At 38.1% G+C, this 72,089-nt stretch overlaps 2 protein-coding genes across 6 annotated transcripts; one reads left to right on the top strand and one right to left on the bottom strand.

Annotated features, from left to right (window-relative positions):
• Nucleotides 1-14,829: 14,829 nt before the first annotated feature.
• LOC149384859 (Pentatricopeptide repeat (PPR-like) superfamily protein) lies at nt 14,830-21,837 on the bottom strand. 5 transcript variants are annotated; one of them, XM_089627333.1, is made up of 3 exons: nt 19,358-21,837; nt 18,664-18,880; nt 14,830-15,194 (listed from the first exon to the last, which is right to left on the bottom strand). In XM_089627333.1, exon 1 carries the CDS (start codon nt 21,632-21,634, stop codon nt 19,514-19,516), a length of 2,121 nt encoding a protein of 706 aa, XP_089483459.1. In that variant the 5' UTR covers nt 21,635-21,837; the 3' UTR covers nt 14,830-15,194; nt 18,664-18,880; nt 19,358-19,513. The 5 variants fall into 5 exon arrangements, with proteins under 5 accessions (XP_089483459.1, XP_089483458.1, XP_089483460.1 ...); XM_089627332.1 differs by lacking the exon at nt 14,830-15,194 and adding an exon at nt 15,238-15,962; XM_089627334.1 differs by lacking the exon at nt 14,830-15,194 and having other exon boundaries at nt 18,396-18,741; nt 18,853-18,880.
• Nucleotides 21,838-65,625: 43,788 nt separating this feature from the next.
• Nucleotides 65,626-66,561, top strand: LOC149384860 (protein LIGHT-DEPENDENT SHORT HYPOCOTYLS 5-like). The gene has a single exon (XM_089625906.1). It carries the CDS (start codon nt 65,708-65,710, stop codon nt 66,296-66,298), a length of 591 nt encoding a protein of 196 aa, XP_089482032.1. The 5' UTR covers nt 65,626-65,707; the 3' UTR covers nt 66,299-66,561.
• Nucleotides 66,562-72,089: the final 5,528 nt, after the last annotated feature.

Genomic DNA, 72,089 nt, shown 5'->3' on the forward strand with positions numbered 1-72,089 from the left:
ATGAACAATGTGTTGCAACAACAACATCGTGACATCGAGACTGCCGCCGACATGCTCACCAATCTCCATGAGATGTTTGGAGGGCAAAGGCGTCAAGAAAGGCAAAAAGCAGTCCGACAATTTATGAACTGTCGCATGAAGGCTAGGACTCCTGTTGGAGACTTTATGATATTGATCATTAGTCATCTTAGTAAAATGGAAATCCTAGGTTCTGAGATTGATGGGAAGAATGTCATAGATGTGATCTTAAGAAACTCTCCCCGCATCTATTGATACCTCCAAGATGAACTACTCCATTAACAAGCTAGAGTACACTGTTACCAAGCTTATGGAGGAACTTCACACTGCTGTAGGTCTCACTAAGAGAAAGAGGAATCAAGGAGAGGCACATGCTACTGAGCAAAAAGCCTCCGCCTCTGGAACTGAGAAGGGACCTTACAAGGCCGATAAAAAGAACTGTCCCGCCTATCTCAAAGCAAAGGAACATAGTATTGTACTAGTTACCGAAGCATGCTTAGTAGCTGATAATGTATCATCGTGGATTATTGACTCCGCTGCTACTAACCATATTTGTTGTTCCTTGAATGGTTTCAAGAAAACCAAAAGCTTAGAGGAAGGCGAGTTCTGTTTCAAATGGGGTGATGGGAGCCTGGTGTCTGCAAAGGCTGTGGGATCCGTGACGCTGTCTTTTGAAGACCGCACTTTAAACTTGAATAATGTTTATTTTGTTCCTACCTTTGGGAAGAACTTAATATCCGTTGCTCGTCTTCGTGAGCAAGATTATTGTTTAAAGTTCATTAAGAATGGAATTCGTATTTCGTTTCCTGATAATTCTTTTGTCACTGATGCATGTATGAAGAATGCTCTTTTCTACATCTATCTCACTCAACCTTCTCTTTTAGACACCGAAATAGATAATGATCTAATTAGGGAGCCAAAGAGGATCAAACTTTCTGAATCCTCCGATCTAACAAAATCAACACACCTATGGCACTTAAGACTTGGTCATATCAGTCTAGAAAGGATTAAGAGACTTGTGAGGGATGGTCCACTCCAAGCCTCTGCAATAGGTTCACTACCTACTTGTGAATCCTGCATAGAAGGAAAAATGACTAAGCGACCTTTCTCTGATAAAGGTCGAAGAGCCACTGAGTTGCTGGAACTAATACATTCTGATGTATGTGGTCCGCTCAGCCAACAGGCACGTGGAGGATACGAATACTTCGTTACCTTCACTGATGATTACTCACGATATGGGTTTGTCTATTTGCTCAAACACAAATCCGAGACCTTTAACGTATTTAAGGTCTTTAGGGCTTTAGTGGAAAAGCAAACTGGCAAAGTGATCAAAACCCTTCGATCTGATCGAGGTGGTGAGTATATGTCTGGAGAGTTCGATGACTTTCTTAAAGAAGAAGGTATCGCTTCTCAGCTTACCGCACCTGGCACACCTCAACAAAACGGAGTGTCAGAGAGAAGAAACCGAACTCTTATGGAGATGGTTAGATCGATGATGAGTTACTCATCACTCCCGCTTTCCTTTTGGGGATATGCCCTCGAAACAGCCGCTTACATTCTGAACCAAATTCCGTCTAAAACGGTTCCTGGTACTCCTTATGAAAGATGGACTGGCCGTAAAGTAAGTTTGGGCCACATCCGAATTTGGGGTTGCCCTGCACATGTGCTAAGGCAAAAGACTAGCAAGTTGGCTAGTAGGTCAGAATTGTGCCTGTTTGTGGGATATCCAAAGGAAACCAAAGGTTTCATTTTCTATAGTCCCGAGGACGATAAGACTTTCGTTAGCACGAATGCTCGTTTCCTTGAGGAGGACTTCATGAAGGATGCGAAACCTAGAAGCAAAATTGTGCTTGAAGAAAAGTTGGGTGAGGAAGCTTCTACCTCATCTGTAAGAACCGTTCTTACCCCAACTGAAACACAACCTAACTCATCAGAATTTCGTCAAGTAGTACTTCGACGTAGTGGGAGGGCTACTCAAAAGCCTGACAGGTACATGTCTTATGGAGACTCTCTTGTAGCCGTCTCCGACATGGATGACCCTGTTTCCTATAGCCAAGCGATGGCTTGTTCTGAATCAAACCTTTGGCTTGACGCCATGAAAGTTGAAATGCACTCGATGTATGTCAACAAAGTCTGGAAACTTGTAGACCTTCCTGAAGGGATTAAACCCGTAGGGTGTAAGTGGATATACAAGAAGAAAAGGGGTCCTGATGGGAACGTCGAGACGTTCAAAGCACGACTTGTGGCGAAGGGTTATACCCAACAAGAAGGGATTGACTATGAAGAAACCTTCTCGCCAGTCGCGATGCTTAAATCCATCCGCATAATCCTATCCATAGCTGCAGCTCTCGACTATGAGATCTGGCAAATGGATGTCAAGACAGCCTTTCTGAATGGAAATCTTGACGAGCACATTTACATGGCTCAACCAGACGGTTTCGTGGAAGAAGGTCAAGAGACCAAGGTTTGTGAGTTTCTTAAGTCCATTTATGGATTAAAGCAAGCATCTAGGTCATGGAATATCAGATTCGATGAAACTGTGAAAAGCTTCGGCTTTGAACAGTCAATAGATGAGCTTTGTGTTTACAAGTTAATACACGAAGGCAAAGTTGTGTTTCTGGTGCTATATGTCGATGATATACTACTCATTGGTAATGACGTGGGTAAGTTATCTGAGGTTAAGGTCTGGCTGGCAAAGCAATTCGATATGAAGGATCTAGGAGAAGCCGCGTACATTCTGGGGATCCAAATCTTTCGAGATAGGAAAAACCGGACCCTGTCGCTCTCTCAAGCATCTTATATTGATAAGGTGATGGATCGCTTCTCGATGCAAGACTCCAAGAAGGGCTAAACACCCTTTAGGCATGGAGTCTCACTCTCTAAGGACCAGTCTCCCAAGGCTGCACAAGAGATTGAAGACATGAGGAAAATTCCTTACGCCTCTGCCGTAGGAAGTCTCATGTATGTTATGCTTTGCACTAGACCTGACATCTGTTTTGTCGTTGGCGTAGTTAGTCGTTTCCAATCCAACCCTGGACCCGAGCACTGGATTGCTGTTAAGCATGTTCTTAAGTATCTTCGAAGAACTATGAACTTGATGCTTACATACTCAGGTACTGACCTGACTATGACGGGATATACCGACTCCGATTTTCAAGCGGATAAGGATTCCAGGAAATCCACTTCGGGATCTGTGTTCATCCTTAATGGTGGAGCTGTTGTGTGGAGAAGTATTAAGCAATCTTGTATTGCTGACTCCACCATGGAAGCAGAATATGTGGCTGCTTGTGAAGCATCCAAAGAGGCTGTATGGCTTAGAAAATTCCTTAAGTATTTGGAAGTTGTTCCGAACGTCGACGAGCCCATGACCCTTTATTGTGATAATAGTGGGGCTGTCGCTAACTCAAAGGAACCTCGAAGCCATAAGCGCTCTACACATATTGAGAGGAAATACCATTTGATTCGAGAGATCGCGCAACGCGGAGACGTGGAGGTGAAGTAGATCTCTGGCAGATCAATTCACCAAGGCCCTAGCGAACATGGTCTTCGACCAACTTCGAGAGGGATTAGGCATGTAGGACTACTCACATCTTCTTTGAGTCAAGTGGGAGTTTGTTGTCAATGGTGCCCACAAGAAGAGTAGTAGTGTCTATTTATGTACATTTGATGTCATATAGTCTTACGAAGACTCTTGCTTGTAATTGCTTATTCATTTAATAATAAAGTTGAAACGTTCATTCATTCTTTCTTTGTTTGAAGCTTTATGATAAAACCTTAGTCTTTTAGTCCATAAACAAACTTAACAACTTACGAAGAGACAAATGTAGATTTGCATGAACAAACTCTTCGTAGTTTGCTTAAAACGATATATTCGCAATCTAAGGGTCAAAGGACTATTGACCTCAGTATGATTGTTAGAAGAATCTATGATGTCTAGTTATGAGGCATTGAGAGTTGGAGACTCTATAGTTCTTCTAGGTATCTTCCGAAGGTACTGAATTGACCAGTGCACTTCTAGAGACAAGATAAGAACAAACCATTTAACCTCTTATGTCTCGAAGTCACTATGTATGAATTGCATCATGCTTACCTTAATCCTGAAATGAGACATGCCATTTCACACCTTAGTATTCTCATTTGAGAAAGTCAGAGTTCGGACTCACTATGTGATTCCGAACAGGGCCTATTGGTGAAGTACTAAGTTGTGAGAATGTCATGAGTAACTTTGTGAAGTTCTCATAGATATGGAATTCATGTACAAGATTGCTGAAATGCAATGTATGTCACCTCATGCTTTGTTCCTAGGAGTGTGAATAAATGAACTGGCCAGTGTCCAAATTGAGTCCTGACTCTTTTGGATGAAACAATGTGACTTGTTAGCTCCTCGTCAATACATTGTTTCTAACTTATTCACAAGCGACAAAGGAGATGAGGAAATAACAGTTAGAAGGGTAAAATGGTAATTTAGTAAATCCCGACTAGCTAATGACATTCATGAAGGGTAAACATAGATAATATTCAGTAGATCCGCTCATCATAATTAGGTCGAATTCTTGAGTAGAAAATAAATTCATTTGAACCGAGAGATTTTCAGTGTCAACTTTTTAGTGGAGTCAGTTGGCATTAAGCTACACTTGGAAAAGGTTTGTGAACTTTTGAGTCCAAGTGTTTAGCTCAAGCTTTGTTCATTTGGGTCCATGAGTCACTGTCACGAATCACATCGAGTAGGAATATTTAAACTGGAAGCTAAGTCAAAACAAGAACGAAAATTGTCAAAAGGGTATTTTCGTCTTTTGCGACATAAGATGAAATGAATGTCAATAAATTTTTTGACAAGGTCATTTGATGACATGTATCACTCGGCCAATACTAGTCTTATTGGGCCTTGTGGATTAATTTCATTTCATAAGAATTTTATTGAAAATTCTTAATGGGCCTTTTTCATGTTGTCATGAAGAAGTGGAAAAGCTTCTAGAAGGCCTTTCTAGTATTAGAATAGGCGCCCACCACCCAAGAGGAAAGAGAGAATATTTTGTGCATAAATGTATCAAGATACTTGCCAAAAGAAAAAGAGGAAACAAATTTGCATGTGTATGCATTAGGGTAATCGGCCAAGTGAGAAAAAGGCAAGCCAAGGAACAAAAAAGGAAACAAATCCAAGCCTCTAGGAGGCTGCCTTGGGCGCCCAAAATGGAATGGGAAATAAGGGATTTTTGCTCATGAATATGTGATATTCTATAGAAGAGGAAACTACCTTATTGAAGGTAAAACCTCTCCTATAAATAGGAGCCCCATTCCTCACTTTTCATTCCACACAAGTTAGAGATTGAGAGACTCTCTCTCTCTCTAGACATTGTGGCCGAACTCCTCTCTCTCTCTCTCTCTAGTTTATTTTCGATTTTGTTTTGGCACCTAGATCCTCATTTGACCTAGGGTTTAGCTCTGCGACTTCAAGACTCGTTCTTATGTCGTAGTGTTTAAAAGTGCCCACTCACTAATTCATTTTCTCTCGAGTGATTTAGTGATAGAAACTTTCGTGGTTGCTCGAGGTGCCGAGGAAAGAAAGAGGGACGTGCTGCAAGGGGAGACGAGCGTTGCAACTTTCTAAGAGCTTCTCAAAGATCAAGCTTCAAGAAAGGTTAGTAAACTTCTTAGCTCATAATAGTTTTTAATTACGTGTACTTGCTCTTTTGTCTAGGTTAGTAAAAACTAGTTTTACTTGTAAAAGAAAATTTTAAAATTCCGCCGCTTACCCAAGCGTTAATTATTTTCTTAAACCCTAGATCGATTCCAACAAATGGTATCAGAGCTATGGTCAAAGATTAGCATGTACATGTATTTAAAAATATGAGCTTGAAAATCGTTTTCAAAAGTTTACTAATTTTTTGACAAGTTAGAATTGTTATCTTAGATTTTTTTAATTTATTGCTCTTGCCTTTAAATTAAAAACCATGTTGATTTTCTATGAGTTTGGGATGTTTTTAAAACATATTAGAATCAGTTCTAAAAGTTTTTAATTTTTTATATTGAAAAACGTGTTTTAAAGGTTTGAGAAATTTCGAGTAAATTTTTGTGACTAGTTTTGTTATCTTGCTAGTTTCTTATTTTTACTTGAATCGTTTTATGCTTGTTGTTATTTCTTTTATGCCTTGTTATTACCTTGCTAATAAAACACAAATAAAAGCTTTAACAACCTTCATAAAACGTTCCGTTACACTCGATTCTTTTTCGCACCTAAAAAGGACCAAGCTTTAATTATTTCTTTTTCTTTGACCAGTAGTAAACCCGCATTAAAAGTGGCATAACTCTCTGCTCCGAAATCTAAATTTGATGATTCTTGAATCAAATTAAAGCTCTGTCTGTCCTCTGTCCAATGCCACCGGTTTCGGCTCAAAAGGACATCGGAGCCGCTAGATATGGCGATTTTACTCCGAGGTGCGCGGCTGTGCTGAAACTCCAGTTTTTTAGAAATACGGATTTTCAAACCCCACTACCATGAGTTATAGAACTCTAATGAAAAAATTTTCTTGAGCAAAAATGCTTTTCATGTGATTATAAACATGATGTGTAAGATTAAAATGTTTTGATTTTTGAAAGTTTAATTGAAATTGAGTTTTTTACAAAACTAGTTTGAATTTTGAAAAACCGTTTTCACTTTCAAACTTGAAAATATTTTGTCATCGAAATCAAATAAGTTTTCAAAATGTTTTCAAAACTATATCTATATCACATATGTCCAAAATCTATATGCTCTTGAAAATTTGAATGGGAGGTCTCCTTGTAGACAAGCCGAAAAATAAAAAGATGTGTAATTTCAAACTTTCAAGTGTTCGAGTGAGTTGAAGTTCACACTTCCCTCACGCACTTTCCCGAAATAGAAAATAGGAAAAGATCGAGTATGGGTAGCTCAACTCTTCAAGCAAGGTAGGAATTTTTTTTGGCTGAATTGAAGAACTCGAAAAATTAGGGTTCATATTCCAATTTTGGGGGTTTCGAGTTCTATGGTGATTTCTGAGGAATTGAGTGTTGTTGTTTGAGCTTGATAATTAATATTGATAACTTGAACTCGAATTTCTTGTCTTGGTTTGAATTTGGCCGAAATGGGTTAAAGGTATGAACTTGTTTTGGGGTTCTGATTTTGAGCGTGAATTGCTGTGTGTTTAGTTGTTTGGGAATGATTGATGAACGTTTGTTTGAGGCTATGATGATTTTGAGGTTTTGGAATTGTTTGGTTTGACTTTTGTTGTGGCCGTGTGTGACTTTGCCGTGGGTTTGGTTTGGGTTGGTTGTGTGTTTTTGCCGTGGGTTTGGTTCTGAGAATCGAGTATTAATTTTTTTAAAAAAAGATAAAGAGCATCAGATGCGACTTTTCGCACCTGATAATCAAGACTTTCATGTGCGACTTGTCGCACCTGATAATCAAGACACTTTCAGGTGCGACTTTTCGCACCTGATAATCAAGAGGATTATCAGGTGCGGACTTTCCGGTGCGACTTTGTCGCATCTAAAGTAACACCTGAAAGTACTTTCAGGTGCGACTTTTGCACTTTCAGGTGCGAAAAAAGTCGCACCTGGTGCTATATTTTGTACTAGTGAATATGAATGAAAAGCCATAAGCAAGCAACCCACGATACAACATCCAGGCATAGCAAGCATTCATGGCAAAGCAATTAAATAAACAAGCATAACAAGCAAGCACGGTTTGTTTCGGTTTTGATCGTTTCCTATTTGATTCTATAAAGAAATTGAGATGAGCCCGATCATATTGGCTCATGGATTCTTATTTGGGCCCATAAGCAATGTCCCATGAAAAATAAATCAATCATCCAAATTTTTTATTTACAAGTTAAAATAAATTTCATTAGGGTCCATAACTATGTCCCTTAGAAAAATAAATCAATATCCAAATTATTTATTTTTCATGTTTAAAATAAAATCATTAAGGCCCACACCATATGAATTAATTAAATTAAACAGAATTTTAATTTTAATTTTTTTTTAATTTTCAGTGGGCCCGTGGGCCCACTGGGCTGACTGGTCCGAGGTCCAGTCGAATCCAGCAGCCCTAGCCCGCCACGGCTAGGGCTGCCCTCAAGGCAATAAGGCTAGCCGCGGGACACAGGTGCACGCGGAGCAGGAGGCCACGGCCTCGGCTGATTGGGTGCGGCTTGGTTGGGCTGACGGCGGCGCTGGGTCGGCTGGAGCGGGGCCGCGGGTGCAGCTCCCCCACTGTTCTGCTCGGCCGTGTGGGAGATACGATGCACGGAATTGCAGCGGCTTCTTCGGTTGTTCGTGGTCGCGGTGTCTCGTCGATCGTCGTGATCACGTCGGGATTTACAACAATATTTATTTTACAGAAAAATAAAATTACATAAAGCCTATACCCACCATAATCGGGTGTACAAATTTTCTAATAAAGCGAGAATCAAATATTCTACGATCAAATCCGAAAACAATTCGCATAAACAATTATCGAATCGAATGAAAACCATAATCATATATAATTTCATTCAAACCATTAAATATTAAAAGCACGAACGGATCAAACAAACAAGTAAAACGACTAGCTCTGATACTACTTGTTGGGAATTAAACCCCTATATAATCATATGAAAAAATTAATTATGCTATCTTAAGCTAATTGATATTTATTATATTTAAAACAAGATCTAGTTTTACGAGTTTGTACAATAAAGTTGGAGAAGCAATCAAGCAACCGATAAGAATAAAGGTTCGAGGAGACTAACAGGTTGGGCTCACGAACTGTATCTTCAAGCCTTGACAAATCCGTCTTCAGTCTAATAAAAGATTACTCCTTCGGTATGTCTCTGAATCTCTTGGATCTTCTTCGTATAGTCTTGATGATACCATAGTCTTCCAAAATGTAATCTCCGAGACAAATAGGACATATGAGTGGGCAGCTTTCTCTATCTCACAGATCGCACTGTGTTTATGGGAATGGAATCACGGAATTATGAGGGGAAGGGATGAGGCAAAAATTTCGACCATCCCTAGGGTAGGTTGGACAAATTTTTCCTCTATTTTTGGATGATTTTTGTTCAACCCTAGACCCCCTATTTATAGTGGTAGAGTGGAAAGGTTTTAGGAAACTCTAGTCTCCAATCAAAGATCAACCGTTATATCTTTATTTAAATTCATACTTTCTCTCTTAACCGTCAGATCATAATCTAGGATATATTATAATATCTTCCTTTAAATACGAAATCTATTTAAAAAGGCAATATCTTATTCCCTTTAAATATTGAGATAATATCAAATCTAATATTATCTCCTAAATATTAAGAATTTAAATAGAGAGAGAATAAAGGCAAATATCTTATTTCCTTTTCAATATTATTCTCTCTTTATTTAAATCATCAAAGAGAAAAATTAGGCGCTTTCCCAATATACCCACTATGGGTATTTCGAATTTTATGTACCCATGAGCAAATGATTTCGTTTTTGGGCGTTTTCCCAATATACCCATTGCGGGTATGGACAAATTAATTGCTTCTCCATGGGCCAAGGAATTTCGAATTTCAAATTTCGCAATGTCCATAAGGCCCAACTAAAAATTCAATTAATTATTTACTTGATTCAACAATAAATAATTAATTCCACTATAAATACTTAATTCGACAAATAAACAAATTTCCGAATATATGCTCCTAATCATATTACAACATGTGAGATTATAATAATAAAACATTATTATTATAAAGTTCCTATTCGTCTTTATCGAAGCCGAGTCGGGGACTATGGCCTTCATTGGCCTTTAACGTGATGAATCAAAGAACCCGCCAACATGACCTAGAAGTCCATGATCACTTCAGGATTTAGATCAAGTCTCACTGTGACCATCATAGAGATCTCTGCTAGTGTGTCGTAACGGTGCTTAAACGACACATCTCAAGCAAGGTCTGTCCAGGTCATACACTTACCAAAAGCGTAGAATGCTCCTACTAAGTAATCAGCCTTCACTTAGTGTTCCACATATATGATATTAGATACAGCTTCCCAGGCGTGTATCAATCATCGACCATGTTTTAGCATACTGCTCAAACTTAGATGCCCAGCATGTAATTCAGTTTAATACGGAGGCTATGGGGATAGTTGTTATTGATTCTATATATTAATATCATAATTCAACCTACTAATCATAAATGCTACAGTGTTCTTCTTATCGAATTCAATAATCATTTATCTTCAGCGGGCAATATTCCTAACCGCCATAACCACTCCTTGGACATCAAGCATGTTCATTATCTGATCATGACTCCTCTCTGTAGTAAAGTGTTCTCCTTTAGCTGTGGAGAATGTGATTTTCCAGTCTTCAGTATTGACGTCTCAATACTACCATAATGGCATCCAACTCGAACACCACCACCATATTAAAATCAGTCCCAATGAGTTTGACCAACTCTTCAGGAATTTTTTCTCCCCCTCGAACATAGCTATGGTCGAAAAACAACATTGTCAAGCTTGCATACTAAGCACTCTGTTTCAGCATGTACTCATCATTCATCACAGAGACTTGTTTCTCATTCAAGTCCTGAACTGATTCATCAATAGATGAGCCAAGATATTTATCTTGAAGATATGCAGAGGAGTCTAATGAAGCAACTTCTTGAACATATGGTAAGGCTTTAGGAACTTCATCATCCAGAGTCTTGACCTCGGCTTCTTCTTTCACGATCACTCTGACTGACTCAATTACATAGTTAGATACATGTCGTCCTCTCATGTGATGGGAGTAGTTTCGCAACCTCCTAAGCGATAGCAGTTGTTGAGAATTCTCCTCCCAATCATAAAACATGAGTGTAGCTTGTCAAAGACTTGACACCCTTCGCTGGTAAACACCACACTATGATACTTGTCACATAATTGACTGATACTCAACAAGTTAGTTGAGAGACCATCAACATGGAGAACATTTTCGATCGGGGGTACCCCTTTCAGATTAAGGATTCCCTTACCAACATCATCACATTTTCACCATTACCAAATCTCATAGATAGAATCTTGGCTTTCTTCACATGCATAAGAGAAGCTTCATCACCAGTCATGTTACCAGAGCACCCACTGTCGAAGTACGAGCTTCCTTCTTCATTATTGTAAATAGGATTACATGCCATAAAACAAACATTCTGCTCATTGATTCTCCATTCCTGACGAATAGGGACACGAGGCTTTGAAGATGGAAACCTCTGAGCTCTGTTGTTTAATGTGACCTTCTCTATTGCAGTAATGACATATCCACTTCTTCTTACGTCTGGAGTTGGTACGAGCATTCGAAGCATGAGCTTGATTGAACATCTTTTTCGACCCATGATCAGGCTGCCTTCCACTGGCTTTAACAAACTTGTTAGCAGACTGTGAAGTCTCTCCATGAAACCTTATACCTATGTTGTTCCCATTCCTTCTTTGCGACGCCAGAATGGAATTCAGATTACCTGTTCTAGAGTTCAGCATCTTAACATTCTTCTTTAGCTTGTTCAACTCTGAATGTGCCTTCTTCTTGTCCTTCACATGTTCCTTCAAAACTTCAACTGTGCTGATGAGCTTGGCATTCTCTATCGTGAGCTCACTAATCTTCTTCTACCAATCAACATTCTCGAGCTTTACCCCAGTGATATTCTGATTTGGCATCTTATTGTGATCTATCACAGCCAACCACTTATCATTCAGAAGATAGTACTTCTTCATAATCTCTTCTCTTGAGACTTCAGCATCATCATCATTGCTCTAATCTTTTAGAATCATCATCAGCATACTCCATGTTAGATCTGTGATCCGTCTTCTCATTCGTCACACTATTGAAGGCCAAGAGATTCACTTCTTCTTCTGCTATACTAGATTTTGAATCACTGTCGCTCCAGCAGGCCATCAGGGACTTGTTATTCTTCTTCAAGGTGTTTGCACATTCAACAGCAATATGACCAAACCCTTCACATGTGTAGCACTGAACTCTCTTGGGCTTATCTCCATTGTCGTTGGTTCAGTCTTCACCTGAGCGTTCTTCTTCTGAGAGCCTCATTCCCTTCTATTCTGGAAGCTTGGAAAATATTGTTGCCCTTTATTACATTTTCTTTGATTTACTTTTCTCATAAACCTTCCAAAGTTCTTTGCAAAAAAGGAAAATTGCTTTTTGTAGTCCAGCTCCTCTCCGGAAACAGTTTCAGCCTTTAGCACAATTCATTTCCCTTTCTTGTCAGACTGCTGTTCTTTCTCCTTGATATTGATCTTATAAGTTTTGAGAGATCCTAACATCTCATCAAGCTTCATCGTTGTCAGATCATGAGTTTCTTCTATGGCAAGAACCTTCATAGAGAACCATTCTGGAAGGGTTCAGAGCACTTTGCTTACCAACATGGCATTGTCAATTGTATCTCCAAGAGAATAAGATTCATTGGAGATATCATAAATTCTAACACTGTATTCTGCTACAGTCTACTCATCTTTCATAGTGATATTCTCAAGCAGAGTAGTAAGTTGGCGAATGCGCTCTTCTCTAACATTTTGGGTACCTTGGTGAGTAACAGTGAGGATGTCCCATTCCTCCTTAGCAATCTCGCAGTTTGAGATCAGTTTGAAGACGTTTTCGTCGACTGCATAGAAAATAGCATTAATCGCCTTAGAGTTCCCATTGGCGTCTTTGTGATGCTCATCTGTCCACTTGTCAAGAGGCAGGTCAATAGTTTCCTTTTCGATCACGATGGTAGCGGCTTTCATCCCTGTTCTACAGAAAAGCCTTCATCCTAGCTTTCCGATAGGCATGGTTGGTTCCATCCAACATAAGAGACGTCCTACATTGTGTCCTTCTTTTGTGTTCATCTTAACAAGCAACACACGTTAGAAATAATCTAGGAAAACACTCAATATGCTAGAGTGACATGTTCTGATACCAATTGAAATTACGTAACGTTGTTAAGATGGTTGTTCAAGTTTTAGAATAAACAACTTGTAGAAAAACTTATTATTTTATCATATTAGATATGATGCTATGAAGACAACAGTCAAACAGAAAGCTGTAAAGAACACAGACAAATTGGTAACCAAGTTCGGTATAACGACCTACTCATGGGGACTACGACGTCCAGGTAAAAGCAATCCACTATCTCAATCAACCACGATTATAGGAATATTAAGTTAGACAAAACTTCTCTTTGCTAACGCCTCTCTTCAATGGTTATCTCCAGCAGGTATTGATTCTAGCCCGCCTTGAACCAGACACTCCTTTCCCTGTATTACCCCGATATTTCACCGAAGATCAATAACACACCTATGCGACACACGAACTCGAGCTTAGTATGTCAATACAAAAGCTCTGAGTTAATCAATGCCTGTTGTCGATGAAGTTCTCTGGAAAGAGATGACAGGCAAAGAAAATACGGCTTCGTGAATAGCCAAACTGTCGATGAACCTCGTCAACCAAAGATACAAACCCTCGGTACATATGGTTAGGTTATGAAATCCTACGCGAAAACTAAATCAATCGAATACCTAAAGATCCGAGATTACATCTCCAAGCAAATCGGGTAACTAACCAACGTGGTAATTATTCGATTTCCGCATGAGGAAAAGGCGCAACTGCCCTGACTGCAATTTGCTTAAGTTGCTTAAACAACTCGTTAACGTTCCGGCTTGAACAACTCTATTACAATTTGTTTTTCCAAATAAACTATGTCATACAAATAACTATATAATTAAAAAAAACTGAAGCCAAATCAGCTTGTAAAGTGTAAAGGACTAGAAATACAATAAGGAGGGTAATTGCAGCGAAGTCGTTTTATCACTTCTTGTTACAGAGCTTTACATTTTTTTCCTGAAACAGAGTATTCCAATGAAATAAACTGAAGCCACTTCTTCTAGCGCTTGGCGGAAGAATTCGATCGAATCACATTTACATAGAATTTGGAATTACTTGTCTTTCTTTTTCGCTCGTTAAGTAGGTATACTAGCAATTCATTTTTCAATCTTGCATATTCCATATCTCATGTGTTTGACAATAGTAGAAATTTAATTGGTATTGTGTGAACTCGAAACTCCAGGAAGAAATATGGCGAGTTTCGCTTACTGATTTTGTCTTCTATAAACGCGCTCTATCTGTTTAATGAAATGTCTCTATGAAAGCATTTGCACTTGTTTGAATTTCTCCATTTACCCAACTTAGAGAAATAGTCGAACACTTGGTGGAGAGCCTCCCAATTGAATCGCTTCAGCTTTACGCCGATGTTGGTGTGATCTTCTCGTGTATCCGAGTCATCGACAACGCTATCCTCCGAAACGACCGGATTTTATACGGCGCCAAGATTGTTACTTTCATCGTCAAATTATGTTGAAAACATCGTCCATCTCGTCGCCATTGTTCAAAACGGAAGAGATTGGGAGTAGAGTTTTGGACTTCGAATTTTATTTGTTTTATATATCATTGAAATTCAACTTCAATACATTAAAATTCTATTTTATTTATTTTCTGAATTTTATTTTAATTTTTTTGTTAAATATATCATTAAAATTCAACTTCAATACAGATCACAATATGTGGACTTTCGTTAAATATAACGGTCAAAGTAGTGATGGTGGAACCAAACATAAACATTAGGTATTTTACACGCCGAAAAAAAAATAGTAGTCAATTGTATCCAGTGTAAAAAATTTAGGTATTTTTGTCGCTATTTCCTCTATTTTGCTATATATTCATTAACAAAAATAAACTATAATATTTAGACATATTTACGTTCGTTAATGACTAAGCAAAACAAACAAACAAAAATGTATTGACTTAATTTTTTTGGAAATTACAAAAAAAATCCAATTTTCGTCACGGATATAGAGCAATAGTCAAAAAAAGATAAATGACATCATTTAAATTTTCTTTCACATTTCTTCGTGGGCATGAATCCTTGCAAATAGATGATTGGGCAAAGTGAGTCCTTGTGGAAGAGGGTCCTTACCCTCTCGCCAAGGAGGCAGAGATGATCCACATTGTTTGCGAGGGCACGTGGGATAGATAATCGTTGTCGGTGTGGCGGGTGCTTGGGCGAGGACAGATCCTCGAGCGAGAAGTACCCAAGCAAATAAAGATGCTTGGGCAAGGTGAGTCCTCGCCAAAGAAGGTCCTCTTCCTCAACGAGGGGGGGGAGGTAGGTCATTGCCCTTGATGTGATGGCATCCTTGTCGTCAGGGATACGGATACGGGCGAGGCACAATGTGTCCTAGCCCTCAACGAGGAAAGGCCAGATGGGTCATCGCCCTTAGCGAGGATGGCAATGTGTGTCCTCGTCAAAGCAGATCCTCACCATGACGAGGATAGCTTCTCAGGCAAGGATAAGTCCTTGCTGAAGAAGGTTCTCGCCCTCGGCGAGCTATAGGCAAAATGAGTCTTCATCGTAGCCAGTCCTCACCCTAGGCAAGGATAGTTTCCACTCTCGGCAACGCAAAATCTTCGATTCAAATGAGGATGGGTCATCGGCCTTCACGAGAGACGTCTTCAGCCCTCGTGAGGATTGGGAGATGAGACCTTGGCCCTTGGCGAGCTGGCAAGACGAGTTCATGCCCTTGGTGGGATGGATATGACGAAACGGCCTGGCAAGAAAATTGGCTAGGCCTTTTTCATTTGTGTCGTTTTTTTGCTTATGAATTGTGTTTTTCACGTAGGAAACAATGAAACTATAGCAATGGTCAAAAGTGAATATGCTATAGCGCCCAGATGAAAAGTAAGGTTGTATATAATTCAATGCATAAAATGATAATTATCAGCGGTTCACTATAGCAGATGGATCCCACTTGTATTTCAACCATCCGGCGCTAATGAGTCTCTCTTTTGTGGGACTTTACGGTCAAGATAGTATTCCTCAATTATGGTATTGTATCTCGCTTCATCTCTTTTGTCGAAGCTTCTCTAAAAGTTGGTTAAGCCACGAGTTGACGAACGAAATGGTCTGCCATGACCAAATAGAAGAAAATTTATAAGAGTTTTGGTTGTGTTTGTAAATAATTTGTATGATAAATTATTATTCAATAATATTATGTATATAAACTACGGTAATATTTAGGGTATTCTTGACTTTTCAAAAAAAAATGTCAGCAAAACTAGCCAAGAAAGAGTTGAACTTTTAAACAAGTCTTAAACATAAAATAGATTAAAGAATAAACTATAAACACTTTATATGATTATGATGTGTAGAATTGATGTATAAAAACATTATTTTCTTGAATACAATAAGATTTACAGACTAAAATTGATAATTAAAAAAAAAACGCAAACTTTTGAAAATCATCCTGCGTTGTTTGGGTTTGGAAACATTTACTAATATTTCTTGTTTGAAAAAAAAAAAATAGGGCAAACTTTTAGCCATTTTTAAACTTAAAATTGCATTTTAGCCACCGTTTAGGTAATTTATGTTTATTAGCCAGGCGAATTTATTACCACTGGAAAAAGACTTTCTTACCCCTAAATAACTTCCACCATATATAAGTGATATAATTAAGAAATAAAAAAAGGAAAAAAATAAGTGAAATTTGTTGTAACTAACCAAGTTTGTCATTCTTATTGGGGGAATAGCCCAAGTTTCATTTTATTAAACAAATAGCTCATACTATCGGCTCAGACCATAACGCCCTTGGTTAATTCGCGAATAGGTTAATTTAATTAACCTACTGGAGTGAGTTAGGTTAATTAATTAACTTATTGGTTGAATATTAGTTTATGTTCTGATTTTTTTTGTGAGTAAAGTTAATTTACTAAATGATTGAATTAGGAATTAGGTTAATTAATTGAATGCTTTGAATATCAATTGACGTAACTTATGATTTTTGTAAATTTTTTGTGAATTTCAAATCTTTCACGAATCAGTTAATTAATTAACCTAACTCACTCCAGTAGGTTAATTAAATTAACCGATTCGCGAATTTACAAAGTGCCTCTCCTCAATTCCCTCCATCGGCGCCGATTTCCTCTCCACCGTCGATTTTCGAGTCAATCTGAGCCGTCGATTCTCCGAGCATCGCCGCCGCCGGAGCTCGACGGAATCGACGGCGTCTATGGCGAATCTTGACGGCGTCTATGGCGGATCTTGAAGGCGTCTATGGCGGATCTCGTCGGCGACGTTAGGGATCAGCAACGAGGATGGAAGACGACGCGGCGGCGTGAAATGGATCGACGGCGATCGGCGGCGTGAAATGGACGAAGATGAGAATGAGTTTAGGTTTAGGTTTTGGGAAAAATTGAGTTTTGCTCTTATATATGAGGGTAATATAGGTAATGAAATATTAATTGGGCTATTCACTTAATTTATTCAAATTTGGGCTATTCTCCTAATATTGGTGGGTTGACTGAGCTAGTATGCTCATTCTCCCTAAAAATAATCTTGTAACTAATTCCTTAATTTAAGCAACTATAAATTAATTTTTTGATCTACTCTCGGAAAGAAACAATAAAAAAAAAATAAAAAATAAAAAATAACAAAATAAAAACCTGAGAACACACAAAATTTTTAACGATTATTACTTAAATAGAAAAACACCAGAAACGATTATTATCGAATATTACTTAAAAGAAAAATAGCAGAAACGATTATTAACGATTAGTTCCGATTATTTACTGTATATTTTTTAATAAAAATCAGAAACGAAAAAAGCAAAAAACATTTATTGATAATTATTATTGATTATTAACTGAAAATTTATCAGCCACTCATACGTAAATTGAAAAAAATTATCAAATCAAGGTAAATGAATGTGTCATAAAGAGATTGCTATATATTTGGAAATAAAAGAAGCCATTCAAAATAAATTTAAATACGCTCACTAAAATGGTAACTAAATACTTATAAAAAAAAAAAGGGGGTAACTAAATACCTATTAAAAAAAGGAAAAGTAGTCACCTAACAAATTGTTTGAAGAAAAAAAAAACACGAAATTATAAACTCAAAAAAAAAAAAAAAAAAAAAAAAGGAAAAGCAATCATGTAACAAATTATTTGAATGAAAAAAAAATTAAAAAAAAAGGAAAATAAGCACGTAACAGAAAGTTGGAAAAAAAATCTCGAACGCATTTTCAAATTAAAATCGTTAAAAAGAGGAAGGATAAAATTGAGATTAAATTGAGATTTCAATCTACCAAAATCAATGACACGTATGCGTAATGGCTATTTTTCAAAAATATCTCAAACGTGCGACAAGTTGAAATTGATAAGTTTTAACTGGCTTGGCTTAGTACGTTAGAAATCTAAAAAAAAATAAGGATCCATTAAGTAAATAGCCACATTTATAGTTAGACATTGCTAAATAGTTAACATTTCGTAAATCTTAGATAAATAACCACTTTCATATATTTACACACGTAAATCTTAGATAAATAACTATTTCTATTTATTAGGACACATCATCTTTATGGCTATTTATTTAAGATTTACGAAACATTGGTTATATAACAATTTTAAACATTTTAATTGACTATTTACCTAATTTTTTGAATAAATAAATAAAATGTTGTAAAACATGGCCAGGTGAACTCAATACCGAGATGCAACCGAGAATATGTATTGCAAGAACCGATGAAACTATTGTTTTGTAACCTTTTTTTTTTTTTTGACGCACCAAAAAATCCTTAAAAGAAGGATTTTTAACGTTAAGAACTCACCTGCATAGAAACCTCCCTTAATTCCAAAGAATGCACGGCTTCATTCCATATTCTTCTTCCCACGTTTTAGCTGTTTCTCTTGTAAAACAGACGACTTGTCAGACTACCCATCACAAATGCTATTTTTTAAATTTCAAATCTGATATATCGTCTTTGAAGACATGATGAAATTGGAATGAATAGTATGACCCTTGGACAAGGATGACACGCATATATCCTGAAATGGTCCAATTGAAAAAAGATATTCAAATCTGATGTCACTTAAATATAAAAGCAGTATGCTTTTATAAATAAATCAATGAGAATTGACATTCGAAGTGAACCAGAACTTTCCCTTAGAACCGAAAGGAAAAGCAAACCATCACGCCCGCCCTGACTAAGGACAAAAATTCGGGCAAGAAAATTCGAAGTCGCTCTTAGAGCTTTTTTTTTTTTTACATAACGAAAGGCATTCCTTTTTTTTTTCCTTATGACAAATTTTAAGTTCATCACCATTTTTTGCAATCCATTGGAGACCCTCCTAAACCCTAAACTAACCATAAAATCCTAATCCATATAATAGCACTGTCAATAAGTTATATACGATGATTTCAGCAAATACGAGCAAGTAAATCGCTAAGGCCAAATAGACGAGTAAATTAATTACATAATTCTAATACTAGGACCAAAGCTCAAGAGCATATAGAATACATACCTTTCTAAGATATTCATGCCGAGGCCAGAGAAGTAACAGCGGTCCAGGAAGAAAATCTTTGCTCGAGAGACCACTTTGTTTGAACCGAACAAAAGTCAAGATAACCAACATACATTCCAATGGTGGAATGAAAGCAGTGACCTAGATTTAGAGGAGCTATTCCTTTTGACTGACCCTCTCGGACAAGCTTGAAACGAGGGCATACTTGTCGGTCTCGTGACACGCGGCCTTGAAAGCCGCCAAAGTCACACGGTCAACGCTCTGCTCCTTATCCACCAGCCTGTGGAAGAACAAAGCTGCCATTCCGACTTTCTTGTCGTTGCACAGTTTCCTGATCAGCGTATTAGCGGTCCGAATCCAAAGCTTTTTGTCTAGCAACTCCAAGATAGCCATGGCCGCGGCAAAGTTCCCTTTGTTACAATACTCGTAAGCCAACGTAGCCCTGGTGACTTCGCACGGCGACATTCCCTTGTCAATCATGATGTCGTACAGCCTCCGAGCTCCGTCCAATTTCGCTTCTTTGCAAAGCCCGCTGATGAGAGTGCCGTAGGTGATGCTATCTGGTGAGATGTTCTGCTGAGTCATCTTTAGCAAGAGTTTCATTGCCAGGCCGATATTCCCGTCGCGGCAGTGCCCGGAGATCATAGACGTGTAAGTCTCTTTCGTTGGAACTAGTCCAAGCCTTATGGCATCCTCGAAAAACACATTGCTCTCTCTCATTCTCTTTTGCTTGCTGAAAAGGGCTATCAAAGTCGTGTACAATTGAATATCGGGGCGTAATCCGACTTTGACCATCTTATTGAAAAGAATTAAAGCCCCTGTGGCCTCGCCTTTCTTGCAGTGCTCGGATATTAGAATCGTATACGTAACTGTATCGGAATGCATTCCTTCACGAGCCGCAATTTTCATTAACCTATACGCCTCTGCGACCCGGCCCTTCTTCAATAGGAAATCAATTACGGAGTTGTACGTATAAATATTGGGAGAAAAACCCTCGGTTCTCATGGAATCCATCAGCTCAAATGCCCTCTCAAAGTTTCCGGCTTTGCAATAGCCATGAACGAGAGTGGTGTAGGTGTTGACGTTGGGAACCAATCCCTGCTCTCTCATCTTACCGAGCAACATCTCCGCTCGACCCATCTTCTCCTCTCTGCAATACCCGCTAATCATGGTGGTGTAAGTGTACACATTGGGCTTGTAACTCTCACTCCGCACAAGCTTGATGAACAACCTAAATGCCTTTTCGGTCCACCCTTTCTTACACAGTCCGTCGATGAGTGCCGTGTGGGTATGCACGTTCGGCTTCCAACCTTTCCGAACCATTTCTTCCAACATCTCAAACGCCTTTTTCATGCTCCCCTTTTTGCAGAGCCCGTGAATGAGAGACGTGTAGTTTATCAGATTAGGGGTAAAACCCATCTGCGTCATCTTGTTGAAGATCCAAAACGCTCGACTCCCAAAACCCTTTTCACTAAAAGAACTAACTATGAGAGTCATAGTGGCATTATCTACAACAAAGCCTTTTTCAATCATTCCAGACAACCACCTCTCAGCCTCCGAAATTCTACCCACCCTGCAATACGCCACCACCATTGATCTATAAGTGCTCGAATTAAAAGAGACCCTTCTCTGACACATTTCATCGAACAACTCCTCTGCGTACTCGACCGAATTCGTCTCAGAGGCAATCCAGAGAGCGCGATTCAAGACTTGGGTGGTCAGGCTAAGCCCTTGGTATTGCAGATCGAAAACCATGTTCACCGCTTCCTTCAACCTCCCGATCTCGCCGAAACTCCCTAGCATGCTCTGCATCACCTCGCGGGCTCTCTCCGAATTCCCGTTGCCAATCAGCGACATTGCGCAGATTATATACAGCCTCATGAAGTAACGGAACTTCGAGAACCCCAGAGCCCAGTAGAAAAAGCTGAGGGCAACCATAGAACCTCCCTCTTCGGCTAGGGAAGCCACAACGGTTATCGCTTGCTCGTGGCTCAGAGAACTCGGATCAACGCTGAGGTGTAGCCTGGGAGGGGAATCTCTCGCAACGCCGTGCTTGTGATACGATTCGAAAACCAAAGATCGGATTTTTCTGACGACAGACAGTGATGGTGAAGAGTCTGTTCCGACCAAATCGTTGTCATCACGGGCGTGAGAACAATATAGCTTGTGGAAGATCGACGAATGAAGAGCGGAGTAGAGAGTGAAATCGAGAGACGGAATGGTGGGTGGTTTCTTCTGAAATTTGACTCCATGGGACTTGAGAAATGAAGGAAGCATGGTGAGACTGAAAGGGTATTAAAATAAAATTACAAAAGTTATAAACATATTTGGCGACTCCGAAGCTCTCTCGGATGGGAAAGTTTGTGACTTGGGTCGTCGGTGCACGAGATACGTTAACGGGGTTGATTGCAAATGGTGGATCGCCGGAGCAATAAGCTTGCGTTTGGTTATTGCAGCGGGAAAATAGAACTTCCTTCAGTTTATTCAGGTACGAACTAAAAAGTAAATAAATAAATAATTCAGTATTGAAAATAAGGAGAAATTTTATTAATTGGGCTTAATAATCTATTAAATATCAAGATTAGACCCTAATGTTTAAAAATATTTAAAAATGGATTTTTGATCCAAAATCGGACAAAAATACCCCTCTGAACCCTATACATCTCTCACTCTTCATTTGAGATCATTTTTATCATTTCAATCACACTCAAATCCACTCAAATCCTCTCTACTTAAGCGGGTTTCAAAAGAATCATGGGTAAGATTACTAACTTAATCATTTTTACAAAGTTTATGATTGTATATGATAGAATGTAGCAATAAAAATCGATCAGATCTGAAAACATAGTCTAAAATCTTAGTTTTAACTTGTTTGTACGATGGTATACGATATGGTAGGATGAGATTTAACTTTTTTGTACGATGAAATTTAGAAAAAAAAAAAAAAAAAAAAAAAAAAAAAAAAAAAAAAAACTTACGCTCTGTACGATGTTGTACGATGATGTACAATACTGTACGATGCTGTACGATACAACTCTGTACGATGATGTACGATATAGAAGCTAATTTTGCATAGTTTGACTGTTTTTTGCAGTTTTTGTCATGGTTAACGGCACTTGGGAGAAGGAAGGACACCAATGGGTTTTCACCAATGCAGAAATGCGTGCATTCGTAGTTCCGAAAAAGGTAAGGTACACGGAGTTAGTAGATTTGTTATACGAGAAGTTCGAGTTAGACAAATTCGCGTCCGACTTAAAACTCAAAGTCCCATACACAGTCGGTACAATTCCGCTGGGTCCTGCCGTATTGAAGGACAATGGTGATGTTTCGCATTTTATGAAGCACAAATATCGTAATAGATTTCCATTTTGTGTAAGTTTAGTACCGAAACAGATCATTGCACCTATTGCGTATCGAGGAGTATGTAAAGGGAAAGATGTGGAAGTTGGAAGGGTGTCTCGCAATGAACCGAAGAAGAGACGGAATACTCTTGTTATCGAGGATCGACAAAATGATCCTATAATTGAAAACAAAGACGGTGGATGTGACGATGACTTGTTTAACGAGTACAAGGGTGCCGAAAATGATGACGAAGTATACAGGCGTGATAGAGATTGTAATCACAACAGTGACGAATATGATGGACACAATAGTGACGAAGGTGATGAATACGAAGGTGGCGAAGGTGATGAAAACGAAGGTGGCGATGGTGATGAAGAGAATAGTGACGGATATAACGGAGATAACAATGGTAGAGGTGAAGAATTTGAAGAATTCGCCGATCCCATAAATCATGAAGAATTTGTGGAAACGTTTACAGTACCAACGGGTCATTGTGAACCATCAGGTCAATGTCAGCGTGAGCCTCCGATGATCAGATCACCTATCGTTCCTTATTCATGGAAAGCACCCGAGTTCACCGCCGATGATATTGTGAAGGAAAACCCGAATCATTATCCAAGTCATTCTTCTATAGGTAATTTAAGTGGATTCAAATGAGATTCAAGTATAATCTGAAACCACCTATTATTTAACTAACCTTTGAAACTAACAGGTAGCTCAGAAGAAATATATATTGGGCAGCAATTTGAAAACAAGCATGAACTGAAGAAACATATCCACTTGTACGCGTTGAAACATAATTTCGAATTTAGAGTGAAATCTTCTTCGAAAAAGAGATGGTATGGCAATGAAATGTGGGAGATTACGTCGTACGAGGGTAAACACTCATGTGCGCGTGTTGTTCGAACAGAGGGCCATCGAGGAGCGGCACCATGGGTCATCGGTCACGTATTTAAAGACAAGTACTCAATTAACTATATGGCCGAGTATTCGACGCATAACGTCAGGGAAGGAGTGAAGACAAGATGGGGTGTGAACATATCGTATTTGAAAGCTTGGAGATCCAGGGAGAAAGCTATTAGGTACGTGCGGGGTACGCCGGAACAATCGTACCAGAAGTTACCGTCTTGGTTGTACATGTTGAAGCAAAAGAATCATGGGACGTTAACAGACTTCGTGCAAGATGGTGAAAAATTCAAGTATGCTTTCTTTTCCATTGGGGCGTGTCGTAGAGGCTTCAAAGCATGTCGACCGGTCATAGCATTGGACGGTGCATTTCTGAAGACAAAATACGGCGGACAGTTGCTTTGCGCAATTGCAATGGATGCGAATTCACAATTATATCCACTTGCATTTGGAGTTGTAGATAGCGAGTGTCATGCTTCTTAGATTTGGTTTTTGAGAAGATTGCGAGAAGCTATCGGTGAAGACGGTACCTAATTTGGCGTTGTCGATGTTGTGTTTCCTGGTATCCCTCACGGAGCATGTTACCATCAAAGTTCAAGACAGACCATTGTCGCTTTGAACTTTACGATGCTGCTTACGCCTTCAGTAAAACAGCATTCGAAGCTAATTTTAGACAGTTGAGACGTAAGGATATCGAGATGGCAAAGTATCTCGAAGAAGTTGGTGTCGATCGATGGGCCCGAGCTTTCTTTCCTGGTAAACGGTAAAAGTCTAGAACTTCTTTTGTACTGAATTTTTAATGTCGTTGATTATATAAACGTCGTTGGTTTTATATAGGTACGACCTAATGATGAGCAACAACGCAGAAAGCTTCAACAACAAAACAAGGAATGCTAGGACGTTTCCCATTACGACGTTGCTCGAGTTTATTCGATTCGCACTCCAAACTTGGTTTTTCGAACGAGAAGAGATAGCGCACAAGTTGAACACAAAATTGACACCAACGTGGCAAAATGATCTCGCACAGCTAAATAATAAGGCACAGTTCGTCAATGCGTACGGGCTTGGTCTATATGAATGTCATGTCAAAGATGCAAGAGGTGATTTCGATGTAGACATTATGGCGAAGACATGCACCTGCGGACTACCACAACAATTGAATATCTCGTGCGAGCATTCTATCGCAGCAGCCCAACATCGAAGCGTGGTCGTGTACTCGTTATGCAGTGACTTTTATTTGAAGGAGACGTGGATTGAGATGTACAAGGAAGCCATATATCCGGTTGGCAATGAAGATCAATGGGATGTCCCGAATGAGATAAAAAAACATGAAAGTTTTGGAACCCGTTGAAAAGAAGCAAGCCGGTCGACCGAAGAAAAGTAAACAAGGAAGAAGAATGATTAATCGATACCCATCTCAAGGCGAAAAGATTGTTATCCAGCGAAAATGCGGGAAATGTGGTGGTAGGGGACATAACAGAAAAACATGCAATTGGAGGGATTAAAACTTTAGACCTGGTGTTATTTTTATTTTTAAGTTTAAAACTTTAACGTTTATTTGAGTGACCTTTTTATTTTGTTTAATGGAGTGTCATCCGTCTCATGGACCTTTTTTCGATTCAACTCTGGAAAGCATTAAGTTTCAAGGTTTCGGTTAATTATCTATTTCTCTTCTCATCACATCATGAATTATTGTATTGCAAGGGAAGTAGTAGCGGTGGCTCTAACGTTTAAGTTTTACGACTTGAGTTGTCAAATGGATCGTGCGATTATTCCTACTATTTATAAAGTAAACACATTCAATCAATAGTCAACAAACCATCTCGATAATATGTTTATAAGGTACTATTACATACAAAACCAAAAATATTAAACAAAAAACATCCGAAAATACAAAATCACGGGATAAGGTGGTTGTAGAATAAGTCCACGGACCATTTCTTCCTGAACGTTCTCATATTGACACTTTGAAGAGTGTCAAATGATTCGTGCAGTACTATGTGCTCGACATACTTCACTGCGAACATCCCGCAATCACCGCTACAACACAAAAATAAGTAAAAGAATTTGTCAAACTTGTCAAAAAAAACGTGTCTAAAAAATTGTAAAATAAAAACAAACTTGTCAAAAAAAAAAAATTTAAAAGAACTTGTAAAAAATCTTGTCAAAAAAATAAACAAACTTGTAAAATGACTTTTCAAAAAAAGTTTAATATCATAACTTGTAAAAAAAAATAAACAAACTTCCAAAATAACTTGTCAAAAAACGTGTCTAAAAAAAGTTGTAAAATATAAACAAACTTGTCAAAAACAAACTTTTTTAAAAGAACTTGTAAAAAATCTTGTAAAAAAAATAAACAAACTTGTAAAATAACTTTTCAAAAAAAAGTTGGATAACATAACTTGTAAAAAAAATAAACAAACTTCTAAAATAACTTGTCAAAAAACGTTTCTAAAAAAAGTTGTAAAATATAAACAAACTTGTCAAAAACAAACTTGTTTAAAACTTGTCAAAAAAACTAACTTTGTTTAAAACTTGTCAAAAAAACAAACATACTTGTAAAGTAACTTTAAAAAAAATCAATTACCTAGTAAAAAAAACTAACTTGTAACAAAAAATGTAAGCATGTTTACCCATATGCACATTGTGGGACATTTTGATCGACGAGCCACGTCGGGTTAGTGAACTTAATTTCACCGTGCTCACTCTCCCGGTAAGAGTGGGGATGGTTCTTGAAGAAACCACCTATGGCCAGAATCCTAGCAAATGCTCGAGTCCAAGTCTGAATAATAAACATTTTAACAATGTTAAGTAACCCTTATAATTTAATTAACCACAAATAAAGGTAATAATTGTGAATAACATAACATTTTACGTACATCCATCATCTCCGTGAAGTCCTTTTGATTAATCGACGACTGCATGAGATCCTTTTGGCAATCGAGGAAGGTAATGGTCCAGGCCTCGATGTCGATCTAAAATGTGAACCAATGAAGGTTCTTGAAGTTCACGACGAACAGGATCTCGCGAGCACGATCCCAAGGCAAAATATCGGTGTCCCTATACCCAGTCATCGGGGTACTAGTTGCCATCATGTCCCAGTCCACGGGTTCGGGCTCTGCCCCCAGCTCGATGACCTTCTTGATGTTCGCTTCTTCCTTTGTGAATCGGTCGTACACATGATGGACCCACCGACAATCCATGATTCAGACATCTTGCTGATATCCGTCGAGAGCTCGTTGGCGAGCCCGAATATTGTGAATTATAGCATCAATATGCTGAGACATAACAAACATATAGCGTTATGTTAAATTGATAGGGAATGCAAAATATAATAAATAACGTACCGAATCATGTAGCCATCTGGTTTCTGTCAATATCGTGTCGAAGAAATTCGTGTCTCCGTCGCACGTCTTTAGGCGAGTAGACTCCATGAACTTGCCGTCCCACTTTTTTTTCCACAACCACTTAACGAAATTATTAAACTCATTTAGCCTCGCGTCCTTCAACGGGTTGAACTTGGGGATCGGCTTTTTTGAATACTTGTGCCTCGTCGGATCAATGAAATCGGCCCAACGCGACGACTTCTGTCGCACTTGCCGATCTGGACGTGGAGGAGTAAGCTGTGCCTTGTGGCTTTTCCTTTTAAGCGGAGTTGTGAGCCGGCGTTGCTTATCCGGAATGTCTTCTCTACGAGGACTCGAAGAAGACGTCAACAACCTCGGCGAAGTCACCGGCCTGATCTCTGATCGCTTCGACGACTTGCGATGTGTAGAAGACGGCTTCTTCGACTTCTTCAATGACTCGCGATGTGAAGAAGACGGCTCGTGCGATGAAGATGCCGGCTTTTGACCAGCCGTCGGAGGAGGATGAGAAGGAGGAGGGGTCCGGCGTTTACGACGACCATCAGCTTGGGTCGTGGGAATCTCACCCCCAGGCAAGCTCGTTTCGTCCTCGAACAAAATGTTAAGCCTCTTCCACATATCAAGCTGCAAGTCAAAGTAACAAAATATGTCACGAAATTTAAACTTGTCACAAAAACTAAAAATAAAATAAAATTTAAACTTAACTCTAAAACGTTAAATAAAATTTAAGCTTAACTCTAAAACGTTAAATTAAAGTTAAACTAAAATGATATTTAAACTTAACTCTAAAACGTTAAATTAAAGTTAAACTAAAATGAAATTTAAACTTAACTTTAAAACGTTAAATTATATTTAAACTTAACTCTAAAATGAAATTTAAACTTAAACATAACTTGATTTAAATCTAACCTGGCTTTGCCTGATGCGTGATAGGTGCGTTAATCACGCGTAAAACTCCTATTTCCCGAACCAAAAACCGACGAGTCCTCAAGTATTTTAATGGTTTTTAGTAGGTTTTTGAGTAGTTTCAGGTTCAGAGGAGTAATAGAGCGTCTACAATCAATTTCGTGGAAAGAGGACGGGATTTGGAGACAAAACGGTCGAAATAGAGTCAAAAAGCGATAAGCAGAAAGTTGGCGACTACGCGCGCCGCGCACCCTCCCTAGCGCGCCGCGCGATGACAGGATTCGAGACCGCGCGCCGCGCTCGACGATAGCGCACCGCGCATACTGGGAGCGCAAATTGTGAAAATGCACAGAGTCTTATGCGCGCTCCGCGCATAACCTGGAGTTCGGACCGCGCGCCGCGCATGGACGATCGCGCGCCGCGCCCTCCTTCGGGTTTTGACGGACTTACTTTCCGTTTTTGATGTTTTTGGGCGAATTAAACCATTCCAAAGTCCCAATATGCTCCGAAAATCACCCCTTGACCTATTTATGTGACTCTAAGCTCTGAAAACCAAATCTTCTCTTTTGTTTAAGTTTCCTTTTTATTGTTTGGTTGTTCTAGAGAGTTTTTGAAAGAGGAAAAAAGCGTTCTTCAACGGAATTGACAACCCGACGAGTTCTACTTCTCCGAATTCATTCGTTCTTCTTTCTTCCCTTCTTTTATTTATTTTATTTCTCTAAATTATTGTTGAACATCAATTTTATTTAATATGAATTCTATTTTGGTTTCAATCTTTATTTTATTGCTTTCAATTATTCTGTTATGTTTAGCGTTGATTATGAACACCATTAGCGGCTAGGTTTATTATGGGGTTGCGATGTAGCCGTGATTGATAATGGTTGGGGGCTTGTTAGGGTTAGATAATTATTGTTTGCTTCATTATTATGGATTGCTTGATGTGAATTGTTCATTATGCTTTCTAGTGCTTGATCACCATTAGAATTGTTATCTAGGATTGTTTAGCCACTCGAGAGAGAGTAAATAATCGTGCTTTTGTTCATGTCATCATAGTTGATCCTAGGTTAGAAAATCTAGGCAATTTATGTAATCGTTTGAACTCTTGTTTAATTGCGTGTGATTGTTTTAATAGGATTAGATGCCGAGAGGATAATAATCTGTCTATTACATAGGTTTGCTAGAACACTCGAGAGAGGCTAGTGAATAATTTTGATAGAGTGAGATTAGCATCCATAGGAGTAGATTTTGTTGTTCGCGCCCGAAAACCCCCCCAACCTAGTTAGTTCCGGTGAAATCGCGACCCATACCTTCTCTTCCTGCAAAACTCGTATTTAAATCTCTGCTTTAGTTTACTATTACTCTTGCTACAAACATCCTCTTAATTTTATTTGGAGTTAATTAGCATCAAGTTTTAGGAAATCGCTGTTTCACTAGTCTCTGTGGGTACGATACTCGAATTTGCATTCTATATTACTTGAGCGACACACGTACGCTTGCGTGCGCGAGTTATTTTCGCAACAATGCGCTCGATTCTACGCCCGCTCGTGCTAAGAGCGTGTAAGACCATCCCTTGTGACTGCAACAGTTGTTCTAGGGATGCTCGCAGTTGTTCTTAGGAAGCTCACATTTCTTCCCACATTTCCCGTGTTATGACAAAGGGCTCGGAAATGTCGGCGCGAGAGGTCGGTGTGGGCCTCGATCCCATTGTGGGAGTGGTCGGACTACCAAGACGAACACCGGGAGTGTCTGACACGTGTTCGTCGTCGGAGTCTCCGACGATGACATCTTCTGCAACAGTCGCGACTCGATCTATTTCTTCTTCAATATCTCGCGGCTCTGTCGTGTCTTCTCCCTCGAAGTCTATGGGATACAGACATTTGCTCGTCTGTGTCTCGAGGAGAGTGAAAAATTCTTTCTCTGTTGCCCTTGGTCTCAGCATTTGAAGAACACCCACCTACAAAACCAAAAACAATTATTAATATTCCAAAATAATGTAAAATACATTAATAAACGTTAAATAATAAAAGGTTACCGTTTTTTTATTCAGGACGGCCTCGATGTCTTTGCCCATGATGACCACATTACTAGACCACGAGTGCATCCTGGGCACACGAATCCCCTGGTTCGACCCGAACCTCATCCCGATCTCTGGGATAGCCTCGTACGCCCAGTAATGAAGGGTATGAAGATTACCCGTCAATGTGTACTTGGCCTCTTTCTGTGCCACGTCCGGCTTGTCCTTCAACTTCTTCTGCAACGTCTCGTCATAATGCCTTAGGTTCACCGAGAGGCTGGAATACGTCTCCGCCCAACTCAAATTTCCCCAAGGCATCTAGAAGAAGAAGGGGAGGTCTTCAACGATGTATATAAATTTCTGCCACCTTTCCTAGATGGCTTTGTTGGCCGGCTGCCCCAGAAGATACCCATAGACAAATACGAGCAGCCCGAGCTTGAACGCATCGTCATGGCTCTGACATATGTTGAACGCGTTGATTAACGCGCTCAACTTCCATCCGACGACGCCGTTCAAGTGGTCCGTGATCAATCGGTCACTCTTTCGCTCGTCTTGTTCGGCTTTGGTCGGACCGTCTTCATAGCTCATCCCCGAGACGAGTGCGTACTCGAGGCTTCCAAATCTTACTCGTTTGCCTCCGATACCAAAATGTATCTCCCCCCGTACCGTCGCCTCGATCTTCTTTTGAAGGAGAGTATGTACGAGTACCGGTGAGAAACCAAGCTTGCTCTCCGAAAAAAATTGCTCGAACGGAGTCTCGAGGATTCAATCTTTTATTCCGAGCTCATCGAACCTCCTCCGTACCAGCTTCAAGATCCCCGTCCCACCGTAGGTGATACATCCCGGGAATGGGACGTTGTATATGTAGTTCAAATTTTCCTAAAAAAAAAATTAGGTCAGAATCATAATTCATCGTATGACATCGTACAGACTCGTATAGCATCGTAAAACAAAAAAAATTACATTTTTTTAAAAAAACTATCGTACAGCATCGTACGACATCGTATGGTATCGTACGACATCGTATGGCATCATACGATATCGTACGACAATTTTTTTTAAAAAAAACTTAAACCCATCGTACCACATTGTATCGCATCGTACAGCTCTATGAATTTCATCGTACGATATCGTACAACATCGTACGACATCGTACGATGCATGATTCTCATCGTATTTATTAATAAGTGTATGGTTGATTTGTAACTAATTTTTGAGTGGGGTCTATTCATCGGAATATGTTAATTTTTGCGTATTCTTATTCCTCATTGCGACGAGTATAAGATTGATTATTTATTTGCCAAAAATCATTAATATAATGAATGAGAATTTGATGCTCAAAATATACTTAAAGAGCATATTTGTTATGCGTAGATGAAGTGAATTTCAAGAGTCACACATGGGTTGGGTAAGTGTGTTGTGTAGTGTATTTATATTATCATCTTTCTTTAGCGGATAAAAAAGTGCAAGAGAGGAGAGTGTGGGTGGGTTAACTCTTAACCCGTCGCGCACACACACGCGCGCCGTCGGGCCGGACCGCCCCGGATCGGGCTCGGTTTTCGGGTTTCGGGAATGTCTCGGGCTTAGGCCTTGGGCTAATCATTTATAACATTTTATTGCAAAATTCACTTACGAAATGTTTTAAGAGTTAACTCTTAAAATATTTTATTACAAGAGATGAGAGTGTGGGTGGGTTAACTCTTAACCCCTCGCGCGCACACACGCGCGCCGCCGGGCTGGGCCGCCCCGGATCGGGCTCGGTTTTCGGGTTTCGAGAATGTCTCAGGCTTAGTCCTTGGGCTAATCATTAACATTTTATTGCGAAATTCACTTACGAAATGTTTTAATTCCTTAAATAACTTTTGTGTTATGTTGGGAATTAATTCATAGTGTAACCGTGCATATAGTACCTCGGTTTAACATGTGTAACCGAAGTTTAATGATGGCTGACCTTAAATGGTTGTAACCATTGTATTAAATGCCTTAAACGCCCACTAAATACTTGGTCTGAAGGCTGTAACCGTGGCTTGCTTTGCATATAAAAGAAAGGCTCGAGCTCTCATTCGAAGACACCTTGAGCATTCCTCTCTCCCTCTCTTCGAAATTATTTTCTTTGTTTGCAGTCCGGTGGTAGTTCTGACACTTGTGTTCTAGTTCGCTGAAGTCAAGCCGAGTTGTGCTAACCTTGTCTTGTAGTCGTTGTATCATGGGAGGCTTTCGCTCATGTTTTCCCGCACCTATGGAGGACGATAAAAAGCTTCAAGGAAACCATCCAATGGGCCTCGACGAACTTTCTTTGCCAACCTCTTCCCTCCCCTTTTTTCATATTCGTTTTATGTTTTATTTTGTTTCCTTGCTTTTTTCTTTAATTTCTACCAATATTATTTGTAATATTGCTAACAATCTTGAAGCTTTTTATTCGTGTTAAGACAGTTTGCAAGGAAGAGAAGAATATTGAACTTTGTTTCTTTTTTGGATTTGGTTTTACTAAAGGTTACTAATTTTGTTGACTTCTTTTGTAGAAAATGAATAACGTGAAGGACACGATAATTATGAATGCTGATGGGAGCCTCATCGAGAATCCCCTATGGTGAACACCTCGACTCCATGTTGGTTTGGTCAAATTCATGTGACCTTGGGTCAAGACTCGATAACGGCTACGGCCGAGAACAGACATGTGGGTCTTATCCAGCCAATGGCTTCAATGGCCATGAACGGCTCAAACGGTTGTGTGGCACGCGTGCCCGCCGTCATACCGGCCGAGAAGCCCGAGAAGTTCACATGGTTGAACTTCAAGCATTGGCAACAAAAGATGTTGTTTGACTTGACAACGCTCGGTCTTGCGCGGTTCCTGACCGAAGATCCACTGACTCCTCGCGAGGACGAAATCGATCGTGATGTGCTAATGGCGTTTAGTGCATGGAAGGATTCCGACTACTTGTGTCAAAATTCTGTGATGAATAGTCTCAACGACTCGTTGTATAATATGTATAGCTCCAAACGCTCCTCCAAAGAGCTTTGGGATTCATTGGATCAGAAATACAAAATCGAAGACGCGGGCATCGTGGGCCGCTTCCTCGATTTTCAAATGGTGGATTCGAAGACCGTGGTGAGTCAAGTCCAAGAGATGCAACTAATCATCCACGAGATTCATGTCAAAGGGATGACCATTAGCAAGTCATTCCAAGTTGCCTTCGCCATCGAGAAACTAACCGCGGGGTAGAAGGACTTCAAGAACTATCTCCAGCACAAGCGAAAGGAGATGAGTTTTGAAGACTTGGTTGTTCGTCTCTGAATTGAAGAGGACAACCGTGACTCCGACAAGAGGTTCAAGACCCACTCCGAGAAGGCCAACGTTGTCGAACATGGCAAGAGCTCGACGGGAAAGAAACTCGCCCACAAGCTTGGGCCGAAGGGAGGGACGTTCAAGAAGAAGAAACAATAACCAAGGTTCATTGGCAAATGCTTCAACTGTGACAAACTGCCGATTGTATGAAGCCAAAGAAGAAGAAGGAGGCCAAAGTTGTGGAGGGAGATGATGAACTCCTCATCAATGTGGTCTTAGAGGTGAACATGGTGGACTCGAACCCCAGGGAATGGTGGCTGGATTCTGCAGCAACCCGCCACATATGCTCGGATAGAAACTCATTCTCCACCTTCGAGTCGATGGAAAATGGAGAGAAGTTGTTCATGGGCAACTCTGCTGTTGTCAATGGTGCCCACAAGAAGAGTTGTAGTCTTTATTTTGTACATTTGATGTAATAAAGTCTCATGAAGACTCTTGCTTGTAATTGCCTATCTATTCATTAATAAAGTTGAAACGTTCATTCATTCTTTCTTTGTTTGAAGCTTTATGATAAAACCTTAGTCTTTTAGTCCATAAACAAACTTAACAACTTACGAAGAGACAAATGTAGATTTGCATGAACAAACTCTTCGTAGTTTGCTTAAAACGATATATTCGCAATCTTAGGGTCAAAGGACTATTGACCTCAGTATGATTGTTAGAAGAATCTATGATGTCTGGTTATGAGGCATTGAGAGTTGGAGACTCTATAGTTCTTCTAGGTATCTTCCGAGGTACTGAATTGACCAGTGCACTTCTAGAGACAAGATAAGAACAAACCATTTAACCTCTTATGTCTCGAAGTCACTATGTATGAATTGCATCATGCTTACCTTAATCCTGAAATGAGACATGCCATTTCACACCTTAGTATTCTCATTTGAGAAAGTCAAAGTTCGGACTCACTATGTGATTCCGAACAAGGCCTATTGGTGAAGTACTAAGTTGTGAGTCTGTCATGAGTAACTTTGTGAAGTTCTCATAGATATGGAATTCATGTACAAGATTGCTGAAATGCAATGTATGTCACCTCATGCTTTGTTCCTTGGAGTGTGAATAAATGAACTGGCCAGTGTCCAAATTGAGTCCTGACTCTTTTGGATGAAACAATGTGACTTGTTAGCTCCTCGTCAATACATTGTTTCTAACTTATTCACAAGCGACAAAGGAGTTGAGGAAATAACAGCTAGAAGGGTAAAATGGTAATTTAGTAAATCCCGACTAGCTGATGACATTCATGAAGGGTAAACATAGATAATATTCAGTGGATCCGCTCATCATAATTAGGTCGAATTCTTGAGTAGAAAACAAATTCATTTGAACCGAAAGATTTTCAGTGTCAGCTCTTTAGTGGAGTCAGTTGGCATTAAGCTAAACTTGGAAAAGGTTTGTGAACTTTTGAGTCCAAGTGTTTAGCTCAAGCTTTGTTCATTTGGGTCCATGAGGTCACTGTCACGAATCACATCGATAGGAATAGTTAAACTGGAAGCTAAGTCAAAACAAGAACGAAAATAGTCAAAAGGGTATTTTTTTCTTTTGAGACATATGATGAAATGAATGTCAATAAATTTTTTGACAAGTTCATTTGATGACTTAATGTCACTCGGCCATAACTTAATTATTGGGCCTTGTGAATTAATTTCATTTCATAAGAATTTTATTGAAAATTCTTAATGGGCTTTTCTCATGTTGTCATGAACAAATGAAGAAGCTTCTAGAAGCTCATTCTAGATGAGAATAGGCGCCCATAATACCCAAGGAAAGAGAGTTTATTTTGTGCATAAATGTATTTAGATACTTGCCAAAAGAAAAAGAGGAAACAAATTTCCTCCAAGAGGAAAGTGGGAATCGGCCAAGTGAGAGACAAGGCAAGGCCTTGAACAAAATAGGAAACAAATCAAGGCTTCTAGAAGCCTTGTGTTGGCCGAGTGTCTCAAAGGGAGAAAGAGGAAATTGTTCATGAATATGTAATATTCTATAGAAGAGGAAACTACCTTATTGAAGGTGAGACCTCTCCTATAAATAGGATACTCATTTCCTCACATTTCATTCATCCAATTTTAAGAGATTTGAGAGACTCTCTCTCTAGAACTTTGGCCGAAAATCCTCTCTCTCTCTCTCTAGTTTATTTTCGATTTTTCTTGTCTTGGCACCTAGGTCCTCACTCGACCTAGTGTTTAGCTCTGCGACTTCGAGACTCTTTCTTAAGTCGTAGCGTTTTAAAGTGCCCACTCACTGATTCCTTCTTTTCGAGTGATTTAGTGATAGAAACTTTCGTGGTTGCTCGAGGTGCCGAGGAAAGAAAGAGAGACGTGCTGCGAGGGGAGACGAGCGTTGCGAACTTTCCAAAAGCCTCTTCAAAGTTCAAGCTTCAAGAAAGGTTAGTAAACTCTTAGCTCATATTGATTTTTAATTACATGTACCTGCTTCTTTGTCTAGGTTAGTAAAAACTGTTTTTACTTGAAAAGAAATTTTTTAAAATTCCGCCGCTTCCCGAAGCGTTTAATTTTTTTCTTAAACCCTAGATCAATTCCAACAAATGGTATCAGAGCTATGGTCAAAGATTAGCATGTACATGTTTTAAAATTATGAGCTTGAAAATCGTTTTCGAAAGTTTACTAATTTTGTGACAAGTTAGAATTGTAATCTTAGATTTTTTTTAATTTAATGCTCTTGTCTTTAAATTAAAAAGCATGTTGATTTTCTATGAGTTTGGGATGTTTTTAAAACACATTAGAATCAGTTCTAAAAGTTTTTAATTTTTTATATTGAAAAACGTGTTTTAAAGGTTTGAGAAATTTCGAGTAAAATTTTGTGACTAGTTTTGATATCTTGCTAGTTTCTTATTTTTACTTGAATCGTTTTATGCATGTTGTTATTTCTTTAATTCTATGTTATTACCCTGCTAATAAAACACAAATAAAAGCTTTAAACAACATCTTAAAACGTTCCGTTACACTCAATTCTTTTTCGCACCTAAAAGGACCAAGCTTTAATTTATTTCTTTTTCTTCGAGCTGGAGTAAACCCGCATTAAAAGTGGCTTAACTCTCTGCTCAGAAATCTAAATTTAATGATTCTTGAATCAAATTAAAGCTCTGTCTATCCTCTGTCCAATGCCACCGGTTTCGGCTCAAAAGGACATCGGAGCCACCAGATATGGCGATTTTACTCCGAGGTGCGCGGCTGTCTGAAACTCCAGTTTTTTAGAAATCCGGATTTTCAAACCCCACTACCATGAGTTATAGAACTCTAATGAGAAAATTTTCTTGAGCAAAAATGTTTTTCATATGATTATAAACATGATGTGTAAGATTAAAATGTTTTGATTTTTGAAAGTTTAATTGAAATTGAATTTTTACAAAACTAGTTTGAATTTTGAAAAACCGTTTTCACTTTCAAACTTGAAAATATTTTGTCATCCAAATCAAATAAATTTTCAAAATGTTTTCAAAACTATATCTATATCACATATGTTCAAAATCTATATGCTCTTGATAATTTGAGTGGGAGGTCTCCTTGTAGACAAGCCGAAAAATAAAAAGATGTGTAATCTCAAACTTTCAAGTGTTCGAGTGAGTTGAAGTTCACACTTCCCTCACGCACTTTCCCGAAATAGAAAATAGGAAAAGATCGAGTATGTACCTTGTGCCTTTATGCACTAATACTGCTCTGAACATGTCGATCTAGGATTCTCTTCTAGTTGTCCGCTCTGTCGCTCTCTAACTAGGAAATCTGTTTCCGAACTTATAAGAGTCGATGAACCAACTCCAAAAACTAAGTGGGAGGGTTATATTCGTTGTTTGTAACCCACGATCCCCAACACTAATGAAAGATGCAATAACGTGGGACTAAGAGCCGTTCTTGCGACCTTCACTTAAATGTGAGTACTCCAAGGCGTTATTGCTTCGATCATTGCTCAATGAGCTACGTCCGAGAGTGATGCAATGATGACAAGGCCTCCCCTTGGGGGATTGTTTTTCAAAGCTGATCTTTTGGACTAAGTGGTTGGTTACACACTTAGGCTCAATCCCTAGTAATCCTCCCTTGAGGCTCTGCGAAAGGATGTGAGTGATCAAACCAATTTAAAAGGTGGCTAGTCAAAATAGATGTATTGACATCTTGGCTTAGCATTAATGATGTGTCATTTACTTATAAAAGGAGATTTTTTGCGGCCTTCTCTTGAGGGAGTAAATTATCGTTTGGTTTATAACACCTTTGGATTTTACAAAAGTCTTAATAAAACTTAAATCCTAAACCAAAGACTAATCATAAACTTGTTTCAACTTTCATAGGCAATATGTCTCTCAAACCATCTCTCAATCTTTCTTTCCTCGATCAAACTCGAAAACGAAAACTACGTAGATTCAAAACATAACCTCGAAATAATCCTTACCAAGCACAAATGGGTACTCACCACCCCGTGTCCTCCTCTGACGAATGATGATTCAACTCAAGAGGACAATGACGCCTTAGCGGCCTGGCTTCGATCCGATGAGATTGTGAGGTGCTATATCTTGGCATCTATGAACAATATGCTGAAAGAGTAACATCGTGACATCGAGACTGCCGCCGAAATGCTCTACAATCTCCTTGAGATGTTTGGAGGGCAAGGACGTCAAACAAGGCAACAAGCAGTCCAACAGTTTATGAACTGTCACATGAAGGCTAGGACTCCTGTTGGAGACTTTATGATACTGATCATTAGTTTTCTGAATAAAATGGAAATCCTAGGATCTGAGTTTGATGGGAAGAATGTCATAGATATGATCTTAGAAACTCTCCCCGCATGTCTTGATACCTCCAAGATGAACTACTCCATAAAGAAGCTAGAGTACACTGTTACCAAGCTTATAAAGGAGTTTCACACTGCTGAAGGTCTCACTAAGAGAAAGAGGAATCAAGGAGAGGCACATGCTACTGAGCAAAGAGCCTCCGCCTCTGGAACTAAGAAGAGACCTCATAAGGCCGATAAAAGGAACTATCCTGCCAATCTCAAAGCAAAGGAACATAGTATTGTACTAGTTACCGAAGCATGCTTAGTAGCTGATAATGTATCAACGTGGATTCTTGACTCCGCTGCTACTAACCATATTTGTTGTTCCTTGAATGGTTTTAAGAAAACCAAAAGCTTAGAGGAAGGCGAGTTCTGTTTCAAATGGGGTGATGGGAGCCTGGTGTCTGTGAAGGCTGTGGGATCCGTGACGCTGTCTTTTGAAGACCGCACTTTAAACTTGAATAATGTTTATTTTGTTCCTACCTTTGGGAAGAACTTAATATCCGTTGCTCGTCTTCGTGAGCAAGATTATTGTTTAAAGTTCATTAAGAATGGAATTCGTATTTCGTTTCCTGATAATTCTTTTGTCACTGATGCATGTATGAAGAATGCTCTTTTCTACATCTATCCCACTCAACCTTCTCTTTTAGACACTGAAATATATAATGATCTAATTAGGGAGCCAAAGAGGATCAAACTTTCTGAATCCTCCGATCTAACAAAATCAACATACCTCTGGCACTTGAGACTTGGTCATATCAGTCTAGATAGGATTAAGAGACTTGTGAGGGATGGTCCACTCCAAGCCTCTGCAATAGGTTCACTACCTACTTGTGAATCCTGCATAGAAGGAAAAATGACTAAGCGACCTTTCTCTGATAAAGGTCGAAGAGCCACTGAGTTGCTGGAACTAATACATTCTGATGTATATGGTCCGCTCAGCCAACAGGCACGTGGAGGATACGAATACTTCGTTACCTTCACTGATGATTACTCACGATATGGTTTTGTCTATTTGCTCAAACACAAATCCGAGACCTTTAACGTATTTAAGGTCTTTAGGGCTTTAGTGGAAAAGCAAACTGGCAAAGTGATCAAAACCCTTCGATCTGATCGAGGTGGTGAGTATATGTCTGGAGAGTTCGATGACTTTCTTAAAGAAGAAGGTATCGCTTCTCAGCTTACCGCACCTGGCACACCTCAACAAAACGGAGTGTCAGAGAGAAGAAACCGAACTCTTATGGAGATGGTTAGATCGATGATGAATTACTCATCACTCCCGCTTTCCTTTTGGGGATATGCCCTCGAAACAGCCGCTTACATTCTGAACCAAGTTCCGTCTAAAACGGTTCCTGGTACTCCTTATGAAAGATGGACTGGCCGTAAAGTAAGTTTGGGCCACATCCGAATTTGGGGTTGCCCTGCACATGTGCTAAGGCAAAAGACTAGCAAGTTGGCTAGTAGGTCAGAATTGTGCCTGTTTGTGGGATATCCAAAGGAAACCAAAGGTTTCATTTTCTATAGTCCCGAGGACGATAAGACTTTCGTTGGCACGAATGCTCGTTTCCTTGAGGAGGACTTCATGAAGGATGCGAAACCTAGAAGCAAAATTGTGCTTGAAGAAAAGTTGGGTGAGGAAGCTTCTACCTCATCTGTAAGAACTGTTCTTACCCCAACTGAAACACAACCTAACTCATCAGAATCTCGTCAAGTAGTACTTAGACGTAGTGGGAGGGCTACTCAAAAGCCTGACAGGTACATGTCTTATGGAGACTCTCTTGTAGCCATCTCTGACATGGATGACCCTGTTTCCTATAGCCAAGCGATGGCTTGTTCTGAATCAAACCTTTGGCTTGACGCCATGAAAGTTGAAATGCACTCGATGTATGTCAACAATGTCTGGAAACTTGTAGACCTTCCTGAAGGGATTAAACCCGTAGGGTGTAAGTGGATATACAAGAAGAAAATGGGTCCTGATGGGCACGTTGAGACGTTCAAAGCACGACTTGTGGCGAAGGGTTATACCCAACAAGAAGGGATTGACTATGAAGAAACCTTCTCGCCAGTCGCGATGCTTAAATCCATCCGCATACTCATATCCATAGCTGCAACTCTCGACTATGAGATCTGGCAAATGGATGTCAAGACAGCCTTTCTGAATGGCAATCTTGACGAGCGCATTTACATGGCTCAACCAGACGGTTTCATGGATAAAGGTCAAGAGACCAAGGTTTGTGAGTTGCTTAAATCCATTTATGGACTAAAGCAAGCATCTTGGTCATGGAATATTAGATTCGATGAAACTGTAAAGAGCTTTGGCTTTGAACAGTCAATAGATGAGCCTTGTGTTTACAAGTTAATACACGAAGGTAAAGTTGTGTTTCTGGTACTATATGTCGATGATATACTACTCATTGGTAATGACGTGGGTAAGTTATCTGAGGTTAAGGTCTGGCTAGCAAAGCAATTCGATATGAAGGATCTAGGAGAAGCCGCGTACATTCTGGGGATCCAAATCTTTCGAGATAGGAAAAACCGGACCCTGTCGCTCTCTCAAGCATCTTATATTGATAAGGTGATGGATCGCTTCTCGATGCAAGACTGCAAGAGGGGTCAAACACCCTTTAGGCATGGAGTTTCACTCTCTAAGGACCAGTCTCCCAAGACTGCACAAGAGATTGAAGACATGAGGAAGATTATTTACGCCTCTGCCATAGGAAGCCTCATGTATGCTATGCTTTGCACTAGACCTGATATATGTTTCGCCGTTGGCGTAGTTAGCCGTTTCCAATCCAACCCTGGACCCGAGCACTGGATTGCTGTTAAGCATGTTCTTAAGTATCTTCGAAGAACTAGGAACTTGATGCTTACATACTCAGGTACTGACCTGACTATGACGGGATATACCGACTCCGATTTTCAAGCGGATAAGGATTCCAGGAAATCTACTTCGGGATCTGTGTTCATCCTTAATGGTGGAGCTGTTGTGTGGAGAAGTATTAAGCAATCTTGCATTGCTGACTCCACAATGGAAGCAGAATATGTGGCTGCTTGTGAAGCATCCAAGGAGGCTGTATGGCTTAGAAAGTTCCTTAAGTATTTGGAAGTTGTTCCAAACGTCGACGAGCCCATGACCCTTTATTGTGATAATAGTGGGGCTGTCGCTAACTCAAAGGAACCTAGAAGCCATAAGCGCTCTAAGCATATTGAGAGGAAATACCATTTGATTCGAGAGATCGTGCAGCGCGGAGACGTGGAAGTGAAGAAGATCTCAACGGTGGACAACCTCGCAGATCCATTCACCAAGGCCCTAGCGAACAAGGTCTTCGACCAACATCGTGAGGGATTAGGCATGAAGGACTACACACACCTTCTTTGAGTCAAGTGGGAGTTTGTTGTCAATGGTGCCCACAAGAAGAGTTGTAGTCTTTATTTTGTACATTTGATGTAATAAAGTCTCATGAAGACTCTTGCTTGTAATTGCCTATCTATTCATTAATAAAGTTGAAACATTCATTCATTCTTTCTTTGTTTGAAGCTTTATAATAAAACCTTAGTCTTTTAGTCCATAAACAAACTTAACAACTTACGAAGAGACAAATGTAGATTTGCATGAACAAACTCTTCGTAGTTTGCTTAAAACGATATATTCTCAATCTTAGGGTCAAAGGACTATTGACCTCAGTATGATTGTTAGAAGAATCTATGATGTCTGGTTATGAGGCATTGAGAGTTGGAGACTCTATAGTTCTTCTAGGTATCTTCCGAAGGTACTGAATTGACCAGTGCACTTCTAGAGACAAGATAAGAACAAACCATTTAACCTCTTATGTCTCGAAGTCACTATGTATGAATTGCATCATGCTTACCTTAATCCTGAAATGAGACATGCCATTTCACACCTTAGTATTCTCAATTGAGAAAGTCAAAGTTTGGACTCACTATGTGATTCCGAACAAGGCCTATTGGTGAAGTACTAAGTTGTGAGTCTGTCATGAGTAACTTTGTGAAGTTCTCATAGATATGGAATTCATGTACAAGATTGCTGAAATGCAATGTATGTCACCTCATGCTTTGTCCTTGGAGTGTGAATAAATGAACTGGCCAGTGTCCAAATTGAGTCCTGACTTGTTTGGATGAAACAATGTGACTTGTTAGCTCATCGTCAATACATTGTTTCTAACTTATTCACAAGCGACAAAGGAGTTGAGGAAATAACAGCTAGAAGGGTAAAATGGTAATTTAGTAAATCCCGACTAGCTGATGACATTCATGAAGGGTAAACATAGATAATATTCAGTGGATCCGCTCATCATAATTAGGTCGAATTCTTGAGTAGAAAACAAATTCATTTGAACCGAGAGATTTTCAGTGTCAGCTCTTTAGTGGAGTCAGTTGGCATTAAGCTAAACTTGGAAAAGGTTTGTGAACTTTTGAGTCCAAGTGTTTAGCTCAAGCTTTGTTCATTTGGGTCCATGAGGTCACTGTCACGAATCACATCGATAGGAATAGTTAAACTGGAAGCTAAGTCAAAACAAGAACGAAAATAGTCAAAAGGGTATTTTTTTCTTTTGAGACATATGATGAAATGAATGTCAATAAATTTTTTGACAAGTTCATTTGATGACTTAATGTCACTCGGCCATAACTTGATTATTGGGCCTTGTGAATTAATTTCATTTCATAAGAATTTTATTGAAAATTCTTAATGGGCTTTTCTCATGTTGTCATGAACAAATGAAGAAGCTTCTAGAAGCTCCTTCTAGATGAGAATAGGCGCCCATAATACCCAAGGAAAGAGAGTTTATTTTGTGCATAAATGTATTTAGATACTTGCCAAAAGAAAAAGAGGAAACAAATTTCCTCCAAGAGGAAAGTGGGAATCGGCCAAGTGAGAGACAAGGCAAGGCCTTGAACAAAATAGGAAACAAATCAAGGCTTCTAGAAGCCTTGTGTTGGCCGAGTGTCTCAAAGGGAAAAAGAGGAAATTCCTCATGAATATGTGATATTCTATAGAAGAGGAAACTACCTTATTGAAGGTGAGATCTCTCCTATAAATAGGAGCCTCATTTCCTCACATTTCATTCATCCAAGTTTAAGAGATTTGAGAGACTCTCTCTCTCTAGAACTTTGGCCGAAAATCCTCTCTCTCTCTCTAGTTTATTTTCGATTTTTCTTGTCTTGGCACCTAGGTCCTCACTCGACCTAGTGTTTAGCTCTGCGACTTCGAGACTCGTTCTTAAGTCGTAGCGTTTAAAAGTGCCCACTCACTGATTCCTTCTTTTCGAGTGATTTAGTGATAGAAACTTTCGTGGTTGCTCGAGGTGCCGAGGAAAGAAAGAGAGACGTGCTGCGAGGGGAGACGAGCGTTGCGAACTTTCCAAAAGCCTCTTCAAAGTTCAAGCTTCAAGAAAGGTTAGTAAACTCTTAGCTCATATTGATTTTTAATTACATGTACCTGCTTCTTTGTCTAGGTTAGTAAAAATTGTTTTTACTTGAAAAGAAATTTTTTAAAATTCTGCCGCTTTCCGAAGCGTTTAATTTTTTTCTTAAACCCTAGATCAATTCCAACATCTGCCACCTCTGAAGTCAAGGAAAAGGGTGACGTCTTTCTGAAGATGACCTCTGGGAATGAGTTAAAGCTCACGAACATGCTCTATATGCCCGATATAAGAAAGAATCTCATCTCTGGGATTGTGATGTGCAACCATGGGTTCAGAATGGTTTTAGAGTATCAAAAGATTGTACTATCTAAGAATGAGATGTATGTGGGCAAATGATATATTAAGAATGGCATGTTCAAGATGAATGTGATTGCCATCAAGGCTAATGAAATTAATAAGAATAATTCTTCTGCTTATATGATTGAGTCATCTAATTTATGGCATGGTAGACTAAGTCATGTGAATTATGACACTTTGAGAAAGTTAATTAACTTGGATTGCATTCCAAAGTTTAATATTGACTCAAAACATAAATGTGAAATTTATGTTGAAGCAAAATTAACAAGAACATATTTTCATAGCGTTGAAAGAAGTAACGAATCTCTTAACTTAATCCATATCGATTTATGTGATTGAAAGTTCATGCCAACAAGAGGTGGTAATAAATATTTTGTTACTTTTATTGAAGATTGTACAAAATATTGTTATGTTTACTTGCTTAAGAGAAAAGATGAGGCAATTGAGAAATTTTCCATGTTCACATTAAAAGTTGAGAATCAACTTAATAAGAAGATTAAAAAGGTCCGAAGTGACCGAGGAGGTGAATATATTGAGCCTTTTGGGGCGTTTTGTACACAACATGGTATTATTCACGAACTCACTCCTCCTTATTCTCCTCAAGCAAACGGCATTCCCGAACGAAAGAATCATACTCTCAAAGAGATGATAAATGCGATGTTGTTGGTTCTGGGTTACCCCAAGAAATGTGGGGGAAGCAATCTTGTCTGCAAATTACCTTTTGAACAAGATACCCCGAAAGAAGGAGGATATGTCTCGGTCTGAGTTATTTAAAGGAAAGAAATCTTCCTATAAATATTAGCGAATGTGGGGGTGCTTGGCCAAAGTAATGGCTCCTCCTCCGAAGAAAATGAAGATATGACCAAAAACTGTAGATTGTGTCTTAATTGGATATGCACACTATAGTAATGCATATCGATTCCTTGTGTTATGACTTGAAAAACCCCGATATACACAAGATTCTATTATGGAATCTAAAACTGCTTCGTTCTTTGATCACGTGTTTCTTTATAAGTCTAAGGAAGATGAACCTAGTTCATCAAACCAATTTCTTGACGATATTGAAGAAATAACTCCAGAAAATGATGACGAGTCTGAGGACGAGATCGAGTCTGAGGGACTTAGACGAAGTAAACGAGAAAGGGTAGAAAAATCATTTGGTTCTGATTCTCTGACCTATATGCTAGAGGCTCCACCTCAAACATACAAGTAGGCTGTAAACTCCGTTGAGAGACACTTGTGGAAAGATGTCATAAGAAGTGAGATAGACTCTATCTTAGAAAACCATACTTAGGAGTTGGTTGATCTTCCTCTTAGAAGTAAAATACTTGGTTCAAAGTGGATCTTCACGAGGAAGATGAAAGTCGATGGTACTATTGATAAGTACAAGGCAAGAATTGTAATCAAAGGGTATAGACAACAAGAGGGGTTGGACTACTTTGATACATATTCTCTCCCATGACGAGAATAACATCTATAAGTTTGATAATTGCAACTACTGCGTTATGAAATTTTGAAATTCATCAAATGGATGTAAAAACTGCTTTCCTTAATGGAGATCTCGAAGAAGAGATTTATATGACTCAACCCGAGGGTTGTATTGCTCATGAACAAGAAAGGAAAGTGTGTAAATTGGTCAAGTCGCTTTTTATGGTCTTAAACAAGCCCCAAATCAATGGCATGAGAAATTTGACACTTTGATGATGTCAAATGGATTTAAAATCAACGAGTGTGATAAATGTGTGTATATTAAAGTCACTGATCATGGGTATGTGATTTTATTTTTATATGTTGATGACATGCTCATTGTGGATAGCAATGATCGCATGGTTTAGTCCACGAAAGATATCTTGAACTCTAGATTCGATATGAAAGATTTAGGACTTGCTGATGTAATCTTAGGGATCAAGATTACTCATAAAGATAATGGAATTGTCTTAGATCAATCACACTATGTTGATAAAATTCTAGACAAGTTTGGAAAGGAAGATTCTGGAGTCTCTAGAACTCCCATTGACATAAGTCAACACTTGTCTAAGAATAAAGGTGAAGGCATCTCCCAAATTGAATATGCGAGAGTGATAGGCAGTTTCGTGTACTTTATGAGTTGTACGAGACCCGATTTGACCTACATTGTTAGTCGACTAGCTCGATATACGAGCAATTCAAGTGTTGAACACTGGAAAGCAATCGTGAGGGTACTGGGGTATCTACGATTCACTCGTGATTATGGTCTACACTATATAAGATATGCTGAAGTCATTGAAGGTTACACTGATGCGAGTTGGATATCTGATATTCAAGATTCTAAAGCCACTAGTGGGTATGTATTCACTCTGGAAGGTGTGGATATATCTTGAAAATCCTCCAAACAAACTGTGATAACTAGATCCACGATGGAATCTGAGTTTGTTGCATTGGATAAATATGACGAAGAAGCTAATGGCTTAGGAACTTCGTGGAAGATATTCTTGATTGGACTAGACCCGTGCCTGCTATATATGTATATTGTGATAACCAATCTGCTATCGGTAGAGCACATAGTGTGATGTATAATGGTAAGTCTAGGCATATCCGTTGACGACATAATATCGTTAGACAACTTCTCTCATTCATTTAGATGTCTTCTCTACCTACCTATCCTATACTGTTATTGACCATAGAATCTATCACCACTTTGAGTCATGTCGTATCTTTATAATTGTCGTCTCACAATTTCATTCATGTGGGGGATTATTGGAAGAATTGTTAATATAAGAGTATTTATTAACAAGTGTATGGGTGATTTGTGGCTAATATTGAGTGGGGTCCACTCATCAGAATTTGTTAATTCTTACGTATTCTTATTCCTCGTTGCGATGGGTATAAGATTGATTATTTATTTGCCAAAATTATTGCTATAATGAATGAGAAATTGATGCTCAAAGTATGCTTAAAGAGCACACTTGTTATGTGTAGATGAAGTGAATTTCAAGAGTATTGTATAGTGTATTTATACTGTCCTCTTTCTTTAGTGGATAAGCAAGTGCAAGAGAGGAGAGTTTGGGTTGGTTAACTCTTAACCCCCAGTGCCAGCACACACACACACGCGTGCGCGCGCCGCCGCCATCGAGCCGAGCCGAGGCGGGGCGGGCTCGGGTTTCGGGAATGTCTCAATCTCGGGCTTGTGCCTTGGGCTAATCCTTAACTTTTTATTGCAAAATTCACTTACAAAATATTTTAATTCCTTAAATAACTTTTGTGTTATGTTGGGAATTACTTCATAGTGTAACCGTGCATTTAGTACCTCGGTTTAACGTGTGTAACCGAAGTTTAATGATGGCTGACCTTAAACGGTTGTAACCACTGCATAATGCTTGGTCTGAAGGTTGTAACCGTGGCTTACTTTGCCTATAAAAGCAAGGCCCGAGCTCTCATTGGAAGACACCTTGAGAATTCATCTCTCTCCTTTTCTTTGAAATTATTTTCTTTGGTTGCGGTCCGGTGGTAGTTCTTACACTTGTGTTCTAGTTCGCTGAAGTCAAGCCGAGTGGTGCCAAGCTTGTCTTGTAGTCTTGTATCCTAGGAAGCTTTTGCTCAACTTTTCCCGCATATATGGAGGGCGATAAAAAGCTTCAAGAAAACAGTCGAACTGGCCTCGACGAACTTTCTTTGCCAACTTCTTCCTTCCCCTTTTTTCATTTCTGGTTTATGTTCTATTTTGTTTCCTTACTTTTGTCATTAATTTCTACCAATATTATTTGTAATATTGCTAACAGTACGTTGTTTAGGAATCGCAAGCCCTGAGAATGCATCCCAGCTTCATTCTTCGTTGGAATCTCCTTCCACCGCCTACCGTGACGATGGCGGAAGTGGCGGCGACGCTCACGAGATTGAATTTTGCTCTGTTCTTCACAACCTTCTTCACTCATATCCTTCATGAAACCCACAAAGAAATATATTTAGGGTTTGGTTCACGTCTAAATATTTAGGCTTAGATTGAAGTCCGATAGCTATCGTGTAACAGTCGATCCAAGTCGAGTGACTCAGCTCTCATGGTATCCCAAGTTATTTCCTATTTCATTTTCGTCGCCGATTCCAATTTTTTTTCCTTTCCAATAATCGTAGCGATGAGTTATTTTGCATAAGTGATTTAAGCTAATTGGTTAATCATAATTTAATATGTTTGAAATAGAAACTCTGGACTATAGGGCATTTCATTACAAGGGCTTCCTCGCTTCAGAGCAGTGTGACCATTTAATCACTCTGGTAAATTAAAGTTAAGGTATTTTTACACTTTCTTATAGTCTGGATTTGGTAGTGATAAAGTTTTCAATTGGTAATCGAAAAAAATAGGCCAAGGATAAGTTAAAGAAGCCTATGGTGGCGGATAACGGCTCTGGGAAGAGTGTCATCAATGAATTCCGTACAAGCTACGGGATGTTCCTCCGAAAAACTCTAAGTCTGTACAAAATTTTCGTTTTGTCGTCATTTTTCGTCAAAAGTCATCGCTTTTCGTTTAGTGCCGTTTTTCATCGAATGTCATGATTTTCCGTTTTGTATCATTTTTCAGTGAATGTCGTCGTTTTTCGCTTAAATATTTAATGCGAGAATGGGGTTTGAACTCCAGGCACTCACATGGGGCGCTCAACAATTACTACTCAATTGCGCTTTCACTTTGGCATACTATGTATAAGTTTAATATAAGATTTGTAAATAAAAAAATTTATACTACCATAAAATTAATATAAAAATAATAAAAAAAAAATTATAAAACATAATAAATTTATAAAAAAAATATATCACATAAAAGCTTAAAAATCTCATCTAGATTTAAGAAATATATATATATATATATATATATATATATAATACATAGATATATACACATACATATATATATATATATTTGTGCATTGGGAATAAATACATTATGTGAGATTGAAATTAACAAGTTGTGGGTGTTGGAATATAGGATATTAGATTAGTATAAAAATAATTACGTATTGAAGACTATAAAATATAGTTGCCATAAATCTTAAGTTTAAAAATTAAAAGATATACTATCAATGTATATATATATATATTAACATATTGAACAACAATATTTTCGTTCGGTTTTCCATCGGCATATCGGTTCTCTATCGAAAATGACATTTGAAAACGATATTTCATTTTTCAATTTTTCACATTTTTTCGTTCGATTTTCTATCGCGTATTGGATTTGCGTAAATTATGAAACTTGAAACGACAACGAAAACGACATTTTAAACTTTGGTTTCGCTTACTTGTCATCTTTATTTTTTTTTATTAATGTAATGAATATTTCAAAGCTAACATTAAACATAAATTCAATGTGACATGATATTATATTTTACAAATAACAAAACTAATGATCGCAATGAAAAAAAAAATCACTTATTATACTATTAAAAATACCTCAAAAAAGGATATATATATATATATATATATATATATATATATATATATATATATATATATATATATATATATATATATATATAACATGAGAGAGGACACGGAACATTGTTTGAAACAAAATTTCTTCTTTTAATAACCATGTTTGAAACTTCGAATACATAGGAATGGAGTGAACTGGTACTGTTTAAAAACACTAGGATGTGTTATTTCAAAATAAAAATTACTAGGATGTGTGTGCATTTATTATATATATTGGTCATCAATAATTGGTGTCTCTACTAATGTCATTGACACTAGTTTTTGGGCAGGGCATCAGTGATGTTACATCTTGTCAAATACGTCAAATCGAAGAGGTCATTTCATTTCTTTATTGTACACTGTCACTGATTGAGATTTAATCGATCGGCGAAATGAGGCTTGTCATATACATCACATGTGAATCGGTGATCATGTATCAGTGAGTGCATGATAAATTAAAATGGTAACACCCATGAGTGTAAATTTTACTAATTAAGCATGCAAAAGCAATCAATTGATTTGTCTGTTAAAAAAAAGGCTTTCCGAATGTTCTTGAATTTTCATATAGGTATTTGAATTCGCCTTTATCGTTTTTGACACCCGTCAAGTTTAAGAGATATTCCTTTCAATATATATATATATAAAAAAAAAAGTAATAGTCAATTAAAACATTTATAATTGCTATATAGCTCGTAAATTTTAAATAAATAGACAAAATCTTAAAATTATATGATTTTCACAAAACATTAATGATCAATAAAGCTTATCTCGATCCATGACGAAAGCGACGGCAGTGGCGAAATCACCGGAATTGATTTCTCTCTCTTGACCTCTTTAGTTTTTTGTGATGACAGATAAAAACTAGGTTATGGGTTGAGAAATAACAAATTCCTAGGGTTAGCTTTATTTCAGGGTACAATAGGAAATTACATTTTATTTATTATCTAATAAAATTTATCTTATTTATTATTAAACTCTAACATGTAATACAATTGGACTACATTATTTCCCACATACATAGCCCACCAATGGGCTTTAGGAAATATATTGTCTTACAATCTCCCACTTTGCCCATATGTCATACTATATAGCTTAATAACAAAACATAAGTATGCATATTATAAGATAAATCCATCATTATATCGACCACATCATAAAGTCTCTATCAAGCATGAAAACCAATAGGGATCATAGCGGTTGTACGTCAGTTTGTCGACATAGTCCCTTCCATGTATCACAATATTAGATTCATACTTAACATGACACATAATAAGGTATTCATAACGGTCCGATAATAATGTCTTTGTCAGAGACAAAACTAATCTTAATCACATAATGCATTCATGTATAGACTAATCATAAAATAAGATTCATTACTTCATATCAAAAACAATATAAACGAGCACAAAGTGTCAATAACATAAAACATAAAATAACATCAATGATGACTTCCAAGGATCCCTATTCTTTCGACATATTCAGTAATGCCTTAGGGGCAATCCTTTTCTCAATGGATATGTAATCATAAGCTTTGTGCTAATGTTCTCGATTGACACCCTTTGTTTCTGAATGTATTGTTTAACAACAAAGTATTTCAATTTCATATGCTTAGCACCCTTCGAATACTTGTCGTTCTTAGAAAAGAAGATTGCTGCGGAATTATGACAGTAAATTTTCAACGGCTCAACAATAGTGTCGACAATTTCAAGCCCCGAAATAAAGTTTTGCAGCCATAATCTATGAACCGTAACCTCAAGACATGCTACGAACTCAGCTTTCATAGTGGATGCAACAATGACAGTCTGCTTCGTCGTACTCTTCCATGAAATTGCTCCTCCGGTTAAAAGGAACAAATAACCAAAAGTGGACTTTCTGGAAACTTCGCATCCTGCAAAATCTGAATTTGAATGTCCAACCACCTCGAGGTGATCAGATCTCTTATAAGAGAGCATATGATCTTTCGTTCCTTACAAATACCTCAGTACCTTCTTTGCAGCTTTACAATGATCTATTCCTGGATTACTTTGATACCTGCCCAACATTCCGAAAGCAAAACTAATAGTTTATTACAAGTCTGTGCGTACATCAAACTTCCACTAATAGATGCATAAGGAATTTGATCCATTTGTTTGTGCTCCAATTCATTCTTTGGACATGGATTGAGCCTAAATTTATCTCCATTATGAATTGGAACAACACATGCAGAGCACTTGCCAATTTTGAATCTTTCAATAACTTTATTAATGTATGTTTTCTGAGACAATCACAACCATCTTTGTGATCTATCACGAGATATCTCTATTTTGATCACAAAGGATGCATCACATGTATCTTTCAATTCAAAGTTCTTAGAGAGAAACTCATTGGTTTGACGTAATAAATAAAGATCATTAGTAGCAAGCAAGATGTCCTCAACAAACAAAACCATAATTTTAAATTTATTCCCACTAATCTTTAGATATATATACATCGATCAATGATATTTTCTTTAGATCCAAAATATGTGACGGTATCATTGAACCTGAGATACCATTGTTGGGAAGCTTGTTTAAGTCCGTATATTGACTTTTTCAATTTACATACCATATGTTCCTTTCCGTCAACCTCAAAACCTTCAGGTTGATCCATGACCACTTCTTCATCTAAATTATCATTCAGAAAAGCGGTTTTCACATCCATTTGATGAAACTCTAAATCATGATGAGCGACCATGGCCATAACAGTCCTTAGAGAGTCCTTTTTAGAGACAGGTGAAAAGGTCTCCTTGTAGTCAACACCATCTTTCTGAGTGAAACCTTTGACAACGAGTCTGGCCTTGTGTCTTTCAATATTTCCATTTGAGTTGAGTTTTGTCTTGAAGACTCACTTGCACCCGACTCTTTTACAACCTTCAGACAATTCAACAAGGTCCCAAACTAATTACTTCTTGAATTTCCACATTACGTGGTTCCAAACTAACTTCACCATTTTAAATGAACCTAGCATTTTTAGTTTCGACAATTCTCGTACTATGGTTAGCACAGTTAGGACAATAGAATCAATACCCTTAAGATTTTCTAGATAACTAATGAAGAAAACACTAATTTTTCTTGAGTCCAGTTTCCTTTCATGTGGATTATAAATTGTTACTTCCGCTGGGCAACCAAAAATATGCAGGTGCCTTAAACTAGGTTTTCTTCTCGTCCACGGTTCAAAAGATGTCTTAGGAACTGTCTTACCAGGAACCATGTTCAATAAATATACAGCGGTGTTTAAATCATGCATCCACAAAAATTTAGATAAAGAAGAATCGATAACATACTCCAAGCCATATCCATTAGGGTAGATTACACCTTTCTGCTACACCATTTTGTTGTAGTGTTCTTGGCATAGTGTATTGAGCACAGATGCCACTGCTTTCTAGGAACTTAGCAAATGGACCAGGGTGCTATCCACTTTCATCATATCTTCCATAATATTCACCACCTCTGTCAGGCCTAACAATTTTTACATTTCTATCTACTTGTCTTTCAATTTCATTGACAAACACCTCTAAGGTATCTAACGATTGAAATTTTTCAAGCAATAAATAGATATATCCATAACGTGAAAAGTCATCGATAAAAGATATGAAATACTTTTCTCCACAAAGTGATGAAATACTTTTCTCCACAAAGTGATGGAACGTCAAATGACCACAAATAATGTTGGTATGTATAACTTCAAGGAGCTGTGAGTTTTTTGTGGCTGCTTCCTTACATGTGTGTTTTATGTGTTTTCCATGCACTCAACACAAACTCTAAGATCGGTAAAATTCAAATCAGGTTGGGTATCATACTTCACCAACCTTACGATTCTTTCTTTGGATATATGACACGAACGTTTATGGCACAAGTAAGCAGATGATTCATTAGATAAACCACGTTTAGTACCAACATTATGATGAACGATTAAAAGAGTTTCAGAGAAAAGGGTATCAAGCTTCAGTTTGTACAAACCATCACAGAGAATAACAAAACCCAAGAAAAGATTTTGTTTGAATAAACTAAAACATCCATTCCCAAAATTAAAAGAGTACTTGACTTTATCGAGTTTAGCTATGGAAACCAAATTGCAAAACATAAAAGGTTTGGAAAATGTCTAAATGATACCCAGTGTCTAAGTGGCTTCAACTTGAACTTTGACTATGTTTCTCATGAAGATGAATGCTCATTTTGGCTTATGGTTTGGGTCGTAAGAAATCACTGCATCATATTTGAAACATGACTGGTTCAACCAGAATCAAGCTTTTGATTCGAAACATACAAAAGCACTAGGCTTACACTTTGTTTTGAACTATGCCTTACGTTTCGGGCAATCTTTATGCCAGTGTCATTGCTTACTTCGTTCTTGTGGATTTGGACAAATGATTCATTAAGCTTTGGTAGTCCTTACTTGCCATTTCCAGTCTTTCATGGTTTCTTTCTAGCTCCTTTATTACCAACGAGATTGACATAATGATTTTTCAGTTTCTTAAGCCTCGCTTCCTCTTGAATGAGCATACTTTGTAATTCATGCACATTCCATTTTATCCTTCAGAGTGTTATAATGCACGTGAAATGTGCCATACTCAGGAGGTAAGGAATTGAGGATGAACGTTACGAGGAAATTTTCATTCACTTCCATTCTCATGGTCTTCAATCTTGGTGCGATATTCTTCATTTCGATACCATGCTCATGCATGGTACGAGAACCATCAAACTTCATGACGCTTAACCATCAAACTTTATCATTTGCTACAGTACCTGTTAATCTCAATTCGGTTCCGGTCCTTAATGAAAACAACTTTAAGGATTGGAACGAGAATATGATGATTGTTCTTGGCTGCATGGATCTTGATTTGTCGCTTAGAGTGGATAAGCCGGCTTCTATTACAGATGCTAGTTCCGCTGATGATAGGCGAATCTATGAGAAGTGGGACCGTTCTAACCGAATGAGTCTGTGATCATTAAACGCGGCATTCTTGAAGCTTTCAGGGGTGAGGTGTCTGAAGAGATCATCGATGCCAAATGTTTTCTTACAGAAATCAAAAAACGCTTTTAAAAGAGCGATAAGGCTGAAACGAGCACTCTTTTAAAGAAGCTTATTTCAATGAAGTTCAATGGAAATGAAAACATAAAGGAGTATATTATGGAAATTTCTGATATTGCTTCAAACCTGAAAGGAGTAACTTGAGTTATTGTACGACTTGCTTGTCCATCAAGTCCTTATATCGCTCCCACTTAAATTCAGTCAATTTCAGGTTAGTTATAACTTGAGTTATTGTACGACTTGCTTGTCCATCATTTGACAAAGTATCTCTATAAGTATGAATTTCAAGGAAAAATAAGGCTGCTAAAGATAAGGTCCACCACAAAATAAACAAGCCCTAGAGGAACTTCCAAATGGCTGTTTCTTTTGCAAGAAGGTTGGACACGAGAAGAAGGAATGGGTTAGTTACTGCAAATGGCGTATTAAGAAAGGTACATTTCTTACTTTAGTCTATTGTGGAGTTAATTTGGCTTCAAAACCTAAAAACACTTGGTGGTTAGATTTCGGTGCTATTTCTAACATAAGTGTTTCGATGCTGGATTACATGAGCTACCGAAGGTCAAGTGATGCTGAGAGACGCATCTATATTGGTGATGGAAACTCGATAGATTTGGAAGCAATTGGGAATTTTAGATTTTTATTAAGTACCGGTTATTATTTGAATTTAATAGATACTTTTGTTGTACCTTCGTTTAGGCGGAATTTTGTTTCTGTTTCTTGTTTGGACAAATTAGGATATTGATCTTCATTCCAAGACAGTGTATTCAGTTTATCTATTAATTCTAAAGTTGTTGGGACTAGTTCACTTGTTCTTTATGACAATCTTTTTATGCTTGCAACTGTTGCTTCTTACAATGAAACATTGAATGTGGAATCACGTGCTAGTAAGTGCAAACTAAGCAATGAAAATTCAAATTCCTTATGGCACAATAAATTAGATCACATTTCTAGAAATAGAGTTGAAATGCTTGTTTCTGAAGGAAATCAAACTAATTTTTCAGACTTTGAGTTGCATGTATCAAAGGAAAACAAACTATAAAGAAGAAAACAGGTGCATTAAGGGCAACAGACGTCTTAGAGTTGATACATACGGACATGAGTTGAAAACCAACTCAAGAAAATGGTAAAGAAAGTCAAATCAGACCGTGGTGTTAAGTACTATGGTAGATATGATGGCTCAGGTTAACAACGTTTGGGACCTTTTGCTAGATACCTAGATGAATGCGGGATCGTCACACAGTTGACGGATGCTTGGGTCACCCATAATGAATGGGATTGTTGAAAGATGAAACCAAACTCTTAAAGATACGATAAGGAGTATGATTAGTCATTCAACCTTACCAGAATCACTATAGGGATAGGCACTCATGACCGCAACCTAAATTTTGAGTATGGGACCAACCAAAGCAGCTGTTAAAACACCTTATGAGCTTTGGACTGGGTGAAAGCCTAGTTTAAAGCATTTGCATATTTAGCTTGCTGAAGCAAGGCCTTATAAGCTGAGTGAAAGGAAATTGGACTCCAAAATGGTAAGCAGCTACTTTATTGGGTACCTTGAGCGATCAAGTGAATATATAAGTTCTACGATCCTAGAGTAAAGACAATCTTTGAGACGGGAATTGCAACGTTCTTTCATGATATTGATTTTGATGGGAGAAATAAAGAAAAAGACTTGTCTTTCAGGAGGATTCGAATTCCACGATTCCTATTGAGGAAAGTTTGATTCCTATTCCAATTACTTTGGATAATGTTCAAGATTCCGTTCTTGTCATTAATCAAGAGAAATAAGACATTGTCATTCAACCACCTGAGGTACAAACTCAACAACCTCAAGATCAAGTGCCTTTGCGGCGATCCACTAGTGAGAGGAGAAATGCTATACCGGATAATTACATAGTTTTTCTTCTAAAAAATGAGGATGGTTGTGGTATTATGTAAGATGACCTTGTCATCTTTCAAAATGCCATAAATGATACAAACTCTACAAAGTGGATTGAAGAGATGAATGAAGAGTATGAATGAAGAGTATAAGTCGGTGCAAGACAATAAAGTTTGAGAACTTGTCCCATTCTATGAAGAAAAGAAACATATTGGTTGCAAATGGATTTTTAAAATCAAAAGGGATTCGAAGGGTAATGTGGAGATGTATAAAGCTTATAGCTAAAGGTTCTACTCAAAAGGAAAAGATTGACTTTAAAGAGACATGTTCTCCAGTTTCATCAAAGGACTCTTTTCGAATAATCATGACGCTTGTTGCACATTTGGATACGGAACTCCATCAAATGGATGTCAAGACGGCGTTTGTCAATAGAGACATTGTAGAAACAATCTATATGGTGCAACCTGAAAACTTTTAAGAAAATGGTTTGCACATTGAAAAAATTCATTTAGGGACTAAAGCAAACATCCCGTCAATGGTATAATAAATTTCATCAAAAGATTCTCTCATATGGTTCTGAGACAAATGTTGTTGATGATTGTATGTATCATAAGTTCAATGGAAGTAAACATATGTTCTTGATTTTGTATGTCGATGACATACTACTTTCCCCTAATGATTAATACATGTTGCATGAAACTAAGAAATTTCTATCAAATCATTTTGAGATGAAAGATCTCTGTGATGCCCCTTTTGTATTAGGAATCCAAATTTACCGAGACCGATCTCGAGATTTACTTGAATTATCGCAAAAGAGCTATATCGATAAAGTACTTAAAAGATTTATAATGTAGACAACGAGATTCCCTTGTCGCTAAATGAGACAAAATCAATTAAAAGAAATCTTGAGATTCAAGAAATGGAAAAAGATTCACTATGCTTCGACAAGGGAGTCTATTGTATGCTCAGGTTTGTACGCATCCGGATATTGCATATATTGTTGGAGTTTTAGGCATATACTTAAGCAATCCAGGTATGGATCATTGGAAAGCAGCCAAACGAGTCATGAGGTACTTGAAAAGAACAAAAGATCACATCCTCACATATAGGAAGTCAGACTAATTAAATATCATTGGATATTCTGAATCTAACTTTGCGAGATGCCAAGATAGTAGGAGATCCACATCAGACTATGTCTATCTATTGGGTGGTAGAGCTATATCATGGAAGAGTGCAAAACAAACTCTTATAACTTCATCCACCATGGAAGCAGAATTCATAGCATGTTATAAGGCATCCAACCATGGTATATGCCTAAATAATTTTATCACGGAGCTGCGTATTGTGGAAGGAATTGAAAGGGCGCTTAAGTTATATTGTGATAGAAAATCAGTTGTAATGTATGCCAACAACAACAGGAGCTCGACGAAGTCGAAACATATCGACATCAAGTTCTTAGTTGTTAAAGAAAGAGTACAAAGTGGACAGATTTACATAGAGCATTTAGGAACAAACTCCATTATAGCGGACCATCTTACATAGGGTCTACCACTGAAGGTCTTTCATGAACACACTTCTCATATGTGTGTTGTAGAACTTTAGGATATCTAGATTCGGTGGGAGTTTGTTTGTTTGTTTATTTATGTCGTGTGCTTTATTTTTAATGTTGTGTGTAAAACACATATTTATGATTTTTTATCACATTTATGGCATAAGTTTATTACACTTTGCATATTTAGGATAACGTTTGATCTCTTTAAAGTATGACCAGGTAAAATTGAGATGAATAGATCATCTGACATATATTTTTATCTATTACATATTCATGATTGATCTATGTTATTTTATTATATTGATATATCTGACCACTAATGTGTTTAGTTGTGATTTATACAACGAAAATAACTTTGATCCTATATTGATGGACAAGATTGTAATATGTCACATCATAATAATGACAAATATTTTTTTGGCGCACTAAGTTTGACACATTTGTTTTATACATGTGTAGTCTAGTGGGAGGTTGTTAGAATAATTTTGGGACTATTAATGTCATTAAATAAATATGTTGGGTCATTAATAATTAAGTCAAAATTAACGTGGTCTAATTCAGAATATAGTTTGTGGTTGAATGACTTATTTGTCATGATGTTATTATGTGTATACCATAAGTGCTAATTCTAATTTGATGAGAGGTCAAATTATAAATAAGCAATAATTATTAGTAACTATCTGACAGTTATTTATAACTGGTATGGTCCCTGATTGCAGTACGTATCTTTTTTTGTATCCTCATTAACAAGAATACTCCAGACTCAGACAAATTGCAATTAGAAGATCATCACCACCGTATTCATTCAATCTAATGGATTTGGGTACGCTTCCGCTATTTAGATATTTGATTTTGTTTCTCTTGAATTGAATTTGGATCAAATTAGGGATTCAAAATCTTAACAATAATAACTACTTAATGTTTCTTGATAAAATATTAGTGGCGATCTCATCAAATTAATATATCAAGATAAAGTATGGGCATAGGTGAAATGGAGAAGCACAAGGGGGGATTGCTGTTCACATGGACAACAGTCACAAGGCAGAATCTCGGATAAAAGAAGCCCTTGATTTGCATATAGCATGTTTGGAGTAGCTCATAAGGTTTAGCAAGGCGGGAATTAGAACTCTTCCTAACTTAGGATCCAACCACACTCTCATTGAACTGATGTATATCTCCTTAATACAAAAGACTTTAAACCATACATACTTTTTGTGGCTTTGGAGCTAATATCGAGTATATAAAGAGTTAGTGAGTGGACGTGCTAGAGTCTTCGGGTTCCGTATATGGAAGCTAGTCTCAAAGCTTGGTGCAGCCCAGAGAGAGCTTAAAACGTGGCAGGTTTAGGGTTTGGAATATGGTCACGAAATAATAGAATTCTCAAACATAAGTTGAGGGTACACTAAAATCAATCGGTTACTCAACTAAATTTTGAGGATAAAGCTAGTATTCAAATAAAGTAAACTCATGAATTCTGATCATTTGGTTCTGATGCCCAAATAAGCAAGACCGAATTCTTTCGACCAATTTTTTTTTTTCAGATAATTATATGCTTGATAAAATCATTTATCTATTTCAATCAAGGAACTAAATGCCGCCGAATTTCCAGGAATTTCGGCTGGAAATTCCATTTCGGTGGGTCAACGGCCAACGAAGAGCAAGTTTTTCGTTTCGTCGTTTTTCGTTTTTATCGTTTTTTCGCCGAAATGTCGTTTAATAAATAAGCAAAATTTGAGTGACATCTGGGATTCGAACTCAGGAGCTTTGATGCATACGTCCAGACGTTTACCACCACACCAGACAACACCTTTGTTTATATTATGCAGATTTAATATATAATATGTATCTCATATATATTAGAGATATATATACATATGTATATAAACATTTATATAATTATACATATGCATATAAACATTTATATAATTATATATATTGGTATAAATACGTTGAAATTAATATTAATGAGAGTTTTTGATATTATGTTTGTGTAAAAATATTAAATATTAAAAATTATAATGTATAGTTAGTATAAATTTTATAATTTGATACAACTATATATATTTGATATAAATATAATTACAAATTATAGAGAGATATAAATATGTATATACATATTTATACAATTATATTTATATATGCATTTGATATAAATAATTAAATATAATTACGTTGAGATTGAATTTAATAAATGTATTTGACATTATATTTGTGCAAAATAAATTTAATATTATAAAATATAGTTAAAAATTGAATATATATATATATAAATAACATATTATGCAACATTATTTCCGTTCGGTTTTCCGTCGGCACGTCGAATTTACATGGAAATCGGCATTTGAAAACGGCATTTTACTTGCCCATTTCCACAATTTTTCCGTTGGAAATTCCATCGGCATGACGAATTTCCGTAAATCATGAGGCTCGAAACGGCAATGAAATCGGCATTTTTTTCCTTGATTTCAATTGGCCTTCATCTATTGTTGATGCATAGGAAAAAAAAAGAAAAGAAAAAAAAAAGAAAGAAGAGATCCTTACTTGAAAATTTATGGTATCTTTGAAGAAAAAGAAAGGCATACAATTTTTAATCTGGATATAAATTGACACGAGCATAAAGCGCACGACTAATTGGAGTTGAGCTTTAGTCTCAAGATGTTCAAGCGCTTTGTTGCTTTGCGGGAGCTCCTTCAATGTATCGCAATGTTGTCGGGTTTTTCTTTTACTTATCAAGAGAAGTGTTTGGATAAAATCACACCGACTAGAAGGCGATGAGTGAATTTAAAAAAAAAAATGATATGGTAAAATAGTGAATTCTTAAAAATTGGGATTTGTTATCCACTCAAAATAAAAAATTATTGTTAGAGTCTAAAAAGAGACTTGTATGTCACATGGGGATTGAAAGTTGTAAATCAGATATTTCTTACATGGAAAATTCCATGTACCTTTAAAAAAATTGCCGTTCTAACTTTGGATCAGTGAATACATTTTTTATGGCATGTAGAGGGACAAATGGAGAGACAATAATTGCCAAAATGGGAAAGATTAGTCATATTCCTAAAAGCCTTAAAATTATTGTGGTTCATTCGTGTGTGGTTGGTCAAAAGGAATAAAATGAATAAATGGAATCAGTTCCCAAAATAACAACTAATTTGTTTGGTTCAGTGTTTTATATCGGTTCAAATTTTCTTCAATGAACTAATTTAAAATAAAAAAAATTAATTTTTAAAATTAAATTCACGCGTGTTTATCAAAATCGTCAGAGTTCGTCAAAGCTGAGAGAGAGTTGAAACGAAAGAAATAAAAAGAGAAATTTCATTTTGTAGACCTCAAAAATGAAAAAATATCAAAGCTATACTCCTTAGTTGGAACATACCTAAAACCGGACTTTTAACTCAAAATCGGACAAAAATAACCGTCAATCAATAAATTAATCTCAAACCTCTCTTTCCATTTCACTCTCACTCTCTATCTACGAAATCCGACAATATACGATTCCGATGGCTGCGGTGGACAAGTTTTGCATTAATATGACCTTCACCACTCAAAATGCCAAAAAAATCTATGAATTTCATCGTAAATCATTGAAAATCATAAGAAATTTTCGGGAATCATCGAATCGTAAATTATCGTAAGTTATCAATACAAAAAATAGTTTTTGTGTGACAGATTTTTTTGTCGCGCAAAATCAATTTCTGTTCTGCAAAATCTTCATACTCAAAATGCCCAAAAAAACTATGAATCTCATCGTAAATGATCGAAAATCATAAAAAATTATCAAAAATCATCGGAAATTATCGTAAACCATCGTAAATTATCTGTATTCAACATGAACTTTATCGTCAAAATAGTTAAATTTTTATCATAATCATCGTAAAGTACGTAAAATTTCAAATTTTCAGTAAATTATAGAGAAATGTATCACTAAATCGAAATCCACCGTAATTCAGCGAAATCCACCCATGGAGAGAAGATTAGATGATTTTATGAGAGTTAGATAAGGAGAAAGAATAGAGGAAATGAGAAAAATTAGAGAGATGATGAGAAAAAGATGGTTAAATGAGCTTTTTGTATTTTTGTGCAATTTTTGATCAAAAGTCAAACTTCAGATATTTTTCAAGTAAAAAATTTAGTTTAGATATTTCTCCACTTTTGAAGTCTGAAATTTCTCAATAAAAATGGAAACTTTTGTTTAAGTGTATTTTATTAGCTAATAAGCAAATATTGAATTTGGCATGATAATCAAATAATCAGCCCTGCAAAGCCAATAATATTACGTCACCAAGGTTTACCAACGAGTCACATCATTTTGCTTACATTTACCGTCAAGGCGTTGTCACTCTCACTTGTTCGGTTTTCGTTTCCTTGAGATCTGGCCGCTTCAAGTGCAAGGTTTAAAAAAGACAGAAAATTAGAAAAAGCAAAACCTAGATAGCTAGCTAAGAACAAATCAGAGAAATGCTAATATAAAGTTTTTCTCACTTTTAGTCAATGACTTATCGACAAAACAGTAATAAATAATAAACAAACAAAACAAATAAATGCGATCTATATGGTACCTACTAAACTAGTTATTTCCCCACGTAAATTTATGTTCAACACACTGTTACATATTTAATTCACCTTTGGAAAAAGCAGTGATGAAAAAGTGAAGTAAAATAATTGAATCAATCGCTAACAACGCAATATAAACATTTTTTTTTTTTGAATAACAATATAAACATTTTAGAAGTTTACGTATTTGCGCAGGATGAAAATTAAAATTAGCACTTTAGATGATCGTATTTAATTACAAACTTATCCTATCAAATTGACCGATATGCGGAGCAGTGTAGAAGTTCTTTCTTTCTTCTTTTTTTTTTTTTTTTTGAGAAAAGTAACTTCATTCCAACTAACTAGGAAGAGAGAAAATAATCCGCCAAAATAGTAGGTTCTAGTCACGCATGGCAAAAATCAACCCACTGAAATGAAAGGGAGATGGACAACCCCCTCTTAGCAATGGTATCAACCACTTAATTACAATGACGAGAAATCCAATTATAAATGGTGTTTCCGGAGTCTAGAAAGATCCCTATATCTTCTACCAAACCTTCCAGCAGCTCCAGAGTTTGTCTTGTTGTGATGAGTTGGACCACCCTCATGTAATCGGACTCGATGTTTGAGACCCGAACTCCCAGCTGCCTCGCAAACTTCAGGCCTTCTCTCACCGCCAAGCATTCCGCCAACAGGATAGAGTCGATGTTCGTCTCATAGGAGACCGCCGCATCGACCACCACACCATTCTCGTCGCGAATAGCACACCCCAACGCCGCCGTCCTTGAAGTGGAAGACCAAGCTGCATCAACATTGACCTTGACCCTACCTCTGCCGGGTCGCTCCCATATGCGCTCCTCGGCAGCCCCGCTTAGACGAACCTCACCGATTTTTGTTGCCAGCTGAAAGAAGAGAGCAGTAGCTCCACTTCTTCGATCCAACTGATCGCCGGCTTGGACACCGACTCGAACAGGTTGAGGTTTCTGTCCATCCAACACGCCCTGGCCACCGAACATAAGAATCCAAGCATAGGCTTATCCAGGGTCTCCAGCCCTTGAGACAAACCTCCACAAAGGAACCCGCGGTAGACTTCTCCATCCAAACACCCAAGCAGGAGCTCGCCCAGATGCTGTGGGCACGAAGGCAATCCCAGACAGTGTTAAGGGCGTTTTTCGATCGAAACCCACATAAATTGCAGAAGGGCAAAAAAGCAGTGTAGAAGTTCTAAATATTAAGTAATCATCCAATTATCTCTAGTAAATTCTTTAAACATTTACTAAAAAAACAATGATAAAACATCAAACCATCTAATTTATTCATCGGTGCCATATATTCACTATAAAATAATGAGATTTGTTAATAACTTTCATGGAGGGAATATTAAAATAATAGACAAATTATCCATTTATTTAGTGAAATAGTTAATATTAGACAGAATTCCAAAAATGCTCTTTTCCCCAAATTCGCCTCTGACTCACCTATCTCACACGCTTAATCCACTCTCTTCCTCGAGCTCGATATCTGCCGCCACAAAACTCTCCCCCAATCTACGTGCCTTTTTAACGATCAACTCTTCTTTGGACAAAAACCACCACAAAGCTCTATCATTGCGGACCAGAACATCGTCAGAGAAGGGAACTCTGATTTAAGTTATCTCCCAATGAGGAATCACCGGAGTGACCGGAAACCGCATGTGCTCCGACTGGGACAGAGGCTCGTCAAGGTCGTCGGCGACACTGTGGAGTCTCTGACGGCGATGGCTTGCCACTCCCGGAAGGAATCTCATGGCACAGTGATTGGCGTCACTGGAAGCGTGGGAAAGGCGACGACGATGTCCACGTTCGCCTCGGCTCTGCAGAGCCTAGGCTGTTTCGTTCACCAGAGCCTCAAGATCTTCAACAACATCATCAGCGTTGCTCGAACACTGATTATAATCCCGAGAGATGGTGACATAATTGAGTTGGTGGAATTGGGGATATCGAGGAAATGAGAGATGTTGAAGTTGGCGAGCCAAGATTGAGAGTCGTCACAAATTTCTTTCCTTCACATTTGGGGAATTTGGGGTAGTTTGAGGAGATAACGAAGGCAAAAGGCGAGATCTTGACAGATGTCATGGACGAAGAGATCTTATTAACTAAGACGGTTAATCGGATTAACTGTGACGAGATTTGATTAACTAAAATGTTCAATTTTGATGCATCCAACATCTGCGATGGATCAGCTTGTTGAGGGCTCTCTGACGCGGCGGCTAGATCGAAAACTCACGCGGCGCCGAAGAAGAGGGAATTAGGATTTGTAAAATCTCCAGCATCGATGGAAGTGAAAGACGCAGCACGGGAAAGCAAAGGTGTCGCCGATGAAGATCGTTTGGAGCAGATGATGTTGGCGATGGTGATGAAAACGACCAAAGAGGAGTGTACGTGACAAAGAGGATCTATTTTTAGGTTTGGGTGTGTTTAAGGGAGGGCATTATAGGAATATAAAAACGTTGGTTAGTGAATTGGGCTATTTACTTAATTAAATTAATAATTACACTATAATTTTAAAAGATGGGCTATTTAGCCTAGATATTTATTCCGTCCTAAAATAATTTACTCGTTAGATAGCGCTTTTATCTGTGGTTATTTTATTTTTTTTAACGTATTTTTTTTCTTTAAACTACATATCTTAAACTAATAAACAATACCATAAAAACATTTTAAGGTGTGCATCTTGTATGAGATAAAATATATTACTGAGTGTTATTGTTTGTTGTGCATTATTGTTGTTCTGCAGGAGAGAAACTGAAATTTTGATAATTTTCTTGAGCATTCCGTTGAGATCTATGAAGGCTAACTTCAACGCAATGAAAACATGTGACAGCAACATGACCAACTCGTCCACGGAGATCACACACAGGGCTATTGTTTACTCTGCTTCCAAAACGACCGCCACATCCACGTCGGTTTCAGCTCTCGCGACCGCCATTGGAGGATACTACTCATTGTCACCACAATACGCCACGTTTTTCGTTGGAGAGGCAAATGGATCAGTTGGTTGGACTGAATTTTGACTCTCAAGAGAACGAAGACGACGATGCCTCTATTATTTTATTTTAAATTTTGCGTGAAATAATTGTGGATTATCAGTCGGTGGCAAACGATTTTGTTCATAAATAAGAAATGTCCCACAAATATAAATCCTTATGCTAATTAATTATCCACCACAAAAGTTGGACATATATACATGTCATGAGTCATGACATGACGATTGTGGTGATGGATGGTGAAGTGATATTCAAACTGTTATCACTCACAAAACACAATACTCTCTCTTTCTCCCACGACATGAGATTTCTCTGCATGGGGCCCTCCTTTGTCTGCCCCTCTCTCTCTCCCCCCACTTTTTATATAGTCTTATACTCTTATTCCTCCTAATCATCTCATTTACTCCTCTCTCTCTCTCTCTTCCCATTTCGCACACCGACTTCACAACCACCCCCCAAACCCCAGCCCGGCCAACCATGTCCGCCGCCGTAGCCGCGGCAGCAGCAGCAGCGGCGGCGGCGTCGTCGTTCGGCCACCGGCCGCAGGCGCAGCAGGATGCACAGTACGAGTACAAGGAAAACGTGGCGATCCCGTCGACGCTGAGCCGGTACGAGTCGCAGAAGAGGCGGGACTGGAACACGTTCCGGCAGTACCTGAGGAACCACCGGCCGCCGCTGGAGCTGAGCAGGTGCAGCGGGGCCCACGTGGTGGAGTTTCTGAGGTACCTGGACCAGTTCGGGAAGACGCGCGTGCACTCGCCGGCATGCCCCTTCTACGGCCAGCCTTCGCCGGCGTCGCCGTGCCCGTGTCCGCTCCGGCAGGCGTGGGGCAGCCTGGACGCCATCGTGGGGCGCCTCCGCGCGGCCTTCGAGGAGCACGCCGCGGCGCCCCACCCCGACTCCAACCCCTTCGCCGCCCGCGCCGTCCGCCTCTTCCTCCGCGACGTCCGCGACTCCCAGGCCAAGGCCCGCGGCATCGCCTACGACAAGAAGAAGCGCAAGAAGCCCTCCTCCTCTCCCCCTATTACCCCCACAATACCACTCTATGCAATTCATCATCATCTGTAATTCATTAATAGCACTGCTAGCCGTTGAAAATCTATATCCTTGAATGTTGCTCTCCTTGTGTTGGATCGCTATGGTTAAGTAGGTCTTCTTGTTGTGTTTACCGTCAATTGTTTTTTTATTATGTATAATTAGAATGAAGGTGTGGTTTTTTATGATAATCTTGACCATATAGACAACTGTTTGAGCCATTTTGGCTTTTTCGGGTATTTTTTGTTACTTTACTTTTGGTATTTTTTTTTTAATTTATATATAAATATCTGTTATCTGGTGTGTCAAGGTGTTGATCCTCAGAGTGGACTACTAGGTCTAAGGCATAATTGTTTCCCCAGATTTGGACATTGGCCATATGCATCTGTTGTTTTGGGTTTCTTTTTCTATCATACATATTTAGTATGCTTTTTTTTTTTTTTTTTGATGTATTTAGATGTGGTTATATGCAGTGGGATCGCTGTATTTGGCGGTGATTAATGAGCAAAACTTTAGTGATCACCTTGTTTTACTTCATTTATACCACTGATTCTTGACAAAATGCCTACATGTCTTGGACACTAAAAGCGGAAATTATATATTTGAAAAATAATATAATTATTTGTTCGGTTTGGCAGCATTTTTCAAATGATTTGTACTCGCATTATTTGTGAATGAGTCTTATTAGTGTAATGATGTATTTGAAAACCCACGTCGGCTTAGATAAAGGTGACATTACCTCGTGCACGCGATAATTTAATCAATTTTAATGTAAAGTGTTTTTCTTACTTTAGAAAAGCTATTAAACGCTTCGGGTAAGAGACATAATTTAAAAAAAAAAAAATTGGCAAGTAAAACGATTTTACTAACCTAGACAAAGAGCAAGCAGATGTAAATAAAAAGTATTATGAGCATAAATAATTTACTAACCTTTTTAGAAGCTTGAACGTTGATGAGCTTTTGAAAAGTTGCAACGTTCGTCTCCCTCGCAGCACGTCTCTCTTCTTTCCTCGGCAACACGAGCAACCACGATAGTTTCTATCACATACATCACTCGAGAAAGAAATGAATTAGTGTGTGGGCACTTTTAAACACGACGACTCGAGAACAAGTCTCAAAGTCGAAGAGCTAAAACCACTAGGTCAAATGAGGACCTAGGTGCCAAAACAAAAATCGAAAATAACTAGAGAGAGAGAGAGAGGATCGGCCAACAATGTCTAGAGAGAGAGTCTCTCAATCTCTAACTTATGTTGGATGAATGAAATGAGAGAAGTGAAGTGGGGTATTTATAGGAGGATGATTACTTTCAAAAGGTAGTTTCCTCTTTTCTATAGAATATCAAATATTCATGAGGAAATCTTATTTATTCTTTTTTCCCTTGCTTTGCACGTCCAAGCATGTCCAACAAAGCCTTGGATTTGTTTCCTCATTTACTCTCTCTTAGTTGGCCGAAATTCCCTTGCTTCTAGAAGCAAATTTGTTTCCTCTTTTTCTTTTGGCAAGTATCTTCATACATTAATGCACAAAACAAACTCTCTTTCACACTAGGGGCTGCACGAAATCAGTCTCCCATTCTCTTGGGTTGGACGGCCAAAGGCTTCTAGAAAGTCTTTCTAGATTTTTCTTTACTTGTTCATGACAACATAAGAAAAGCCCATTAAGAATTTTCAAGTAAAATTCTATGAAATGAAATTAATCCACAAGGCCCAATGAACACATCATGGCCAAGTGATCTAGGCCATCATATGACCATGTCAAAAAATTTATTGACATTCATTTCATGCTATGTCCAAAAAGACAAATTTACCCTTTTGACAATTTTCGTAAAATTTGTCTCGTTCTTGTTTTGACTTGGCTTCTAGTTTAACTATTCCTACTTGATATGATTTGTGATAGTGACCTCATGGATCCAAATGAACAAAGCTTGAGCTAAACACTTGGACTCAAAAGTTCACAAACTTTTTCCAAGTTTAGCTTAATGTCAACTGACTCCACTAAAGAGTTGACACTGAAAATCTCTCGGTTCAAATGAATTTATTTTCTACTCAAGAATTCAACCTAATTGTAATGAGTGGATCCACAGAATATTATCAATGTTTACCCTTCATGAATATCATCAGCTAGTCGGGATTTACAAAATTACCATTTTACCCTTCTAGCTGTTATTTCCTCAACTCCTTTGTCGCTTGTGAATAAGTCAGAAACAATGTATTGACGATGAGCAAACAAGTCACATTGTTTCATCCAAAAGAGTCAAGACTCAATTTGGACACTGGCTAGTTCATTTATTCACATTCCAAGGAACAAAGCATGAAGAGATATACATTGCATTTCAGCAATCTTGTACATGAATTCCATATCTATGAGAACTTCACAAAGTTACTCATGACATCTTCATAACTTAGTACTTCACCAATATGTCATGTTCGGAATCACATAGTGAGTCCGAACTCTGACTTTCTCAAATGGGAATACGTAAGCTGTGAAATGGCATGCCTCATTTCAGGATTAAGGTAAGCACGATGCAATTCATACGTAGTGACTTTGAGACATAAGAGGTTAAATGGTTTGTTCTTATTTTGTCTCTAGAAGTGCACTGGTCAATTCAGTACCTTCGGAAGATACCTAGAAGAACTATAGAGTCTCCAACTCTCAATGCCCCATAACCAGACATCATAGATCCTCCTAACAATCGTACTGAGGTCAATAGTCCTTTGACCTTTAGATTGCGAATATATCGTTTTAAGAAAACTACGAAGAGTTTGTTCATGCAAATCTACATTTGTCTCTTCGAAAGTTGTTAAGTTTGTTTATGGACTAAAGACTAATGTTTTATCATAAAGCTTCAAACAGACAAGGAAGAATGAATGAACGTTTCAACTTTTTATTTATGAATAAGCAATTACAAGCAAGAGTCTTCGTGAGACTTTATTACATCAAATTTACAAAATAAAGACTACGACTCTTCTTGTGGGCACGATTGACAACACAAGACAGCATGGAACACATGATAAAAAAAAGATGTTTATATGAAATACGTAATAATCTCCTGAAATAGAGACTGACTGTCGAGCCAAGTGATGAAAAAGGACTCCGTATAGACTTTGTTAATTCGATTTTTTGCACAACATTTACGACGTGCATACCATAGAAGAGTCCAGCTATACACGTCGTAAGGTGGAGATCGCCTCCCTTAGGTTTCGAAGGATCTAGAGGTATCGACGGGTAAGAACCGCAAGATACCAATTTCCAAGGTTCTTCAGGAAAGACGACTGTGAGGCCAGAGACGACTCCCTTCATCCACAAAGAGATCAAGGCGGATGAGATGATTCCAAAAGGCAAAGATCTCCTCCGGTCCTTAGTGAAAGGTCCTAGATGTCGAAGAACCTATGAACGGCTTCCTTCCTTGGGTTGGACGGCTAGGCTCCCTCTTGCTCCATTTCCTAAGTCAAGTGATGAAATATGAGAGTAATAGTACAATAATGGAATGTTCCTCTTTGTGAAGTGATGAGCTTGTGAATATGGTTTCAAAAAGCCCCTAAAGACTTTAAGATGGTTGATATAAGGCATTTATAGTACCAAAATGTGTTTATGAGCGAACGTGTGAGAAGATAATGTAAATAGTGATTTTCTTCCAATTCTAGAGAAAAAAGAAGGAAAATGCAACTCTTTTTATGGTATTTCTGGTGCTCTTGAGTGAAAAGTGGTGGAAGATGGGTGTTTGTGGTTGCGAATACAAGAGATGGAGAAAGGTGAAAAAAAGATGGACTTTTGTGGTGATGGGAGTGTGATGTAGACAAAAATAATAAAAGATGGATTTTTGTGGTGATTTGAGTGAGATGTGGAGAAATATTATGGTAACGGATGGAGTTTTTGTGATGATGGAAAAATGATATTGCGTTCTTGAGGTGATGGAAGAAGAATATGGTGTTTTTGAGGTGATGGGAGAATGATGTGATATTCTTGGGGTGATGGAAGAAGAATATGGTGTTCTTGGTTCTTTGTGTGTTGTTTAGAGTGAAAAATGGATGCGAGGTAACTTTGGTATGGAAAAATGCGGTCTCTCCTCTAGGTGGTGAAAGAGTGGATTTTTATAGTATTTTTTAGGATGTTGGGGTGTGTTTGGGAAGTAGTGGGGTCCACCAAATGTCTTGGGGGCTGAAAAGAGGGTTTCGGATCCCTTTGCGATGGGTTTTGGCCTCGTGGTGGCAAGGATCATAGACCCGCAGGGCGGCAAGGGCATGAGCGGCTCGGGTAGTACTGATGGCAAGGCAAATCTAGGCCGGCAGGGGCTTAGTCGTCCCAGAACCACCGAGACTGAAAATCCACCATGGTGGTCCCGGGCAGAGCAGAACCGGTCACTCTAGAAAGATCTTCAACATAAAAAAAAAGTCTTAACACTCTTTTGTTGGAATTGATCTAGGGTTAAGAAAAGATTTAACGCTTCGAGCAAGCGGCGGAATTTAAAAATTTTCTTTTAAACAAGTAAAACGATTTTACTAACCTAGACACAGAGCAAGTAAATATAAATAAAAACTATAAATGAGCATTATATGTTTACTAACCTTTGAGAAGCTTGAACGTTGAGAAGTCTTAGGAAGGTTGAAACGTTCGTCTCCCCTCGCAGCACGTCTCTCTTCTTTCCTCGGGAACTCGAGCAACCACGAAAGTTTCTATCACAAGAATCACTCGAGAAAGAAAGGAATTAGTGTGTGGGCACTTTTAAACACGACAACTCAAGAACAAATCTCAAAGTTGAAGAGCTAAAACACTAGGTCAAATTTGGACTTAGGTGCCAAAACTAAAACGAAAGAAAACTTAGAGAGAGAGATAGGAGATGGGCGGTCAAGCTAGAGAGAGAAGCTCTCAATCTCTTAAACTTTGGAATGAATAAAATGAGAGGAATGAGGGTTCTATTTATAGGAGAGAGTTTACCTTCAATAAGGTAGTTTCCTCTTCTATAGAATATCACATATTCATGAGCAAATATTGCCCTTATTCCCTTAGAGTCACACGGCCAAGACTTGCCAAGCAAGTCCTTGGATTTGTTTCCTCTTTTATTTTGCTTCTCTCTTGCCTCTAATTGCCGCCCACCTCTCTTTCCTTCTAGAGGAAATTTGTTTTCACTTTTTCTTTTGGCAAGTATCTTCATACATTAATGCACAAAATTGGTCTCTCTCTTGCCATGTTGGACGTGCAAGCCTTCTAGAAGGTGTTCTAGATTTTTCTTTATTTGTTCATGACAACATAAGAAAAAGGCTCATTAGGAATTTTCAAGTAAAATTTCATGAAATGAAATTAATCCTCATGGCCCAAAAATCTTATTATGGCCGAGTGGAATGAGTCATCATATGACAATGTCAAAATATTTATTGACATTCATTTCATCCTTTGTCCAAAAAGACAAAAATACCCTTTAGACAATTTTCGAAAAACTTGTCTCGTTTTTTTTTTTACTTAGCTTCTAGTTTAACTATTGCTACTCGATATGATTTGTGACAGTGACCTCATGGATCCAAATGAACAAAGCTTGAGCTAAAATACATGGACTCAAAAGTTCACAAACATTTTCCAAGTTTAGCTTAATGTCAACTGACTCCACTAAGGAGTTGACACTGAGAATCTCTCGGTTCAAATGAATTTATTATCTACTCAAGAATTCAACTTAATTGTGATGAGTGGATCCACTGAATATTATCTATGTTTACCCTTCATGAATATCATCAGCTAGTCGAGATTTACAAAATTACCATTTTACCCTTCTAGCTGTTATTTCCTCAACTCTTTTGTCGCTTGTGAATAAGTTAGAAACAATGTATTGACG

This window comes from Urtica dioica, chromosome 9 (assembly GCF_054948205.1).
Source record: "Urtica dioica subsp. dioica isolate 48M chromosome 9, U.dioica_male_clone48M_v1_H2, whole genome shotgun sequence".
NCBI classification, from domain to species: Eukaryota; Viridiplantae; Streptophyta; class Magnoliopsida; order Rosales; family Urticaceae; genus Urtica; species Urtica dioica.

Coding starts and splice junctions, on each gene's coding strand:
- LOC149384859 (XM_089627333.1), bottom strand. CDS start 21,634: ATGCTTCCTTCATTTCTCAAGTCCCATGGAGTCAAATTTCAGAAGAAA.
- LOC149384860 (XM_089625906.1), top strand. CDS start 65,708: ATGTCCGCCGCCGTAGCCGCGGCAGCAGCAGCAGCGGCGGCGGCGTCG.